Here is a 69006-nt window from a genome sequence, read left to right on the forward strand (position 1 = left end):
TCCTCTCCTCCCCTCCCCTCCACTCCCCTCCCCTTCCATTCTCTCCTTTCCCCTTCTCTTTCCTTCTCTTTTTAGATTTGTATGTATTTATTTGAAAGAAGAGAGAGCCCGTGCACATGCACACGCACTTACACGAGCACATGAGTAGGGGAGGGGCAGAGGAGAGGGAGAAGCAGACTCCCCACTGACTAAGAAGCCCAATGTGGGATGCAGCCCCAGGACCCCGAGATCATGATCTGAGCCAAAGGCAGACACTTGACCGACAGCCACATAGGCACCCCCAGCCAGTCCCTTCCTGGGGCAAAAAGACCTCCCAGAAAACAAATAATTCTCCAGGAAGTAGAACCCAGTGTCTGCGTGGAACCAGGAAACAGAGGCCTTCATCCTTCTTTACACACAGATCCAGTCCCCAGTTCCCACTCTGCTCTCCATGGGGGACCCCACCAGAAGAGCCACCTCCCACCTACGGTCCCCAGTGAGGTTAATTTTGATGTTCATATTTTGCAGACAAGATACCCAGAGGTCCTACTGAACTAGGAGTGGGGGGTTTGTGCCCCACTGACCTAGCTCAGGTGCTCAGATTCCTGCCCGCCCCAGACACCTGCCCCTGCCCCCCAACAGTGGTGCCTGGACACAGGACATGGATGGCTGGAGACCCGGAGGAATCAGCTTGCAGGGACTAGGGAAAAGCCAGAACCCGGATATGGGTCCTTTGCTATTGTTCCTGGCAGGAGGCAAAGGAAGAGATCCAACCATCGAACCAGCAAACAAGACTGAATACCACATTCCGCCCCTACTCCCCCACCCACCGGGGACCCAGGCTCCCAGCACCCTGTTCCCCACCTGTTTCCCTCAGGGACACCACCCTTCCAAGTCTGAAGCTCCCAGCAGGCTTGTAGGCCACAGCCACCAGCTGTTCTCACACCCCTCTAAGGACCCAGGTGTCCAGCCCTGCCCTTCCCAGGCTTTCAGGGTCCCCATTCCACCTGGCCCTGGGATCACCAGCCTCCTCCAGGAAGTTGGCACCATCTTCCTGGCAGGTGGCCCAGGGTGTGGCCGAGGAGCCAAGAAACTCCACTATATAGCCCAGCCCAGGGGCTAGCCCTGTAGCTCCAGGGACCTGCAGGTGAGATGAGAGAGGCTGGGGTCCCCTTTAGAAGTGGAACATTGGGTCCCCTACTCTAACTCCTGGCTCCAGGCTTCCCCACTCCAACCCCACCAAACCCACTAGACACCTAACTCCCATCCTTGTCCTGTCCTGCCCTCCATGGCAACTCCTCCATCCCCACCACCAGACCCACTGGATACCTAACTCCCCTATACACACACACACTGGCCTTTCGATCCAGCCCACCTCAGCCTTCCTGGTACCCAGGTGGCCCTGGTCCTGAACCTGGGCCCTTCTGTCCTCTTTGGGACAGCACCCAGCCAGAGGGGCAGACCGGCCTTCTATGACCCCCTCTCTTTCCCTGCTGCAGACATGGGTTCCCTGTGGAGCTGGTGGGCCCTCTGGACTGGAGCAACCCTCCTGTGCGGTAAGTCAGATAGATCCCATCCGTGTCCTTGCACTAAGTCTGGGGGACTCTGCCTGCCGGGGTCAGCACGTTCCATCTGTACGCCCTCCCCAGCCCCATCTCCAATGCCACCCCAAGCTATCTGAGATGGGAGAGAGGTCCCCTAGGTTCTACAGAGAAATGTGGAATTCTCCCATTTTCTCCCTGTCCTAGAAGAAAGCAAATGAAGTCCGCGGTCCCCAGATTTAAGTCCTTGAGACTACCGTTTTCTCAGTTTTCTATAACTCAACTCAAGTTCTGACTCTGAGCCTCCTTCTGCTGAGGTGGTAGAAAATTTCACTGAAGTCATTCTGGAAGGGCTTGGTGCCCGATTCCCGAGGTTTATGCCCAGGCCAGGAGCCTCGGGGAAGCCAGAGTACCTGCGGAAGGATGGGGCCTCAGAGCCTTCTAGTCATCAGTCGGCGTCCACTTCGGTCACTTCGGAAGTCTTCTTCTGACCCTGTGGGACATGGGGACGTCCTTCCAGGCTCCCCTTAGTCAGCAGACAATCCTTCTATAACCTCATACTCTCTCCAGGACCCTGTAGATCTCCTCCCATGTCCTCTTCATCCTTCCCCTCCTTTTCTCTCTCTCTTCCCAGCCCTGGAGAATCTCTTCCTAGTTGGGGTGTTGAGAAGCACCCACTCCTCTCTCTTTCCAGGAGACATGTTGTCAACACTCCTATAATCTCCTTCTTCCCTTAACCCCCTTTACATCCCACCCCCTAAGATTTATTTATTTATTTATTTATTTATTTATTTATTTATTTATTTTTATTTTTAAAGACTTTATTTATTTATTCATAAGAAACACAGAGAGAGAGGCAAAGACACAGGCAGAGGGGGAAGCCCTGCAGGGATCCTGATGCCAGATTCCATCATAGGACCCTGGGATCACGCCCTGAGCCAAAGGCAGATAGATGCTCAACCACTGAGCCACCCAGATGCCATCCCCTACGTTTTATTAAGACAGAAGTCTAAACTGGCACCTGAATCCAGCCAGTTTGGGCCCCATAGTACTTTTTTTTTTAATTTTTATTTATTTATGATAGTCACACAGAGAGAGAGAGAGAGAGGCAGAGACACAGGCAGGGGGAGAAGCAGGCTCCATGCACTGGGAGCCCGACGTGGGATTCGATCCCGGGTCTCCAGGATCGCGCCCTGGGCCAAAGGCAGTCGCTAAACTGCTGCGCCACCCACGGATCCCTGGGCCCCATAGTACTTAAAACAATTTTAGGTTGGAGATTTCATGTGGAAATTCAAATAGCCAGTTTCTCGGGTAAAATGCTAAGAGCTGGCATTAAAAAAAAGAGAGAGAGAGAGAAGAAAAAGAGCCCATAAACCATCATAATAACAGGCTAAAGCTAGCAGCAACACCCCGCTTTCCTTGGTGTATGAATGCTCCGGTTTGCACCCAGATGGTTTCCCACGTTTACATCACTTGCCTGGCCACATCAGCATTTGTTTGAGATCCCCGCCGGAAGTGTACAGGCTTCTAGAAAACAAAAGCCAGAAAAGCTGGTCAGTGAATAAGGAGAAAGGAAAGAAAGGAGGGGTGGGGATGGGGGGAAGCTCGAATTAATACTTCAATAGGATGGTCTCTAGGCACAATGCAAGGGCTTCCTTCTCTGTGGGAGAGGACTGGGTGAGCAGCCCCACAACTGTGTTCTCTGCCCCCAGGGTTGACCCAGGGGACCTCAGTGGACTTCTTTGCAGCCTTCCTGCAGAACTACCTGCCCGGGTACCACCGGGCCTCTCTCCAACTCCTCCTCTCCAGTCTATCAGACCGCCCCACCTCAGTCTCCATTCACTGCCACGCAGATGGCACCGTGCAGAATGTCATAGTGAACCCTGGGCAGTCAGTCACGGTCAACATCAGTTCCAAGGCCGAGATGGTCGGCAGTAAGGTCTTCCAAAACTCGGTGATGATCTCCTCTGACCACAACATCTCTGTGCAGGCTGTAAACACAAAGCCCGATACAGCAGAGCTGACGCTGCTGTGGCCTGTCCATGCTCTGGGCACTGAGTATTTTGTGCTCACACCTCCCAGCATCTCATCCAAGAACCTCAAGGAGTTTGCCGTGGTGGTTGGGGCGGCGGGGGCTTCAGTCACTATTCAGCTGAAGGGATCAGCGACATTCCAGGGCAAGTTCTACCCAGCGGGCAGTGTCCTAAGCTTGACCCTGAAGCCCTACGAGGTGGTCCAGGTACAGAGCACAGCGGAACTCTCGGGGTCAAAGATCACAGCCAGCAGCCCCGTGGCTGTGTTCTCAGGCCACAGCTGCGCCCAGAAACACACTAACTGCAACCATGTGGTGGAGCAGCTGCTGCCCACGTCTGCCTGGGGCACCCGCTACGTGGTGCCCTCTCTGTCCTCCCAGTCCCGCTACGATCTGGTCTATGTCGTGGCCAGCCAGACCACGAAGCTGACCTACAATCAGGGGGGCACCACGGGCTCCCGTGGGCTCCAGGCGGGCGATGTGGCCGAGTTTGAGACCCGGCCAAACCTGCCCCTCTACCTGTCGGCGAATGTGGGCATCCAGGTCCTGCAGTTTGGCACAGGCGCCACCAGGGATGGAATAACCTATGACCCCCACCTGGCCTTGGTGCCAGATGTGGCAGCCTACTGCCCAGCCTATGTGGTGAAGACTGTGCCAGGCACGAAGGGTTTGGCTCTGGTGATGGCACAGACAAAGGCGGTTAACGAGCTGACCATGGATGGGCACGGGATGGGGGCCGATGTCTCCTGGACAGCCGTGCCTGGCAGTGAGTTCTCATATGCCGAAGTGGACCTTGGCCCTACTGACAAGATCCACATGCTTGAGGCCACTACCAACTTCGGGCTGCTCACCTTCGGGCTGCTCCAGGCCGTAAGCTATGGGACAGCAGGTGCCTGCGGCCGAAGTAAGTGATGGGAAGTGACCCCTGGCCCTGTCCACCTGGTGACCCCTTTGCTGGCTCGCTTGCCTTTTCCTTTTTCCCACCCGCCTGCTCCCCTGTGGCTTTCGTGCTCAGCTGGGCTGTCCCCACCCCACCTCCATCCTCTCTGCCATCCTCCCCTCCCCAAAGGCTTCCCAGCTCCTCCCTACCCAACCCCCTCCAAGACCCCCTACATATTTAGCAATAAGTGTGATCCAGGGTCCTGACCAATAAGAAGAGATGCCAGCCAGAGCACTCACTGCAGCAGGGTCCTACAAGCCCCCGCAGTGGCTGGCAGGTGTCTGACATCAGCCCTTTATCTATTGCTTTGTGTGTGTGTGTGGGATGGGGGGGAGTTAGGGATAGAGTCCTAGGAAAGAACCAAGGTGCCTAGAGGAAAGGATCTTTGAAGGGAGGGGTGGGATCAGGCTGGCAGCTTCTCACCAGCTTAGAAATACCTTGATATTTTAGCAACTATACCAGCTGCTAACTCTCACTCCCACACCTCATATAGGAGTGTTCATGCCCCAACTCAAGAGGTCTTAAGAGTATGACAATAATAATGGCTACCATGTTGGGGGGAGTTCTCTCTCAATATACCAGAGACCATTCTAGATGTCTTGTGTGTGTTAATAGAGTCAATCTCTAGGACCTGGCCCTACACCTAACCTTAGGCTCTGCTCATTGAGGGTTCGCCCCCAGGCAATGTGGGGTTTGAGGACACTGAAGCCAGACTTCCAATCCCACCTCTACTGTGTGCCCTTGGGCATGTGACCTCTCCTCTATGGGCCTCAGTTTTCCCATCTGTACAGGGATAACTATACCCCTTCACAGGATTGCAGCGGGGGAGTAATGAGTTGACATTTATAAAGCTCTTAGGGGTTATCTGGCAAGTTATTATGAGCAGACAGAAAGCAAGAGCTTTTGTACCCTGGAAGGCAGGGGAGGAAGAGCTATTTCTTCCTTTGTGGACTCCCTGCCTCAAGCTAGGACCCTAGACATTAGAGTTCCCGGCACTGGCAAAAATGCCCCCTCCAACCGCGGGCATGCAAGGTACTCAACTTCAAAGAGCCACTTTGTGCTTAAATAGTAGAAAGCGAGAAGGGGTAGGTGATTCACGATAACAGGTAACACTCAACGCCTTGGCCAAACCCTACTTAATTTTAGCTTATTTAAGCCTGGCAACACCCTCCTCCCCAAATATCCCTGTGAAGAATGTAACATTATCACCCCCTTGTTACAGAGAGTTTAAAATTACTTGTGCAGGGCCGCCCAGCTGACCGGCAGAGCCAGGATTCTAACCTAGGCAGCCTGAGCCACCGGTCATTTCTGTTCTGATGAACAGTCTCTGTCTTCCATTTTCTGTCCTTTAAAAAGATTCCTTAGCCTTCTGACCTGAGTGGGAATGCACGGGGAAGGGTCACAGGGAGAGAAAACCCCAAAATGAACATTTCCACGATGATCCCTGCCCATCCTTCTTCACTACCTTCCAGTTCTTCTGGGCTGAGCCATGTCAAACTAGGGAAATAGAATACCTGGAGTTGGGTCACCTCTGGGCAGCCATTCCCCTTGGGATTTCGGAACTCGGTGTCCCCACTTCTCAAGTGGGTAGTTGTGAGGCAACTGCCCAAACTCTCCACAGCAGGAGAGCTCCAAGAGTCCCTCCAGGAGAGCTCCAGAATACTCCTGACACTTTCCCTGTTGCCACCTTGCCTCCCCTCCCCAGCCGTGCCATCCCAGGAGAAGCCCACCTGCCAAGACCTGCAGTGTACTTTCCAGCAGCAATGCCAGGTGGTGGATGAGCAGGCCAAGTGCGTGGAGATGCCCGTGGCCACCTGCCGCGCCCAAGGTGACCCCCACTACACCACCTTTGACGGCCGTCGCTATGACATGATGGGCACGTGCTTGTATACAATGGTGGAGCTGTGCAGCGAGGACGAGACCCTGCCTGCTTTCAGCGTGGAAGCCAAGAATGAGCACCGGGGCAGTCGCCGGGTCTCCTATGTGGGCTTGGTCAACGTGAGGGCCTATAGCCACGTGATATCTCTGGTCCGTGGGGAAGTTGGCTTAGCTCGGGTAAGTATCCAGAAGCTTCAGATTTAATACCTATGAACTTCCAGTGAGAAGGAGGAGGCAAAGCTTGGGTGGAGGGCCCCAAATCCAGGCCCTTTGCTGTGGGGTGGAGGGTACAGAGAACGAGGGGGGGGTCACAGAAGTGGGGGCTGGGGAGGGAGGATTTGAATCCCTGTGGTCCAGCAATTCCACTTCTAGAAATTTTAAGGATATTCAGAGATGTGGTTAAGGGGGAAAGACTTTATGCCAATGTAGTTTGTAATAGCAAAAGGAAAAAAGAATAGGAAACAAAATGCCCAACGAAGGGAAATATCTTAAGTGACCAAACGCTAATCAGTTCGCATTTGCTACGTGCTGGATTTGTTTCTTAGTGCTTTCTATGTATTAATGCATGGAATGCTCACAGCAACCCAGAGGGGAGGCATTATTATTATTATTAACACTTTTAGATGAAGAGACTGAGGTCCAGAGCGATGGGTGACTTCCCAAGGGCTCAGAGCCAGTGAGAGATGGAGCTCGGAACACAGGCAGGCTGGCTCCACAGTCACTATTCTTAACTTCTTTGCCATTCTGCCTCATACAATAGTTTTACATTGTTTTGTTTGCTTTTGATATCAAATGTACACATAATAAAACCCATACATCTGAAGTTCGTGGAGTTTTGACAAATGTGCAGCCAAACCTCCATTAAGATAGAGAATGTTTTCATCATTCCAGAACATTCTTTCATGCCCCTTCCCAGACAATCCCAACCCACTCTTAGAGGCAACCATAGTTTTGATGTTTTTCCACCATAGTTAGTTTTGCCCGCTCAAGAACTTCACATTCACAGAATCACACACTATAAGCAGTCATTTGCGGGAAGATTCTTTTGCTCAGCAGAGTACATGAGAGTTTCTTCCATGTTGCTGTGATGGATTTTTTTTAAAGAGGTAAAGCGTTGGCATAGCTCAAAACAAACAGGGCACGTTGTGAAAGGTCTGGCTGTCACTCCTGTCTTCATCTGCTATCTTGCCCTCCGCCAAAATTCCCCATTCCCCAGTTTTACTGACTTCTTGACGTTTTACCTAGGGTTTCTTGATACCAATAGAAGCAATATAAACCTACATTCTTACATCTCCTCTTTCTTAGCGAGAGTTCTGTACTGTCTGCTCTGTTCTGCATTTTGTTTTTTGCACTGTATGGTAGCTTCCGGAGCTGTTTCCATATCAACATAAAGGGAGACTCTGCCTTTTTTTTTTTTTTTAAGATTTTATTTACTTATTCATAGAGACACACAGAGAGAGAGGCAGAGACACAGGCAGAGGGAGAAGCAGGCTCCATGCAGGGAGCCCAACGTGGGACTCGATCCTGGGTCTCCAGGATCACACCCCGGGCTGCAGGTGGCGCTAAACTGCTGCGCCACCGGGGCTGCCCCCTTTTTTTGTTGTTTTCTTTACATCTGCACGGGTCTGCATGGGATGGATGCCTCTTCATTCAGTAAACTCAATCCCCACTCCCCATGGATGCTTTGTTCACGATGGTAAACAGCAAAGCACTGAGTATCCTTATAGCTCTCTTGTTTTACAAGTGTAAAAGTGTGAGATTAACAAACGGATTAAAGCGGATTAAAGTAGGTGTTCTCGAGATCCAGAGGGATTGACCACAAGCTCAGAGAGACTTCAAATCTTTGATATTATGTGTAGAATTTTGCACATGCTGTGAAGTTTTTCGGAAAGAGGGCCTATTATTTTTGTCAGATTCTTACAGAGGGGTCAGTGACTGGACAAAGGCTTAGAGCTCCTTGAGATGGGATGTCCCCAAGACATTGATTCCTAGGAGAAAAGAGAGGTTCATGAAATGGGGACTTCAGCATGGTCCCATTATTTAAAAAGAAAAAAATATACAAATTAAAAGGTAGAAAAAGCCCTGACTGGATTTATAAATGTACCTCTGTGTGTGTGTGTGTGTCCACAGCAATATGGGTGATTTCTCTTTTTTCATTTTTGCCCATGAATATTTTATAAGTTTCCTGTAGTGAACAAATATTACTTGTGTCATTTAAAAATGGAGATGACTTGCCTCCCTGGGCTGAGAGCCTGTGAGTGTCTCGGTGACTGCTATACCCACAGCACTGCCCAGTGTGGACCTGGACACACAGGGGCATTCCTGACTCACTGACCAAATGAAGATCTATCTTACCTTTGGACCTTGTTCATGCAGTCCCCTCTGCCTGTTATTCCTTTTCTCATATCTCTTGGCTAAGACAAGCATGTGTGAAGAGAGAATTAAGAAGAAATGCTCAGAAAGAGGAAACTGGGCCCAAGGGACAGAGAGACACGCTCCTCATCCTCCTCATCCTCCCTCCGGTTAGGCCTTCTCCCCGCTCAGCACATTTGCGAAAGAATACCCTTCCCCTTGTTTTTGTGGCTCTCCACACTGATCCTTTATAGCTCAGCTCAACTCAGCTGTCCTTGCCTCCAGGAAGCCTCTCCCAACCTGCTAGATTGAGTCTGGCTCTTCTTCTGGACTCCCAGAGCCTCCTGTACTCCCACCACCTCCTGTACTCCCACTCTCCTGATCACTCTGATCTGTCACTTTGATCTAATAGTGACAGATCTATCTCCCTCATTGGACTGAGAGCCCCATAAGAGCAGGGTCTGGGTTATCTTGGTCATCACTCCCAGGATCTCCCAGCCAGGGCCAGGCACAGAGGGAGTGCCTGGTGAATGTTTACTTAACACAGCGGTGCCTTCACTCACTTATTGAGCACTTGCTATTCTACTAGGTACTGTTCTACGTGCTGGAGATGAAGCAGTGAGGAAAGCAGACAAAAATCCCTGTCTTCATGGAGCTGACAGTCTATGGCGTTAGGCAAATGATAAACATGAGAAATTTGTAAATTATATGTTAGAAACTTAGAAGCTATAGGGGAAAAAAATAGAGCAAGGAAGGGATGTAGGGAGTAGGGAGAGGTTGCCATATAAAATAGAGTGGTCAGGAATGGTCTCACGGCCATGGTGACATCTGAACAAAGCTTTTGTAAGAGATCAGGGAGTGAGCCTTGTGTGCATCTAGCGGAAGAACATTTTAGGCCACAGGGATGCAAGGGCAAAGATCCAGAGCCTTGGTGGGTGGCAGCAACAGGAAGAAGGTATCCCAGGGCAACCGGAACAGGGGAAGCAAGTGGGAAGGTTTGAGGGGTGAAGGCCAGACTGCACAGGATCTTACCACCAACTCCCCTCCACCCCCCCATCTTTGCAGATTGACAACCAGCGCTCGCGCCTGCCCGCCTCCCTGGCCGAGGGTCGCCTGCGGGTGTACCAGAGTGGAACACGGGCCGTGGTGGAGCTGGATTTCGGGCTGGTGGTCACCTACGACTGGGACTGCCAGCTGGCCGTGAGCCTGCCAGTGCGCTTCCAAGACCAGGTGTGCGGACTGTGCGGCAACTATAACAATGACCCCGCCGATGACTTCCTCACCGCTGACTTGGAGCTGGCACCTAACCCCGTGGAGTTTGCCAATAGCTGGAAGCTGGATGATGGGGATGACCTGTGTGACGATGGCTGCCAGAACGACTGTCCCTCCTGCACCCCAGGCCAGGCCCAGCATTACGAAGGCAACCGTCTCTGTGGCATGCTGACCCAGCCCGATGGCCCCTTTGCTGCCTGCCACAGTGCCTTGCCCCCGAGGCCTTTCCTGGAGGAGTGTGTGTATGACCTGTGTGTGTTCAATGGGGACCGGGCCAGCTTGTGCCGGAGCCTCAGCGCATACGCCCAGGCCTGTCTGGGGCTTGGCATCTCTGTCGGGAACTGGAGGCCACTAGCCAACTGTCGTGAGTGATGCCCTTGGTGTGGGCTGGGAGCCCGTGGTGGGAGGCAGAGGACTCAATCTCTAAGCACTTCAGCCTGAAGCTGGACCATGTCAGGGACACTGGGAGGATGGCCAAGATGTCACTGTGCACATAGTGAGCCTAAGGTTGGGGCAGACAGTCACTACTAGACACTGACCACTAGAGTGTTCCCTGCTGAGTTCGGCAAGGCTGGGGCAGAGTGGTCAGGGCCAGAATGGAGGAAGTCCAGAGGGCCATGGGCAATCAGGAAAACTTCTTGACTCAGCCTGGGGGTAGGGGGTCAGGGAGGATTTCCTAGAGAAAGGGATGCCCAATCTGAAACCTGTAGGAGGAACTGAAACTGGGCAGAATAAAGGGGCAGCAGGACATGGGTTCCAGGCTGAGAGAGGAGCATGTGCAAAAGCTGGTATGAGAGGTAGTCCCCAGAGTTCCAAAGCAGAAATGTGAACATCCCTTCATTCAAAGCCCTTCTGTGACTCCCTGATGCCCTCTGGATAAAGTCCAGGCTCCTTAGTCAGGCGGCCATCCACTTAATCATTCATTCACTCATTCATTCATTCATTCATTCATCCCAAAACATTCCCTGAGCCCCTATCTCGCCCCACCCCTCTGCTGATGATGGGCACAGTGAGGACCAGCACACACCTGCCCCTGCCCTTGTGAAACTCTCCAAGAAATTTTCAGGATACATGACATCTATGCACAGGGAAAAGGAGGTGTCCAGGCCCGGGTGTGGGGCTTGAGACGGGGACTCTGGAGGAGGAAGTCTGGGGAGACACTGAGGCCGCATGGGGTTTGTCTTGGTCAGTACTCCGTCCTCATCTCACTGTTGGGTAGACACCAGCCGGAGTTATCCAGTGCCTCCTGTGGGCCAGACTCTGTCCTTGTTGCTGTCGAATCGGGGTCGGGAGGGAGAGGGGGATTGAGGCCGACCAGATCCCCACTCTCACAGAATTCATATCCTAGCAGGGGAGACATACAGTAAGTAGTAAACCATGGAATATCTTCAAGGAGCAACAGAAATGAAGTTCATGTAATAAGAGCAAATGGGAGGCTCACAAAGAGGGTGCTCCCCTTTCTGTGGAGGTGACATTGGGAGCCGAGAGCAGGATAAGACAATGGAGTCAGCTAAGTAGTAATGATGCTATGGGCTGTCTCTGCATAGATGAACTCATTTACTCCTCAGAGCCCTGTGAGATCAGTACTGTTACTATCTCGTTTTACTGATGGGGAAACGGAGGCACAGGGCAATTGGAATCATTTGCTCACAATCACACAGCTAAGCAGGAGAGGCCAGGATTTGAACCCAGGCTATCTGGCCTCCAGTAGCTTTCTTACATGCTTCATTGCTTTCTGAGGAGTGGCCGATCCAGATACTGGAAATAGCTAATGCAAAGGCCCTGAGGACCCATAAGGAGTATGAGGAGTATGAGGACCCATGAGGAAGCCCTTGTGTCTGGGACAGAGTGAACCAAAGGGAGAGTGAGAGGAGTTGAAGAGAGAGATGATGGGTGCAGATGATGGAGAGCTTTGTGGGCCACCAGGAAGACTTGAGCTTTTCCCCTAAGATAGCACCACAAGAGGGCTCTGAGCAGAAGGATGCCACTGGTGTTCGCAGGGTGTCTCTGGCCTGCGAAAGCAGAATGGGGTTGTTGGGGGACACCGGGCAGAAAGCTGCTTGTGGGGGGATCAGACCAGGATGGGGATGATGGCAATAGAAGGGGGCAGATTCTGGATAGATTTTGACAATGGAGCTCCCAGGATTTACTGACAGATTGGTTGTCCGTGAACAGAGGAGGAAAGGAGTTAACTATGTCTCTCAGGTTTGGGACCCCACACCAGGAGGGATGGAAATGCCCTGGGGAGCTCTGGGGGAGGAGGAGAGTGTCAGGAGGGAAGTCCCTTTGAGTCCTTCCCGACAGAGCACGCCACCCAGCCCCTCGTGCTGGCCTGAGCCCCCTCCCCATCTCTGTCTCCCCCCTCCGCAGCCCTGTCCTGCCCAGCCAACAGCCGTTATGAGCACTGCGGCCCCGCCTGCCCCGCCACCTGCAACTCCCAGGCAGCGCCTGCCAACTGCTCCGGGCTCCCGTGCGTGGAGGGCTGCGTGTGCCTCCCAGGCTTCGTGTCCAGCGGTGGCTCCTGCGTGAAGGCCTCGTCCTGCGGCTGCACCTTCCAAGGCCGCCCGCTTGCTCCGGACCAGCAGGTGTGGGAGGACGAGCAGTGCAGGCGGCTCTGCACCTGCAATGGTGCCACCGGGCAGGTGAGCTGCAAGGACACACAGGGCTGCCCAACTGGTGAGCGCTGCCGCGTCCAGAACGGCCTCCTGGGTTGCTACCCCGACCGCTTTGGGAGCTGCCAGGCATCCGGAGACCCGCACTATGTGAGCTTTGATGGCCGGCGCTTCGACTTCATGGGCACCTGCACGTACCTGCTGGTGGGATCGTGTGGCCAGGCTGCAGCGCTGCCCACCTTTCGGGTGCTGGTGGAAAACGAGCACCGGGGCAGCCAGACTGTGAGCTACACGCGTGCCGTACGCGTGGAGGCCCATGGCGTGAATGTGATCGTGCGCCGGGAGTACCCTGGGCAAGTGCTGGTGAGTGACCCAGGACCCTGGGGGGCCAGTAGGGTGGGGGCAGGAAATCCCCCTTAGGGAGTGAAGTTCATACTCTCTTAACCACTACATCCTATTGCCACTCCTGAGGAGACAGATGGGACAGGCAGGGACAGAAGTGGATGGGAGAGTATTACAGGCAGAAGGAGCAAGTGCAAAGACCCTGAGGCAAGAACAAACCAGAGGGGCAGAGGAAGAGCCAGAAGGCCCATGGGGCTGGAATGGAGGGAGGGGATGATGAAGGGAATGCCTACAATGGAGATTTTGATTTAAACCAAAACCAAAGGACAAGGAAGAGACCACCAGGCCAAGAGTGGTGGTTCCTAGGCACAGGAAGCAGCAGGTGCAAAGGCTGCGCTGAACTGAGCTTGAAGAGACAGGAGAACAGCACAGAGCCGTGCAGCTGGACCTGAGAGTGAGGCTGGAAGTGTGGAATAGAGAGGTTGATAGGAAACTAGGTGAGAAAAGTGGAGACAAGCAGGGCCTGGTGGGCAGAGGGGTTCTATTTTAAGCTGAGACGTAAACAATCATGGGGAGGCCACCAGACAAAGAATAGGGACGTGGAAGGGGATAGGAATGTCACAAGCAGAAGGCACAGGGAAGGCCCTGAAGCTGAGCTGAGCTCACTGAGTCCAGGAGAAAGTGAGAACGCCTGGCTGGAGTTGCAGGGGTGTGGACGGATGGTACCAGAGAACAAAATTGGAGAGTAGTGAGGCTCAGATCACCTAGAGCCTCTTAGGCCATCGTAAGGGGTTTGGATCAAAGCTAACACCCACAGCTGAAGTAGCATTGGCCAACTAAAAAGTGCTGTGTGGTATCCTAGGGGGAGGGCATAGCAAGTGCAAAGGCCATGAGGTGGTGTTCAGGGTGACACCAAGGAGACTGGGTGAGCACTGTGACAGGTGATGCAGACATAGAGGTGGACAGAGCCAAAGTGGCTCTGGCTTTGTACCAAGTCCCAAAGGCTGAAGGGGAGGCAGCCAGGAGAAAAGTGTTGGGTGATGTTCTTGGCAAAGTGAAAAGGCCCTAAGGTTGGACTAAATTGAGAGGAATAACAAGAAAGCCAGTATGGCTGTAGCAGAATGAGTGAGGCGGGGGTGGGGGGGGCGGGTGGAGTGGGAGATGGTAAGGTTGAGGAGGTTATGGGGAGACAGGTCCCGTAGGCTCTGAAGTCCATGAGTTAGAGATTTGGATTTAAGCTGATAGTTGAAGGCTGAAGAGAGGTAGATGGTGAGCTACACAGAGGGGATAGCAAGTGCAAAGGTCCTGAAGTGGAACCAAGAATAATGTGCTCAAGAGAATAGCAAGGAATTCAGAATATTTGGAGCCAAGTGTGTGAAGGGTGGGACACAAAGCCATGAATACCCTGACCCCTTGGATCTCCTTCATCTCTGCCCAGGTGGATGGCATCCTTCATCACCTGCCCCTCCAGGCAGCCAACGGGCAGGTGCAGGTGTTCCACCAGGGCCAAGATGCCGTTGTGCGCACAGACTTTGGCCTCACTGTCACCTACAACTGGAATGACCGTGTGATTGCCAAGGTGCCCAGCAGCTATGCTGGGGCCCTGTGTGGGCTCTGTGGGAACTTCAATGGGAACCCCAATGACGACCTGGCTCTGCGGGGTGGAGGTCAAGCTCCCAATGCACTGGCCTTTGGCAATAGCTGGCAGGAGGAGACGAGGCCAGGCTGTGGAGCAACTGAGCCAGGCGACTGTCCCAACCTGGATTCCCTGGTGGCCCAGCAGCAGCAGAGCAAGAAGGAGTGTGGCATCCTTGCCGACACCACGGGGCCCTTCCGGGAGTGCCACAGCAAGATAGATCCACAGGGCGCTCTGCGCGACTGTGTCTATGACCGCTGCCTGCTGCCAGGCCAGTCTGCGCCATTATGTGAGGCACTGGCCGCCTATGCTGCTGCATGCCAGGCCGCTGGGGCCACTGTGCACCCCTGGAGGAGTGAGAATCTTTGCCGTGAGTACCGGGAGTGACAGCGGGGGGGGGGGGGGGGGGGGGGGCTCGGCCTTATGAATATTCATTAACCTATTAATATTATTAATCTACGTGATTCTTATAAAGATATTCTGAGGTAGGGACTGCGGTTATACCTATTTAACAGATGAGGAAGCAGAGGCTTAGGAAGATTCAGTTACACACCTGGGGATCATGACAGGTAGGAAGTCACAGATGCAGTAAATATTTGTAAGACGACCCAGAATATCTGGTGGCCCTGGGTCTAATTCCTATGTGGCAGCTGTCATTCAGAGATGAGTAGCAATGCTGCCCTTAGAAGAAGCCTGGTCCCTCTCCAGTGTTCTTGGTCACCATCTGGCCCACTTCACTCCTTTACATCTTACTGGATGGTACACATGCTGTCCACTGAAATACACATGATAAATATATGCATGTCACGTCACATTGTTTCTTTTTCTCCTTCAACTTAACTTATAGTCATTCATTCATTCAACAAATATTTGTTGAACACCTACTATGTTCCATGCACTGAGGACATAATGGGGGAGAAAACAGGAAAAAAATCTCACTCTCCTGAACTGACCTTCCAATGATTTTTAGTTCCAGCAGAATTTAACCTAACGTAATATACTTACATACATGAAAGTCTCTTTTTTGATCACCACACCAGTTAGTTTTTGATGTGTAACCAACATCCCCAAGGCTAAAAGTGGATTAAAACAATAAGCAGTTATTGTTTCTCATGATTCTGTGGGCTGCTGGGCTGTTCTCCTGGTCTGGGCCGCATGGTTTATCTTTGCAGTCCTGCTGGCAGTTCTATGAGGGCTGGATGGTCTACAATGGCCTGACTTTGCATCTTAGGAAGAGTACCCCTATTGCTATGGGTGGCATTCGTGTGGCACACCCCCTACTATGCAGCTCCCCTTCTAAGAGTTTCTAAGGATTTTTCTCATTTCCTTCTCACCACCACCCTGTGAGGTGGGATCACTCCTATTCCTATTTTACAAAGTGAGCAGTTGGAACTACAGAGATATTAAGTGATCTCCCTGAGGTCGCACAGCAGGGCAGCATGACTTGCATCCAGGCAGGCTGGCTCCTGAACTTGTACTGTTAATCGCTTTATTCTGTTGCCTTTGTGGAAACTGAGAATTTCCTATTTCCTTAAAACTACTCCTGCCATTGTACCCCTTGGCAGTTGTAGAAGACTGGGTTATGAGGATGCAGACATCAGGCAGAGGGGGGCTTAGGGTGGAGCCTGACTTACCCAGCACCAGCTTTGATGACTGTGGGCATCATGCCATTCTCAGTTCCTCTACCACCCCTTTGTTTTTGTTTTTGTTTTTTTATATTCCTGACACATTTTATTTTTTTAAAGATTTCATTTATGTATTTTTGAGAGACAGAGAGAGGTAGAGACATAGGTAGAGGGAGAAGCAGGGTCTCCACGGGAAGCCTGATATGGGATTCGATCCCAGAACCCTGGAATCACACCCTGAGGTGAAGGCAGATGCTCAACCACTGAGCCACCCAGGTGCCCTTGCTGACATGTTGTAAAGCAAATTCGAGCATGAATTTCCCATAAATATTTCAGTAAACATCTCCACTTAAATCACTTTCATCCTGTAACAGCTACTTTCCTTTTCTCTCCTACATATTATTATAAAATTTTTCAAATGTATATAAAAATTGCAAGAATTTTACCATGAATACCCATACATTTGCCACCTACATTCTACAGTCTACATTTTACTATATTTGCTTTATCACATGTGTGCCCCTCTATCCATTTTGTTTGGGCCATTAATTTATTGGAAAAAATCAAGTCATTTGTCCTGCAGAATTTCCTCCTTTCTGGATTTGGCTGGTTGCTTCTTCATTGTTTTATTTAACTTGTCCCTCTGTCCCCACATTCTCTTGTAAGCTGGCTATAAGATCTAGAAGAGCACTGTCTAAAAGAACTTTGGTGATGATGGAAATATTCTGTCCCTGAGCTATCCTGAGGGACACACCAATCACATATTGAGCACTTGAAATGGGGCTGGTGTGACCAAGGAACTAAATCTTCTATTTTATTTAACTTTAATTAACTTAGATTTAAATGGCCACTCATGGGTATCATATCAGCACAGATAGAGGTTTTACTGGGCTTAGTCTTGGCTTTTTTGTTTTATTTCAAGGAAATCACCTTATATTCTGGAATGGCTGGAGTTTGGAGAGAGGAACGGGAATTATTTTTTTCCTCCTTACAAAATGGGCCAAATATTTCAATTTACTACATAATTACTACTACTACTATATCATGATAGAATGAAGAAACTGAAACCACTATGTTCACAAACACATTGCATCAATCACATATACACACTGTATATGCACTTACATGTTTAAAATATGTTCTTAAAGACATTACAGGGCAGCCTGGGTGGCTCAGTGGTTTAGCGCCACCTTCAGCCCAGGGCGTGATCCTGGAGACCCAGGATCGAGTCCCATGTCGGGCTCCCTGCATGGAGCCTGCTTCTCCCTCTGCCTGTGTCTCTGCCTCTCTGTCTCTCTCATGAATAAATAAATAAAATCTTAAAAAAAAAAAAAGACATTACAGATAACCACAAATTACAGTCAAGTTGGATTAATTATGAAATAATCTATCCCGCAGGCCCCACTGAACAGAGGGGCTCCTTGAAGCTAGACGGCTTACATGTGAGTGTGTGAGCGAGTGTGTGCCTGTACATGTGTTACCCAGAAGCAGAAATTCTTAATGCTCATCATTGCTCTCCCTGCAGCTCTGAGCTGCCCTCCCAACAGCCACTATGAGGCATGTTCCCGTGGCTGCCCGATGTCCTGTGGAGATCTCCCAGTGCCCGGGGGCTGTGGTTCTGACTGCCACGAAGCCTGTGTGTGCGACGAGGGCTTTGCACTCAGTGGTGAGTCCTGTGTGCCCCTGCCCTCTTGTGGCTGCACCTACCAGGGCGTCTACTACCCGCCAGGTCAGACCTTCCGCCCTGGACCTGGGTGCGATTCCCTCTGCCAATGCCAGGAGGGCGGCCTGGTGTCCTGTAATCCCTCCTCCTGTGGCCCACACGAGGCTTGCCAGCCATCTGGTGGCATCCTGGACTGCGTGGTTGTGGGCTCGGCCACCTGCCAAGCATCGGGAGACCCCCATTACACCACCTTCGACGGCCGTCGCTACGACTTCATGGGCACCTGCGTGTACGTGCTGTCTCGGACCAACGTGACCCGACCCGGGCTGCAGCAATTTGCCGTCCTGCAGGAGAATGCAGCCTGGGGCAATGGGAGAGTCAGTGTGACTAGGGTGATCACCGTGCAGGTGGCTAACTTCACCCTGGTGCTGAAGCAAAATCACTGGAAGGTCACGGTGAGAGCAGTGATGGAACACGAAGGGGAGGGGGCCTGGGATAGAGCATGCTGTGTGGGTGGGACATGGGGCTCAGAGCTTGCAGTGGATGTGGGAGGCATGGGATCCCTGAGGAGAGTGGGTGCCCCAAGTGGGGAGCCGAGGAGTCAGGAGGCCTTGGGGACCTGGGACCTGCTCCCATGTGGCTCAGTTTCCCCCTCCATGTGCTCCTCAGGCTCTCCTCTCCTGCCCTTGCCTATTCCCTCTGAACACCTCTCCCGACCTCCTCCTCCTTTTCCCTGCACCTGGTCCCTGCTCCAGCTGCCTCCCTTGTCTCCTGGCCAGCAACACAATGCAATCAGAGGCTGGACAAGTTCAGGGATGAGAAAGGTTCAAGGACAGAGGACGATCTGGGGGTGACCCCATCACCCCTCAGCAACCATAATAACAATAGTAACAGCAGCTATGGCTTTTACCCTAGATCTTATTGGCCACTAAACACTTCACATCCACAGTGTCATTTCATCCTTGCAACTGGATGTACCATGATTCGCTTTATTCTTTAGAGGAGAAGGTCCCATCACTGGCCCAAAGTGCCTCAGCAAAGGCATGACTTGAACCCAGGACAACATGCCAGGGGACAGTGCCAATGGTGCACACCATGGTGCTTTCTGAGAAGGATTTGGTCTCATATGGAAAGTGGAGAGATCTCCCCAGGGATCCCACTAAAATGGGGGCTCATGACCATTGTATCCACAAAGTATTGATGATGAGGATGCTGACAAAGAGCTGACTTTTTCAGCTGCCCCCTGTGCACTGGCCATGGGTTAGATGCTTGCATACACTCCCTGAGGTTGCCCACGTTCCTAGGAGAGTGCCTGACATAGAGTTGGCTCTGAATACAGGGGTGGTTGGTGTTCTTGTCATTTGCATCTCACTGAATCCCCCAGCTTCTCCATGAAGTGGAAACTATCATAGCCCCCACTTTACAGATGAGGAAACTGAGACACAGAGATATGTCACTGGTCCCTAACCATTCCCAGTCCCTGCTTGGGAAGTATGGCAGGTGACTATGTTTTAAGGAGCCTCGGCCAGGAGAGTGTCTTCCTCCTGCCTTCTCCTCTGATTCCTTACACTTCCCAAAGAATCTGATGCTCACTGTGTCTACATTCAGGAAGGATGAGCAAGCGTGTTATTCAGAGGTGGATTTCTAAGGCTTTGTTGGTGACCATCAGTCTTCAACTTGAAACCACTGGTTCTCAGCTCAGGGGTTTGAAGTTCATTTCCCATTAGCCTAATGCTCCACTCACTAATGCTTAAAGCCTTAGCACTCACTTGTCAAAATAAAAACTTCCAAACAGTTCACAATACTAGCAAATGCTCCCAGAATACCTGTGCCGGACACATTTCTCAGCACTTTCCAAATGTCCGCTTGAATAATCCTGCCAGTCCACCCTGCCTCCCATTCAGTAGATGAAGAAACAAATACAGAGAGGTGTCTCTCACCTGCACAGAGTCACAGGAAGAGGAAGGGACAGAGCTGTGTTGGAAGCCAGGCAGGTAGCTCTGGAGTCCATCACTGCATTATTGATCAGCAAGTGGTGAACGAAAGGTAGCTGGTAAGCTTGTTACTCCATTGAGACTTGCATCAGCTTCCTATGGCTCTGAAATAAGTTACCACAAGCGTGGCAGCATAAAACAACAGAAATTTGTTTGCTCACTGTCGTGGAGACCAGAAGTCCAAATTCAAGGGGTCGGTGAGAGCTGCCCTCCCTCTGAAGACTCCATGAGGGTGGCTCCTTCCTCACCTCTTTCAGCTTCTGGTGGTTCCAGGTGTTCCTTGGCTCATGGCCAGGACACTCCCATCCTGGTCTTGGTCTTTTTTTTTTTTCTTTTTATTTTATTTTATTTATTTATTTGAGAGAGAGAGAGCACATGGGGCAGAGGGAGAGGTAGACAAGATCTCAAGCAGATTACATGCTGAGCACAGAGCCCAATGCAGAGCTCGATCCCAAGACCCCAAGATCAAGACCTGAGCTGAAACAAAGAGCCGGTCACTCAACCAACTGTGCCACCCAGGTGCCCCGTCTTTGTCTTCACATGGCCTTTTTTCTTCTGTCTGTCCCCTTTTCTGGCTCTCGTCATTATATAAAGAAACTCGTCCTTGGGCATAGGGCCCACCTGAATCCAGGGTGATCTTGGGATGATGACCCTAAGTATATCTGCAAAGACTCTTATTCCAAATAAGATTATAAAAAAAAAAAAGATTATATTCAGGTTCTGGGTGGACATATCCTTTGGGGACCACCATTCAGCCTGCTATAAGACCTGACCATTATGCCCATTTTACAAATTTGAAAACTAAGGCCCAGAGAGGTGAGGTCACGTGGATCCCCAGTGTCAGGCAGGGGCTTGAACTAGCGTCTGCCCTCCCAAAGTGCACCCTCTGACATGTGGAATCTCTTGCCTCCCAGGTGAACGGTGTGGACATGAGGCTTCCTGTGGTACTGGCCCAGGGCCGGATCCGCGCTTCCCAGCATGGCTCGGACGTCGTGATCAACACTGACTTTGGCCTACGTGTGGCCTATGACCTCGTGTACAATGTGCGGGTCACAGTCCCAGGGAACTACTACCAGCAGCTGCATGGCCTGTGTGGGAACTACAATGGTGACTCCAAGGATGACTTCCAGAAGCCAGACGGCTCACAGGCAGGCAGCTCTACTGACTTTGGCAACTCCTGGGAGGAGGCAGTGCCAGGCTCTCCCTGCCTGCCGCCGCCCACCTGCAAGCCCGGCGAAGATTGCAACTCGAGCCCTGAGTGTCCACCTGAGCTGCAGGAGAAGTACAAGCAGGAGAAGTTCTGTGGGCTCCTCACCAGCCCCAATGGGCCTCTGGCTGCCTGCCACAAGCTGGTTGATCCCCAAGGTCCCTTAAAAGATTGTATCTTTGATCTTTGCCTGGGTGGTGGGAATGAGAGCATTCTCTGCAGCAACATCCATGCCTACGTGAGTGCTTGCCAGGCGGCTGGAGGCGATATTGAACCCTGGAGGACCGAATCATTCTGTCGTGAGTAAGGGGCAGAGGAATGGGGGGTGACTGAGGCATAGAAGGGGCAGACATGGGGCCCTGCAGCCCCTCCCACAGAGCTCCTGGGAGGGGGCCCTGACAAGAACTCCCTCTTTGCAGCGATGGAGTGCCCCCCCAACAGCCACTACGAGGTCTGTGCAGACACCTGCTCCCTGGGCTGCTCCGCACTCAGCGCACCCCCGCAGTGCCCAGAGAGCTGTGCCGAGGGCTGCCAGTGTGACCCCGGCTTCCTCAATGACGGCCTGGCCTGCGTGCCCATCCAGCAATGTGGCTGCTACCACAACGGTATCTACTATGAGGTAGGAACCCTGTCATTGCAGGCAGAGCCCAGGGCCTTGCACCAGACCCCATTCCACTGCCCCTCACCCCACAGCCCCCCACTTGGCCTCCTGAATGTCTCTCCCACCCATCCCTTCCCCTCTTCGTGGCCCCACTGCTGTCCCATTTGCCATCTCCCCGCTGCTGTCTCCACACCCTCACTTTTCTCCCTTGGGCCACCTTCCCCACGGCAGTGGGGAGACTCTTCTCAATATGGCCATGGGCCCTACAACTTCAAATCCTTCCCTGATTCCACAAGTCTAGACCATCTGTGTGACACAGCAGGTAACTCCATCTGCTTCCTTCTCCCACCTTCATGCACTTACTCCTTTTTCTTTGATTTGACTGTGTGTCTAAAGTCAGTCTCCCTCAAAGGACCACAAGCTCTGTGCGGGGGCCCTCTCTGCTGTTGCCTCATACAAATGAAAGCAGTAATAAGAGTGAATAGGTAGACAGTGCTCATTATGTGCCAGTTATGGCTTTCAGTGCTATGTGCACAGGATATGTGTGATGAATCTTTTTTTAAAGATTTTATTTATTCATGAGAGACACACAGAGAGAGGCAGAGACACAGGCAGAGAGAGAAGCAGGATCCCTGGAGGGAGCCCAATGCGGGATTAGATCCCAGGACCCCAGGATCACGACCTGAGCGAAAGGCAGACACTCAACCACCAAGCCATCTAGGTGCCCTGTGATGAACTTTTTATTCCGAAATATATATGTATGTGTGAACTTTTTATTATGAAATTTTGGTATGAACTTTTTTGTATGTATGAAATTTTTATTACGAAAATTTTCCCTTTTTTTAAGATTTTATTTATTTATTCATGAGAATACACAGAGAGGAGACAGAGAGAGAGAGAGAAAGAGAGAGAGAGTCAGAGACACAGGCAGAGGGAGAAGCAGGCTCCATGCAGGGAGCCTGACGCGGACTTGATCCCGGGACTCCAGGATCACGCCCTGGGCTGTAGGCGGCGCTAAACCGCCGAGCCACTGGGCTGACCTATTAAGAAAATTTTCAAACATGCTCCCGCCATGTTTGACTTCTGTCAAGAGAACAGTGTAATAAATCCCCATGAGCTTATTACACAGCTTTAGTGATAACCACATTTTCCCCATCTTGTTTCAACTCCAACCTAGATTATTAAAAAAAAAAAAAAAAGAAAGAAAAGAAAAGAAAAAAAAACCCTCCCTTTTCATTTCTTCTGTATTATTAACGAAGTTATACTCTTCTAGGTAGGTGCTATATTATCAGCAGCTTACAGATGAGGAAACAGAGTTATCCAGAGGTTAAGTAATTTACACAGAGTGATACAGTTTGGAAACAGCAGAAACAGGCTTCAGACCCAGGCAGTTTGCTCCAGAGCTTTTGCTCTTAATTGGTATGTCACACCGCTTCTCATAGACAGCAGACATTTAGTGGGGGTTTTGGAAAAGTGAATGAGTGAATGAATGAATTTGACCTCAGGACCATACGGTGCTTTAGGTCCACAGACAAGGGGCCACCCTGCTGAAAGATGTCCCTTTTGTGTTCTCTGGATCTTCTGTCTGCCAGTGTCAGCTCCCACCCTCATGGCCATTGCCCTCTGTCCCCACAGCCGAACCAGACGATACTCACTGACAACTGCCAGCAGCAGTGTGTGTGCCATGCCGGACAAGGCGTGGTGTGCCAGGCCCACAGCTGCAAGCCAGGACAGGTGTGCGAGCCCTCGGGAGGCATCCTGAGCTGCGTCACCAAAGGTGCTGGGCTGGGGCCGGCCTCAGGGGGGCTGGGAGCACAGGGTGATGCAAATCCTGATTTTCACAGTGAGAGGTACGGAGGAGTAAAGATTGAGGTCTCAACCTGGGGCCCTCCGAGGCTGGGATTCCCAGGGCGGGGGGCAGAGAGCCTCCAGGCCAGGAGGCAGGGACTTTTATGGTAGAATCCAGGCTGTGGGGAGCCTCAGGGCTAGGTTTCCTGGGGGCGATGTCACAGACCCTGGACATAAGGCAAGGACAGGAAAACTTTTTCCCTAAAGGGCCAGATGGCAAACATTCAAACTTGCAGGCCTTGTAGGCGCAGTCATAACTCAACTCTGCCATCGTGGCATGAAATCAGCCATAGACTATGTAAGCAAGGGGATGAGGCGCCAGTGAAACTCTGATATTTATAAAAACAGACAGCTGGCTGTGCCAAGGTTCACTGACCGCTGGTACGCAAGATTAGGCTCAAGGCATCTAACATCATCTCCCCTTCAAGGCAGGGGAGACTGGGACCCACAGGGACAGAGATAGAAAGCATAGGCTTGAGGTCTCAAGCAGAGACCCCACCAGACTGGGATCTTAGAATACAGGGCCCTCCTCAAAGGAGGATCAGGACTTATAGGGAAATAGTCTGACATGGGACACCCCCCTCCCCACACCAATAAATCTGAGTCACAGAGCTCCCCCGACCCAGGACTGGTTTCTCAGGTTGAAGGGCAGAGAATAATTCCTTATTCCCAAAGATAAGGGCATGGGACCTCCAGAACTGAGACCCTCAGTCCCCACAGGGACTCCCAGGGGTGGGGCTATTTCAGTCAGAGTGGGATCAGGAGACAGAAACCACACAGTAGCCTCCATGAGGAGTTTAATCTACAGTATTTATTTGCAACAGAGTCCCAGAGGGGTAAGAGAACTTGAATGAGCAGATGGAGGGAGCAGCTCCCAACTCCCACCCAGGGGAGGGAGGAAGGTGGAGAGGCGGAGGTCACTGGAAGGTGCAGCTATATAATCTGCTGGTTTAGAGGTTGTGCAGCCTGGTGGCCCCCAAAAGGGTGGGAGCTCAGGCATGGGCGAATGCGGGACCCAGGTCTTGAACACAGAAAACCCTGGTGCGGTGGATGCCCTCTCATGGATGCCTTCGGGGCTGGCATTGCAGATACTGGGACCCCTGAGGCTGGGTTCCAGTGTAAGGACCCTACAGTCTGTGTCTTTGCTGCAAGGTCCTTGGGGTCTAGGTCTCCAACAGCAAACCAACAGGCATGGGTCTCAGATGTGAGGCCTCGGGTATCTGTTCTCACCTGCAGTAGCCCTCAGCACCAGTACAGTAGTGCCAGCATAGACTGGGGCAGATGCCAGGGAGCAGCCGACCTTAGGCTGGGCAGCCCCACAAGGTCCCCTCTCCCCATCTCCAGACCCATGCCACGGTGTGACGTGTCGGCCACAGGAGACGTGCCAGGAGAAGGATGGCCAGGCTGTGTGCGTGCCCAACTATGAGGCCACATGCTGGCTGTGGGGTGACCCACACTACCACTCCTTCGATGGCTGGGAATTCGACTTCCAGGGCACATGCGACTACGTGCTGTCAGCAGCCGGCTACCAGGGGGGCAGAACCCAAAGCCTGACCCCCTTCACCGTTACCACCAAAAATGAGAACCGGGGCAACCCTGCTGTATCCTATGTGAGGCTCGTCACCGTGTCTGCCCTCGGCTTCAACATCTCCATCCACAAAGGGGAGGTTGGCAAAGTCCGGGTAAGTCCAACATGCCCTGGTGGGGGCAAGCCATCCTGCCAGCCACAGTTAGGAGCTGAAAGCTCACTCTTGGCCTAGGCCCAAAACAAAATGACAGTGAAAGCAATGACAGCAAACGCCCCCTTTTTGTTGGGAATTAAATGAGCCCAGCCCTTTGCTAAAGGCTCTGATGTAAGACTTCAGCATTTGCCTTTTTTAGCAACCTGGGTTTGAATCCAGACTCTCCTTGTGAACTGTGTGATGTTGGGTGTGACTTTTCTTGATGGGCCTTCATTTCCTTGTCTGTGAAATGGGGATCCGTCTGAGAGCCTGTGAATGTTGGTGAGGGAATAAATGAGAGGCCCAGAGCCTGCAACAAGGAGTGAAATTCAGGGAGATGGGGAGAGGGGTGAAGGCCAGGGGGAGGCGGGCTGCCCTTCCTGCCCATGGTGACAGGATTACAGATTAATGAATGGTAGTGCACAGAGGGAGAGAGAGGTACAGAACAGGGTCAGCACTCAATAATGAATGTTGAGTGACTTGAAGAGATGTCCAGACACACAGGGGTGTACAGGAGATGGGGGGGGGGTCACTGAGAAAGAGACACAGAAAGACCCAGAGAGAGAGAGAGAGAGAGAGAGAGAGAGATGCTGAAAGAGAACTAGATCTAGATGTAGAGAGAGGGAAAGACAACAGAGAGAGAGAGAAGAAGAAGGGAGGGAGATGGAGAGAGAGAATGAGAGAGAGAGAGAGAAAGAGAGACCCAGAAAAAGCAGCAGAGTAAGGTTTCATTCTCCAGGGCCTGGACTCAAGCAACATCCTTGATGTTTATTAACCGACATATAACTGTCAGTCCTGAGGAAGGCCTTGGCAGCTGCCAGCCATGGCAGATGAGGGAGGGAGGGAGGCAGGCAAGGGGCCAGAGCTGAAGCCTCTGCACCTCGAGTGAGCCCTGTTTGCCTCCTTCCCCTCCCCTCCACCCCCAGGTGAACGGTGTGCTGACAGTGCTGCCCGTCTCTGTGGCCGGGGGGCGGCTTTCGGTGACCCACGGCCCATCAAAAGCGCTGCTGGTGGCTGACTTTGGGCTTCGGGTCACCTACGACTGGGACTGGCGAGTAGAGGTGACACTGCCTAGTAGCTATCACGGCCAGGTGTCTGGGCTCTGCGGGAACATGGACCGGAACATCAGCAACGACCGAGTCTTCCCCAATGGCACACTGGCTCCCTCGATACCCAGCTGGGGCGGCAGCTGGCGAGTTCCAGGCTGGGACCCGCTGTGCTGGGATGAATGCCAGGGCAACTGTCCCACATGCCCTGAGGACCGCCTGGAGGAGTACAAGGGCCCGGGCTTCTGTGGGCCCCTGGCCCCTGACTCGGGAGGCCCCTTCGCTGCCTGCCATGCCCATGTGGCCCCCGACAGCTTTTTCAAGGGCTGCGTTCTGGATGTCTGCCTAGGCGGTGGGGCCCACGACATCCTTTGCCAGGCTCTGGCCGCCTATGCCGCCGCCTGCCAGGCCGCCGGGATTGCCATTAAGAACTGGAGGGAGGAGGCTGGTTGTGGTGAGTGTCGGGGAGCAGAGCAGGAGCTGGGGGTGGAGGAGGGGATCCTGTCTCTCCCACATTAGATGGGTCTCACTCCGGTCTTTCTGGGCCATTTGTTTCTCTCTCTCTCTCTTTGCCTCTTGTCTCTTGGTGCTTATCTCTGTCTCCCTTTGATTGTCTCTGCCTGTCCATTTCTCATTCTCTCTCCCCATATCTGTTTGGGTTTTCCTCTGTGTCCTTCTATTGGTGTCTTGCTGTTCCCCTCAATCCCTCCCTGTCCCTCCTTGTCTCTGTCTCCATCTATCTCCTCCCAATCTTCTGACCCCACCCCTGACACCATTCCCTCTCTTTCTCTCCCTCCCACTCCTGGGTCCACCCACAGAGATCTCCTGCCCGGAGAACAGCCACTACGAGCTCTGTGGCCCAGCCTGCCCAGCCAGCTGCCCAGCCCCTACACCTCCCACGACCCCAAAGCCATGTGACAGCCCCTGTGCCGAGGGCTGCCAGTGTGATTCAGGCTTTGTGTGGAGTGCCGACCGCTGTGTGCCCCTGGATGGTGGCTGTGGCTGCTGGGTCAACGGCACCTACCACGAAGCTGGCAGTGAGTTCTGGGCTGATGCCACCTGCTCCCAGAGGTGCCACTGCGGGCCTGGGGGCAGCTCGCCGATCTGCAAGCCTGCCAAGTGCGGGCTAGGTGAGCAATGTGCCCTGTTGCCCTCGGGCCAGCTCGGCTGCCAGCCTGTCAGCACAGCTGAGTGTCAGGCCTGGGGTGACCCCCATTACGTCACCCTGGATGGGCACCGATTCGACTTCCAAGGCAACTGTGAGTACCTGCTGAGCACGCCCTGCAAGGCACTACCCACGGGGGCTGAGAACTTCACCGTCACTGTAGTCAACGAGCACCGGGGCAGCCAGGCGGTCAGCTACACTCGCAGCGTCACCCTACACATCTACAGCCACAGCCTGACCCTCAGTGCCCAGTGGCCGCGACAGCTGCAGGTGAGGGGCCTGGAGCCAGACGGGAGCCCATGCCAGCCCTGGGGTTGTCTGGGACACTCAGGAGTTTGTCATTCCCCTGATTCCCTTTCATAGGTTAGCGGGGCCATGATGCAGGGGTTCAGAGTATAGGCCTTGGAGCAGTGGCTTCCCCATTCCTTACATAATTCCTTTAGTTTAGCCTTAGTTTATTCTGCTATAAAATGGGTCTAAGAAGAGTACCTGCTTCAGAGGGTCGTGTGAGGAAGCAGTGGCATAGTAGCTCTAGATGCCCATTATTACTACTACTGCTGCTGTCATTATTATTATTATTATTATTATTATTATTATTATTACCAAGGGTAGATCCCAGCCTCAGGGTTCCACCCTACCCCACCCCCACCCCCTTCGGTGGTGTAGTCAAAATTTGAACCTTGACCCGCGCGGTCATCCCCCATCCCTACCGCGTGCCCGCAGGTGGACGGCAAGCTCGTGGCGCTGCCCTACCAGCTGGACTCACGCCTGCGCGCCTACCTGAGCGGCGCCGACGTGGTGGTGACCACGGCCGCGGGGCTGTCTCTGGCTTTCGACGGGGACAGCTTCGTGCGCCTGCACGTGCCGGCGGCGTACGCGGGCGCCCTCTGTGGCCTGTGCGGGAACTACAACCAGGACCCCGCCGACGACCTCGAGGCGGTGGGCGGGAACCCGGCCGGCTGGCAGGTGGGCGGCGAGGCTGGCTGCGGGGAGTGCGTGCCCGGGCCGTGCCCGCCGCAGTGCACGCCCGAGCAGCAGGAGCCCTTCGGCGGCCCCGACGCCTGCGGCATCATCTCCGCGCCCGACGGCCCGCTGGCGCCCTGCCACGCCCTGGTGCCGCCCCAGCAGTACTTCCAGGCCTGCCTGCTGGACGCCTGCCAGGCCCAGGGCCATCCGGGAGGCCTCTGCCCTGCCGTGGAGACCTACGTGGCAGTCTGCCAGGCCGCGGGGGCCCAGCTCGGAGAGTGGAGGCGGCCGGACTTCTGTCGTGAGTACTGATCCATGCCCGGTCCACATAATGGGGTGGGGTTGGGCAGGGGGTGTCTTCCCGCCTTCCCCTTCACACAGCTCTAAGACCAGAGTTCTCCTCCCCCACAGGGTTAGGCAGCACCTTGCCTCCCCTGAGCCAGATAGCTCCTGTCCAAAGAACCACAATGGCCTTCACACACCAATGCACCAGGACGCAGACTGCCATGGGAGACACTCAGATACACCTGGTCAGAAACCCCGGGTCCAGGATCCTCTCAGGGATCCACGTGCTGATATCTTAGTCAGATAGACCGGGTGGTGGAGCCGGTGAAAGCTACACAGCGAGATACACCTGGTCGAGGTAGATTCTCTCAGGTACCCCTGGTGAGAGAGACCTAGAGAGTTACACCTGGTCCGATGCATCTACACTGTTTCAAACACCGAAATACACAAGGTCAGATAGAACCTTGGTCTGATAACCTTAGGCAGAGACTCTTCTGATTAGAAGCACTTGGGCAGACACTCCCAGGTAAGATCATGACCCTGACACAGCCCCAGGTAGATATATACAGGTTCATGGTCAGAGAGTCCAGGGCCATTACCCTCAGACACATGGCCTTGGTGAAATTTATCCAGTCAGCTTCACCCAATCAGATACACATGGTCAGACTCACGCCGACGCCGACCTTGTCAGAGAGACTCCATCAGAGGCTTCGGGTCAGACATCCACAGCCAGGTGTACTCAGGTGGATTCATACCAGAGATACAGGATACACTTGGCTCCACGCCCTGGTCAGATTCACCCCCCTGAGACACCCACAGTGGGTTCTAATCCTGCATATCTTGGTCAGATGTAGGTGGTCAGATTCACCCCATAAGATTCACTTCATCTTTAGAAATACTTCAGCAGGGGGCACCTGAGTGGCTCAGTGGTTGAGTGTCTGCCTTTGGCTCAGATCGTAATCCCGGGGCCCTGGGATCGAGTCCCACATCAGGCTCCCCAGAGGGAGCCTGCTTCTCCTTCTGCCTATGTCTCTGCCTCTCTCTGTGTCTCTCATGAATAAATAAAAGCTTAAAAAAAATACTTGATCAGATTGACACACAGCAAGGTCAGAGAGACTTGGTCTCCACATCCCCACCCTGGATCCCCCAGTAAGATATCCTAGATCAGACACTTTGCCCAGATCCCTGGATGGAGTCAGTCATGAAATATTCTCAGACAGAACATACAGATTCTGAGCAGGTTCTCCCACTCTGCACCTTCTCTGTGCCTCTCCCATGCACCCACCTGGCTCATTCCCTCTTTGTCCTCACAGCCATCCAGTGCCCTGCCAACAGCCACTACAAGCTCTGCGGTGACTCCTGCCCTATAAGCTGCCCCAGCCTCTCTGCGCCTGAGGGCTGCGTGCAGACCTGCCGGGAGGGCTGCGTCTGTGATGCCGGCTTCGTGCTCAGCGGCGACACCTGTGTGCCTGTGGGCCAGTGTGGATGCCTCCACGAGGGCCACTACTACCCACTGGGCGAGTCCTTCTACCCGGGCCCTGAGTGCGAGCGGCGCTGCAAGTGTGGGCAGGGCGGCCAAGTCACTTGCCAGGAGGGCTCGGCCTGCAGGCCCTACGAGGAGTGCCGAGTAGAGGACGGTGTCCAGGCATGCCACCCTACGGGCTGTGGCCGCTGTGTGATCAATGGTGGCATCCACTACATTACCCTGGATGGGCGTGTCTATGACCTGCATGGCTCCTGCTCCTACGTCTTAGCCCGAGTCTGCCACCCTGACCCCAAGGACGAGGACTTTGCCATTGTGCTTGAGAAGGATGCAGCTGGAGATCTCCAACAGCTGGTGGTTACTGTGGCTGGCCAGGTTGTGACATTGGCTCAGGGGCCAAAGGTAAGTGGCTTCTCCCGGGGGTCTGAGCAGGATAGGGTCTACCCCAAGGTGAGTGAGGGGGACACAGTCCCACCCTCAGGTAATCCGAAGAACATGGTCTGACCCCAAAGGGCTGGTGAAGAACACAGTCCCACCCCAGGAGTCTGAGGGGACCGCCTCACCCATGATTCTGTGAGTCCCTGACCACCTGCTTGACCTTTCCATCCAGGTCACTGTGGATGGCGAGGCTGTGGCCCTGCCTGTGGCCGTGGGTCACGTGCGGGTGACTGCCGAGGGCCGGAACGTGATTCTCCAGACCACCAAAGCACTGCGGCTTCTCTTTGATGGCAATGCCCACATCTTCATCTCCATCCCCAGCCCCTTCCGTGGCCGGCTCTGTGGCCTCTGTGGGAACTTCAACGGCAACTGGAGCGACGACTTTGTGCTGCCCAATGGCGCCGAGGCCTCCAGCGTGGATGCCTTCGGAGCCGCGTGGCGGGCGCCCAGCTCCTCCCAGGGCTGCACTGAGGGCTGTGGGGCCAGTGGCTGCCCCGTGTGCTCGGCCCAGGAGACGGCGCCCTATGAGAGCAACCAGGCCTGCGGGCAGATCCGGGACCCCAACGGCCCTTTCGCAGGCTGCCACGCCGTGCTGAACCCCTCCGAGTACTTCCGCCAGTGCGTGTACGACCTGTGCCACCACAAAGGCAGCACCGCCTTCCTGTGCCAGAGCCTAGCGGCCTACACGGCAGCCTGCCAGGCAGTCAGTGGCACCGTGAAGCCTTGGAGGACGGAGAGCTTCTGCCGTGAGTGTCCAGGGGGGCCCTCGAGAGACTCCAGACCAGGCTCAGGGACGTCCCGCCCCCCTCCACCGCCCCGCACCTGCTCCCATCCTGTCTGCATCTCACCAGCAGTCCCTCCCTCTTGAAGGCTCTCCTAGCTTCTCCTGCACCACCCCCCACAGAGCTCCCACTGGCCCTTCTCAGTCTCCCTTCAGGGGCCCACTCTCCTGAAACCACAGACATGCTTCATCCTCAGGGCTTGTCCTGAACCTTCTCTGTGGTGACCTGGGAGGGCTGGTCAGGCAGCTCACATAATAAAGCGTGAGTCTGTGGCTCACGTGGCCCCCATGTCCCCCTGGATGTGGCTATAGCCCTCAGACTTCCGGCCCAGGACTGTACCTCTTAGATACCCCCAGTTAGGGGTATGCTTCCTTCTAACTCCAAGGGTAGGGCTGTGTCCTGTTCATTCTTCTAAGGACAGCACCTCTGTCCAGAGCCATGATCCACCCCTATAGCTCTAGATTTGTCCTCAGTGCTGACAGCGGACACTTTGTCTTCAGCCCTGACCTCTCTCCTGACTGCCAGTCTTGGGGGGCCAGTGGCTTCCTGGACACTTTCCCCCGGATGTGCATAGGGTCCCTCAGATCTGCTGTGTTCTCATATGGCATTAGCATTTTACCCCACACCTGATCCTCCCATTCCCCGACCGAGTCTTCATCTCAGGGGCAGCCACACGCTCTGCCAATTGCTCGCCAGAGCCCAGGGCCTCACCCGGAACACTTCCCCTAGGTCCTTGCAACTCCCTCTTCTTGCCCCATCCTGGCCTGACCCCCTGCCTGTGCTTCCCCCAGCAGCCCTGATCATGCTGGGCTGTCACTGTCTGTCCCCCTGAGATGAGCTCATAGAGCAGGGCCCGAGGCTGCTTTCTTGCTGGTGTCCCCAGCACTGACTGCCACCCTAGACCCTGGTGTGCGGGGAGGCCTAGGGGGTAGGGGTAAGAGTGCGGGAGAGGACCCTGACCTGCCCTACCTCCTCCCTCTGCAGCACTCCAGTGCCCGGCCCACAGCCACTACTCCACCTGCATGCGCTCCTGCCAGGGCTCCTGCGCAGCTCTCTCCGGCCTCACCGGCTGCACCAACCGCTGCTTTGAGGGCTGTGAGTGTGATGACCGCTTCCTGCTCTCGCAGGGCACCTGCATCCCCGTGCAAGACTGTGGCTGCACCCATGACGGCCACTACCTGCCGGTGAGCCTAGGGTTGGCATCAACGATGGATGACAGGCAGGGAGGGAGGAGGAGCTCCAGGGAAACATGTGGAGTTCTTGTGCCCACACCTCAAGGATGGGGACATTTCCCAGCTCCATGGCTCCATGCAGGGAAGTATTAGTTCCCTGAGTCTACTGAGACAGACGACCTCAAACTGGGTAGCTTCAAACCAGCGCCATCTATTCTCCCAGAGTTCGGAAGGCCAGCGTCAGGAACCAGAGGCACTGGGGCAAAATCCAGGTGTGGGCAGGACAGCCCTCCCTCCAGAGGCTCCAGGGAAGAAGCCATTCCTTGCCCCTCCTCTCTCCTTCCCCCCAGATTTGTTTTTGTTTTTGTTTTTAAGATTTTATTCATTCATTCATTCATCAGAGATGCAGAGAGAGAGGCAGAGACATAGGCAGAGGGAGAAGCAGGCTCCCTGCGGAGACCCCAAAGCGGAATTCAATCCCAGGACCCTGGGATCACGCCCTGAGCCAAAGGCAGACACTCAACCACTGAGCCACCCGGGCGTCCCTCACCCCAGTTTTTGGTGGCTGCACCCCAGTTTTCCTGGCCACCTCCAAATTCTGCTTCCATGTCACATTTCCCCACCTCCTGTGTATGTGTCACAAAACCTCTCTGGGCCTCCCTCTGCTAAGGATACAAGTGACTGCATTTAAGTTCCACTCAGATAATCCAGGACAGTTGAGATCCTTAATTTATCACATCAGCAAACACTCTTTTTCCATATAAGATAATATTGACTGGTTCCAGGCATTGGGACCTGATATTTTTGGGGGGCCATTCAGCCCCCCCAAAATATAGCCCCTTATCTGAGCCTCATTTTCTTCATGGGGTTAATCATCATCCTTGCACCATAGGTGTCTGAGGATCGGGTGCTGTGGTGCCTGAAGGGCACCCGCTGGGAACCGGGCCTTACCCTCTGCCTTCATCACACAGTAAAAAACCCCAACAATTTACAACAGCACAGTAGCTGATGAAGTTAGCCATCCTCTGCTGATGGAAGTTGAAAGTGAATCTGATTTATTTTTGCACTTGATGTTTTCTGCACTCTTGCTATGCCCCACGTTTGTGACAGGTGTTCATTTATTTAGTGATCATAACAATCCTGTGAGATGGGCACCACTGCCACAAAGAGAACTGAGCCCTGATGGTCCCTTAGCAAGTGGTAATGCTGGGATTCACATCCCAGCAGCCTGGACCTACCCTCTGAACTACTAGGCATCCCACCTCCTCAGAAGTATATATATATCAAGGAAAGGAAAGATGAATGACCACATTCCATCCTCATTCATCTCCATCATTTTATGAATGGCAGAAAGATAGGCCAGAAGGCTTAGAAGTGGAAGACTTTTGGGGAAAGAAATGCCAAACTCCTTCCTCCAGGTGTCACCGCCTACAGGAAGCCCTCCCTGATCATCCCCTAGGCTGGGTTAGGTATTACCCCAGTGCTTCCCCCATCCCAGTCCTCACCACTCTACCTGTGCTAGAAGGTTTCTTGGATTTGTCAGTCTGGCATTCTCCAGGGAAGTCTGGGCTGGAGATACAGATGAGCAAGACATCATAGAGAGATAGTATTTATCTCTTTTGTTACATTCATTCATTTCTTTTAATGTTTGCAGACTTATATAATTTTTTTAAGGTTTTGACTTATTTATTCATGAGAGATACAGAGAGAAAGGCAGAGGGAGAAGCAGGTTCCCTGCAGGGAGCGCAATGTGGGACTCGATCCCAGGACCCCGGGATCATGACCTGAGCCAAAGGCAGACGCTCAAACACTGAACCACCCAGACGTCCCTAGACTTTTATTTTTAAAGAATTCAAACTTAGGGATCCCTGGGTGGTGCAACGGTTTAGCGCCTGCCTTTGGCCCAGGGCGCGATCCTGGAGACCCGGGATCGAATCCCACGTCGGGCTCCCGGTGCATGGAGCCTGCTTCTCCCTCTGCCTATGTCTCTGCTTCTCTCTCTCTCTCTGTGACTATCATAAATAAATAAAAATTAAAAAAAAAAAGAATTCAAACCTAAGAAAACTTGCAAGAATCATACAAAGAACTCCTGCATACTCTTCCTTTAGGTTCTTATTGACCTTTTGACACGTTTGCTTTGACATCCTCTCTATATAAGTATATATGCACATTTTTTTCTGAACTATTTGAGAGTATGATCCTGACACAGTCGCCCTTCATCCCTTAGTTCTTTAGCAGGGATTTCCTAAGAATAAGGAAACTCATTTACATGATTATGATGTGATTCACTTCAAAATCAGGAAATGCTAATCTAAAAAAAACAACAAAATCAGGAAATGAACTCTGATTCAATACTATAAAGATTCTATTTGAATTTTATTGGTGGTCCCAGTAATGTCCTCTTTGACAATCACCTGTCCCCCTGGGCCAGAGTCCAAATGAGGATCAGACACTGCTTTTAGTTTAGTTTTTTTTTTTTTTGACACTGCTTTTAGTTTTTATGAGATTTGATGAGATCACCAGGTGTTGGACATAGAGAGAGAAGGGAAAAGTCTAAGGATTGAGCCCTGAGCAAAGTAGTGGTTAAGGACTTGGGAGATGAGGATGAACTTGAAAATGCAGTGAAGAGAGAGCAGCCAGTCAGGTGGGAGAAAAAAAGTTATTTCCTGGAGTTGGGTTCCCAGGTGGCCTTGAGTTCTGGGGCTGTGAGTGCCAGGACCCTGGGATCTCTGCAGTGCTCACTCCCATCTGGTATCAGTTTGCTTTTACCCGGTTACAAATCACCCCAAACCCTAGGGGCTTAATACAACCATTTGTTTAGTTCGTAAGGCTGGGGCTCTGCTGTGTGGGCTGGACTCCACTGGGTGGTCCTTCTGCTGTTCCAGGGCTCGCTCATACATCTGTAGCCCTGCGGTGGGTCAGCTGAGAGCTGGCTGGAGCTCTGTGGTGGCAGCTGGGATCATCGTCTCTCTTCCTTGGGGATGTCATCCTCCAGCAGACTAGTCCACACTTGTTCTTGTGGGCAGGATTCCAAGAAGGAGAGAGAGAAGGAGGGACGGATGGAGGGAGAGAGAGAGAGTGAGACAGCTGTAAGGTCTCATGAGGTCCAACCCTCTGGGTGTGACACTGCTTCTGCTGTCTTACAATAACCAAAGCAGAGTGTTGAGGTGAACCCAGATTCCTGGGAGGAAGGGGAAATAACCTCCACGTCTCTCGATAGAAGTTGCTGCAAAGTCACTCTGCGTGCATGCAGAGCTTTGGGAGATTGCAGCCATGGGTGTGATCCACCGCACTGAGGTCACCCAGCCCCTCTCTCTGTGCACAGGTGAACTCCTCACTGCTGAGCTCAGACTGCCGCCAGCGCTGTTCCTGTTCCTCAAGCACTGGCCTGACGTGCCAGGCAGCCAGCTGCGGGCCAAACAGCGTATGTGAGGTCCAGGCGGGGGCCCGGAACTGCTGGACCCCCCAGGGTCTCTGTTCCCTCTCTGTAGATGCCAACCTCATCATCTTCAATGGGTCCCGCAGAGCTTTCCACTCCCAGGGCATCTATGAGCTGTCTTCCCTCTGCCCGGGACTACCAGACACCACCATCCCCTGGTACCGAGTGGTTGCAGTCCTCCATGCCTGCAAAGACAAAGTTGAACCTGTGGACGAGGTTCACATCTTCTTCAAGGATGGGCTGGTGACTCTGAGCCTAGAGAAGGGCGTGTGGGTAAGCCTGGCATGGGGACGTGTCTCCCCTGTGCTTTTTGTTCCTCCTGCTGTGGTGTCCCTGCAATCCTGGCTGCCCATCTATCTTGCGTTTCCTTTATCCAGATCTCTATAGTTTAGTCCCTGCATTTGTATTTGTCTCAGTATTTCAGACTTGGTCTCTCTATTCTGAGTTGTTTGGTTCTTGTTTTTGTTTGTTTAAGATTTTATTTATTTGGGGGGAGAAGGAGGGAGGGAGAAGCAGACCCCCTGCTGAACAGAGAGCCAGGACCCTGGGATCATGACTTGAGCTGAAGGCGGATGCTTAACTGACTGAGTCACCCACACATCCCTGGCTGAGTTCTTGAGGAGTGAAAACATGCTCAAATAAATTAGTCGTTCTGATAATAGTGTTAATCAAAACTCTATTGGCTGTAAGCAACAGAAACCTGAATTCAGATTGCCTTGAGCAAAAAGGAATTTATTGTCCCACAGAACTAGAAAATCCAAGGATAGAGCCTCAGGAGTGGCTGGATCCAGGTGCACTGGCAGTATTATCTGGATTTGTACCTCTGTCTTTTGGACTTGCTATTCACCCACCCAGTTTCATTTCTTTTGGCTTCCCAACACATACCCACAGAATGGGGGCTCTTCTTATCCTCATTTTCTTTCTTTTTTTTTTTAATCCTCATTTTCTTATCCTCATTTTGCACAGAGGATAAACTAGGGCCCAAGAAGCTGAAGTCATACATTCAAGTCATTCAGACAGTGCCTAGGAGATCCAGGCTTTGAAACCACCAGCACCAGACTCAGTTCCGAACCACTTTGGTAGGAACAAGGTGCTGTAGATACAAGGGACCTGATTGTGTCCAAGTGCAGCGTTCAGTGGGAACTTCCCCCGGACTCTGATGATTACAGGCCACTGATCCTTCCCTCACTTGTCCTTCAGCTTGCTCTTCAGGACCCTCTCATGCCTGCTGTTGTTTGCCTCCAGGAGTCTGTTTCAGCACTGGTGCCCCTCGTTCTGCCCCTTGACTTCCTCTCATGTACATTTGCATTTGCCAAACCCCCTGGTTCTCACCACCCCAATTCCAGATTTCTGATAGAGACTCTGGCCAAGCTGATGTCGGCTTATGATCCAATCATTCATGGCCCATGTGGAAGAGTCCCAGACTCAAACACAGATGCCAGGCTACCCTAAGCTCCTAGATGAGCATGTCCTTATTTCTGTGACCTGTTTATTGATTGTAGAGATATCCACCGGGGTCTTCTGGGTTCAGTGGAGATACAGCTGATGCTCCACACACCTCCCTCAGTGGATGATCTGCATCCCCCCTCCAGCGCGTGGAGACAGGTCAAGGTTCAGCCCTTGCTGGAAGCAGGGAGGCTTGCATTCTCTCTTTAGGGTAATCTGGACCAATCATTCCTTTTCTCAAGCCATCTCCCTGATCCATAATTCAGATTCACAGACACCTACTCTTGACCTCTCCTTGCCCCTCTGAGAAACAGTTCTCTGTATAGCAGACAAATGCTCTAGAAATGTGAATCAGATCAGGTGTAAAACTCTACAGGTGGCTTCCCAGAACAACATTCCAAACTCAAGCCACCTCCTTCCCTTGGCCTACGAGGCTGTGTGATCTGACTCCTGCTGGCCTCCAACCTCGTTTCCTGTAACTCCTTCCCTTGTTAGCTATGCTTATGAAAGGCCAGGCTGACCTTTCAGCAAACCAAGCTTGTTCCTTTGCATGTACACCTTGGGCCTTTGCATGTGCTATGCCCACTGCTGTGGGGCTCTTCTCCCAGGCAATCTGAGTTGACACCTTCTTGTCCTCTAGGCCTCTGTTCCAGCGTTGCTTCTACAGAAAGGCCTTTCCTGACTACCTACAGAAGCTCCTCCTCTCCATCCCAGTCTCCATGCTATTGTTCTCTTTGATTTCCTTCAAAACACTTATCGCTATCTGAAGTCATCCATTATTTGCTTGTGTTTGTTGCCTTTCTCCATCACTAGCATATAATCTGCAGGTGGACAGTGGTCCTGTCCCTCTTGGTCATCACTTTGCCCCCAGTACCCAGAATGGGGCCTGGCCACCCAAAGAGGATTCCCAGGAAAAGGTGGTTTTTGTGAATATATTCAGTCCATTCCCTCTCTGACAGGCCATATGCTGAGAGACACAGATGATTCAGACCCAGTTATTATACCTCCATAGATTGAAGTCTGATGAAACTTTGCATCCACTCCTCCAACTATTCTTCACTCTATCCATCTCTTTTTCCTTCCTTCCAGCCATCTATTCTTCTACCTCTGTTTCCCTTTTCTCCTCTCTCTTTGCATCCCTTTTCCCTCCCTCTGTTCCTTCTTTCCTTTCTTTTGTCTATCCATCCACCCATCCATCCACCCGCTCATCCATCTACGCACCAGTCCATCCATCCACCCACCCATCCATTCACCCCCCAGTCCATCCATCCATCCATGCATCCACCTACCCATCACCCATCCATCCACACATCCACCCACCAATCCATCAGTCCGTCCATCCATCCATCCATCCATCCATCCATCCATCCATCCATCCAGGTATATCTATCTATCTTTCCAATCAAAATCAACTGGCAGAGGAAGACTCAGACACAAAGCATTTAGAAAAAAAGAACTTTTCTTTCAAAGAAGGGTTCTCTACGGAGTCTAACTCTAGAATAATTAATTCATCAATGAAAACAAACAACAGGGGCAGTCTGGGTGGCTCAGCAGTTTAGCGCTGCCTTTAGTCCAGGGCCTGATCCTGGAGACCTGGGATCGAGTCCCACGTCAGGCTCCCTGCATGGAGCCTGCTTCTCCCTCTGCCTGTGTCTCTGCCTCTCTCTCTCTTTGTGTCTTTCATGAATAAATAAATAAAAATATTTTTTTTAAAAAAAGAAAACAAACAACAATTATTTAAAGGGAAAAACTCATGAGGTTCTCAAGGTTACTGTGTCCACAGCTTATGACAGAGAAACAGTAATTTTCTCACATGATTGTGATACTTTCTAGCTCGTTACTTGTCTGTAGATATCAGCATTGAAAAAATAAGACATGAAGTTGCTCTTGTTGGGAACCAGTAACTTAACAGGACACACACAAGTGTTCTTTTATTTTGAAAAGGAGAACCATACGGGACGATGCTGGGGTTGGATCGTGTGTTTATCTATCTGGTACAAAGTGCTCCTCACCACCCTGGCTGGCCCTGGAATGTTTTGTGCATTCTTACTTATCCATCAACCCATCTCTCTGTCCTTTTAACCATCTCTCCAAATCTCCAGCTAGCTTATGTATGCATCTCTATATACGGTGCGTCAATCCATGTCTTTATCTCTTTTGGCACTTGTGTCTCTGCTTTTGCTCCTTGAACTTGTTATCTTGCTTGGAGTCTCCATCTTGGTAACCCTCCAACTCTTTTGTGACTCTAGCCTCACCTCTGTTTTTCCCTTACCATCACCAGGTGAATGGTCTCCCTGTGACTCTCCCAGCTGAGTTATCGGCATCTGTGTCCATACGTAAGAATCCCGATGGCTCCGTGAGTGTTATTCAGAAGGCAGGGGTCCAGGTGTGGCTTGGCACCAACGGGCAGCTGGCTGTGATGGTCAATGATGACCATGCTGGAAAGCTGTGTGGGGTCTGCGGAAACTTTGACAAGGCCCAGACCAATGATGGGCATGACTCCAGAAGATGACAACAGGAGAGCTGAAGAGTGCAGGACTTCTCCCCATGGTGAGAGATGTAGCATGGAAGCCAGGCTACTTGGGGGTAGGGGCACCTGGGTCCTCATGGGAAGGGGGCAGTCGGGGTAAGTGCTCAATCTGCAAGAGAATTGCTAAGAGTCTGTCTCTTACAGTCACAGCTGATCAATCATCTCCTGGGAATGAGGACTTCGGGACCTGACCCTCCTGGAGATTCCAATAATTGGAGGGTGCACAGTGTCCCTGTGTGCCCCTACACTGTTCTACCCCTTTGATGAGCCACTGAGGCCAATTGCTAGAGCATTGAATAAATATCTCAGGCTAAGCTGCATGCCAATGTGTCTTATGCCTTCTCCACTCTGACTTTCCTTCTTGCACAGCAGCTGTCATATGCCTGGGGCATCTGGCACATGATGAATATTTACCGAAGGGTGAAAGGATGATTGGAGGTATGGGTGGGTGAGTGGACGGATTATGGGTGGGTGGAAAGGAGGGGAAAGGGAGAGAAGGAGGAAGGGGACCTGGATGGGTGAATGGGGTGGCAAAATGGAAAGATAGGGACATGGATAATTAAAAGTAGATGAGGGGAAGATGAACAATTGAATGGAGGGAAGGAGTCAAAAATGGAAAGAGGGTGAATAGATTCTGGCTTTATAATTTATAATCCAACAACTTCTCTGCCACTTGGTTTCCATATATGTCTTAGTCTATGCAGCTGCTATAAGAAAATACTGTAGAATGGATGGCTTAGAAACAGCAGAAATTTCTCATGGTTCTGGAAGCTGGGAAGTTCAAGATCAAGGCACCAGCAGATTTGGTGCCTGGCGAGAGTCCTCTCCCTGGTTGATGATTGGCTATCTTCTCATATGTGTCATCATATGGCAAAGGGCCAAGGGAGCCCTCTGGGGATTAGTTTATAAAGGCACTAATCTGGGGCGCCTGGGTGTCTCAGTCAGTTGGGCATCTGCCTTCAGCTCAGGTCATGATCTCAGGGTCCTGGGATCAAGCCCAGCATCAGGCTTTCTGCTCAGAGCAGAGTCTGCTTCTCCCTTCCTCTCTCCCTCTGCCTCTACCCCTGCTCATGCTCTCTCTCTCAAATAAATAAATAAAATATTAAAAAAATAAAAATAAAGTCACTAACCTCCTTCATGAGGGCTCCACCCTCACAATCTAATCACCTCTCAAAGGCCCCACCTCCAAATACCATCACATTGGGGATTAGGTTCCAACATAAGAATTTTTTTCTAAAGATTTTATTTATTTATTTATTTATTTATTTATTTATTTATTTATTTGAGAGAGAGCACAATCCAGGGAAAGAGGCAGAGAAAGAAGCAGACTCCCCACTGAGCAGGGATCTCAGGGACCTCATCTACCCCCTTGCAGGGCTCAATCCCAGGACCCTGGGATCATAACCTAAGCTGAAGGCAGATGCTTAACTGACTGAGCCACCCAAGTGCCCCTCCAACATAAGCATTTTTTAAAAGATTTTATTTATTTATTAATGAGAGACAGAGAGAGAGAGAGGCAGAGACACAGGCAGAGGGAGAAGCAGGCTCCATGCAGGGAGCCGAACGTGGGACTCAATCCTGGGGCTCCAGGATCAGGCCCTGGGCTGAAGGCGGCGCTAAACCACTGAGCTACCCTGGCTGCCCCAACATAAGCATTTTGAAGGGACTCAAGGGTTCAAACATTCACTCAACAGCATCTTATTTGCTTGTTTGTTTGTTTGTTTGTTTGTTTGTTTTAGAGAGAGCACTGTGTGAGCAGGGGAAGGGGGAGAGGGAGAGGGAGAGAATCTCAAGCAGACTCCTTGTTGAGCACGGAGCATGATGTAGAGCTCATCTCAAGACCCTGGGATCATGACCTGAGCTGAAACCAAGAGTCAGATGCTTGACTGAGCCACTCAGATGCCCCAACAGCATCATATTTAAAGCAGAGTTCATGATAGTACCTACCTCATAGAGTTGGAGTGAGGATTCAATGTGTCCATTCAATCCACAAGTCAAAATTTGAAATCTCTCTTCCTTTCTAAACCCTTCCCCCACCTTTCCCATGATGGCCTTACCCACCCAGTGACTAGCGCTGCCAATACTCACTGTAATAGAAAATAGGGATCGTTCTTGATTCTTCCCTCTCTTTTGCCCTCCACTCAGTTCATCCACAAATCCTGTTGGGTTGTATCAAAATGTACCTGAAATCTGCCTTTCTTATGCCTACTTGATACAGCCATCACCCCTTTATGCTGATGATGCCAACAGCCTCCTACCTGCTCTTCCCCTTTTGTAATCCACCCTCACTGCTATTTGATGACTCTTCCTAACATATAAGGGGGACTATTGGCTAGAAACTTCTCATAATAAAATCAAATTCGCCATCTTGTCCTATAAGGCCCCTGCCCACCTCTGCTGACTCATCTCCAATCACTGTCCTCCTTGCCAATTATGATTTGGGAACTTGATCTTTCAATGTACTGAACATGCCAGATTTTTCCCACTTTACTTCTTTGCAATATGCTGTTCTTTGCACTTACCAGATGATTAGCTGCTTCTCATCCTTCAAATGTCAGCTTACATGTTAGCTTAAGGCCTTAGAGAGGCCTTTCACAGCCACGTCATTTAAAGTGGATTCCCTGTTACCCTCTGCGCCAGATGCTTGCCTGCTTGCTTATTTCCTTCCTAGCATTTGTTACACTTTAAAATTACTTTTATTTGACTTTCTGCCCATTTAGAAGTAACTCAAAAGCAGAGACTATATCTGCTTCATTCACCACTTTATTCTCAGCACCTAGCACACAGTAGATACTCAGGACATACTTATTGAATGAATAAATGGCCAACGATTAACCTGGAGTAAAGATTTGCAACATACCTAGTAAAGGATTATATCCACAATATATAAAGAACTCCTTCAAATCAATAAAACAAGATAGCAGCCCAATTAAAAAAAAAAAAGAGTGGAGAATATACATATGCAATTGACAGAGAAAGAAATCTACATATGTTGAATGATTCAATAGGTCAGGTTATCCATATATAGTATTTCTGAGCTTCCCAGCAACTCTGCAAAACAAGGATAGATATAAAGAAATAGACTTATTGAAGTTAAGTTGCCCAAAAGCAGGTTGTAACAATGGAGCCTAGATTTGAATTCAAGTATGCCACCAAACACAGTCCTTTCCACCGAATTTTGGTGAGTCTCACATAGGCTCAACTCCCTTTCAAGAAAAGGAATTGAGATGCCCTAAAAATTAAGATGAAAAAGAAACAATCCAATAGTAAAAGAGGCAAAAGGGCAGCCCCGGTAGCTCGGGGCCGCCTTCGGCCCAGGGTGTGATCCTGGGGACCTGGGATCGAGTCCCTCATCGGGCTCCCTGCTGGAGCCTGCTTCCCCCTCTGCCTGTGTCTGTGCCTCTCTCTCTCTCTCTGGCTCTCTCTCTCTCTCTCTGGCTCTCTCATGAATAAATAAATAAAATCTTTTTTTAAAAAAAAGAGGCAAAAATTTTAGATAGCTAATAGATAGATACAAATGGCCCTTAAAAATAAGAAATGCTCAGGATCCCTGGGTGGCTCAGCGGTTTGGTGCCTGCCTTTGGCCCAGGGTGTAATTCTGGAGACCTGGGATTGAGTCCCACGTCGGGCTCCCTGCATGGAGCCTGCCTCTCTCTCTCTCTCATGAAAAAATGAATAAAATCTTTTTTAAAAAAATAAGAAATGCTCAATCCTACCCATATTAAGAAAAAGGGAAATTAAATCACCCAAGATACCACTTCTCACCAACCAGATAGACCTCAACAACAGAATTTACTGACAAGGCTATCAGGAAAAAAAAAAAAAATCTCATATCCTATCACTGGGAATGCAAACATAAGTCTGATGCAGGGAAACTCAGCAGTATCTTTCAAAATTATAGATGCTTTTTTCTCCCGACCCAGTGAACTCACTACTAGGAATCCAACCCAAAGCTACAATGACAGTAAAAGGATATAAGCCAACGCTGTTCATCATAGTGCTCTTTATGGTTTAAAAAGGAGGGGAGGGGTGCCTAGGTGGCTCACTCATTTAAGTGTCTGCCTTTGGCTCAGATCGTGATCCCAGGGTCCTGGTCTCCCCGATCAGTGAGGAGTCTGTTTCTCTCTCTCCCTCTGCCCCCACCTCCATTCATGCTCTCTCTCTCTCTCTTAAATAAATAAAATCTTTTTAAAAGATTTTTTTAAAAAAGATTTTATTTATTTATTCATGAGAGGCAGAGAGAGAGAAGGCAGAGACGCAGGCAGAGGGAGAAGCAGGCTCCAGCAGGGAGCCCGATGTGGGACTCCATCCCGGGGCTCCAGGATCAGGCCCTGAGCCGAAGGCAGATGCTCAACTACTGAGCCACCCAGGGGTCCCAAATAAAATCTTTTAAATAAAGAGAAACAATTCAGATATCCATCAGCAGCCTGGTTGATTTACATATGAACTATTCTGCAGATGAAAGTAAAATAAGGCATATTTGGAAACACTGTTACTGGAGTGATCTCCTGGTTATGTTATGAAGTGAGAAAAGCAAGGTGGGAACAGTGTCCATAATGAAAGAGACCTGGGATCCCTGGGTGGTGCAGCGGTTTGGCGCCTGCCTTTGGCCCAGGGCACGATCCTGGAGACCCGGGATCGAATCCCACGTCGGGCTCCTGGTGCATGGGGCCTGCTTCTCCCTCTGCCTATGTCTCTGCCTCTCTCTCTCTCTCTCTCTCTCTCTCTCTGTGTGTGTGTGACTATCATAAATAAAAATTAAAAAAAAAATGAAAGAGACCTAAGAGAAGGAGTACAAGGGGCTTTTAGAGTACTGGTAATGTTCTATTTGTTGACTTGAATGGTGGTGGTATGGGTTCTTCCCTTTGTGATAACTCATAAAGCTGGGCAGTTACATGCACTTTTCTGTAGGCATGTCATACTTCCCCAAAAAAAACAGTTTTAAAATGAAAAAATCGTAATCTCTGAAAATTCTTGGCCAGTGTGTGTGTGTGTGTACGTGTGTGTGTGTGTGTGAGAGAGAGAGAGAGAGAGAGAGAGAGAGAGAAAGAGAGAGAAAGAGAGAGAATGAGAGAACAACCAAATGAAGGGAACTTGTTTGGACCCAGATTTAAACAAGCAGCAATTTTTTTTAAAGATTTTATTTATTTATTCATGAGAGACACACAGAGGCAGAGACATAGGCAGAGGGAGAAGCAGACTCCCTGAGGGGAATCTGATGCTGGACTCGATCCCAGGACACCGAGATCATGACCTGAGCCAAAGGCAGACGCTCAATCACTGAGCCACCCAGGTGCCCTAAGCCATTTGATTATTACACAGCTCCCAGAAATCCAGAATAAACTCAGCAGGTTTTCCATCTTAACATTTAAACAGATTTTCAGAAATGCATCTGCGTGGCTGGAACACCCCGCACAAAGAACTCAAAAGCATTGGTTCAGTCATTCATTCAACAAACAGTGACTGAGCACCCACTTTGGGCCAGGCCTTGTTCTAGGTACTGAGTGATACAGCCATGAATGGGACAGGCCAGTGCATTCTCCCGGAGGTTTTTAGTTGTATCTCATAGTAGCACTTGTTTTGCTTTGTGCAATGAATGTAAGGATGAATATTAATATTATAAAATTACAAAGCACCAAATTCCCAATACTTCCGCAGAATCTGCTCACTCGTCCCTCCTTCCTCTGCCTATACCCTGATCTTGTCCATCCTTGTCTGCTAGCTGATCCACTGCAGCAGCCTCCTCCTTGGTCTCCCTCCTCTCAGGGCTGTTCCCACACTCTGTTTCCCATGTGCAAACAAGGTGATCCCATGTTAGATCACATCCCTTCTTTGTTCAAGAATCTCCCATAGCTCCATCTCACTTGGAATAAAAGCCAAAGTCCTTTCACTGGCACCCAAGATCCTCACACAATTTCCTTTGTTACCTCCGGGCTCTCATCTCTTTCTGCTCTGCTTGCAAACTCTGCCCCAACCACACCCCTCACTGCCTCTCCAACCCTCCATACCATCCCCGCCCCAGGACCTTTGCACCTACAATCCTCCATACCTAGACCTCTCTTCCCCCAGATAGGTGCATGCCTCACTCCTCATCCCTTTTAACTCTTTGCTCAAGTCACTGGATGCATTCCTTGATGCCTGATTAAGAAATGTCACCTCTCCTCCAACTGTCCTATCTTCCTTTCCTCCTCTTATTTTCTCCAAAGTGATGAAGTTTGGGAATTATAGGTGAGGTTTGTTGGGGTGAAGTCCGGAGCCGACCACCAAGAAAGAATTATTGAGACATTTTTGGTGCAAAATGATGGTTTTATTAAAGTATGGGGGCAGGACCCAGGGCTGCTGCCTTGGGCCTGGGAGGGGTGGCTGATTATGTACCCGGGAGCCGGGAGGGGTTTGAGGATAGCACACTCTCTCAGGAATTTCGGAAGCAAGGTTTCCAGCACCTTGAGGGGGTAGCTATTGTTGGGAAAAGGGCACTTATTACCGTCTAATAAAACCTGAGTCATGAGACCCTTCAGATGTACGTCGGTGGGCCACGTGCTTGGGGGATGATTGCCAACATGTATCTTGGAGACTTAGAAATAAAGGAAATTTCTTTTTCTTTTTTAAATTTTATTTATTTATTCATGAGACACACAGAGAGAGAGGCAGAGGGAGAAGCAGGCTCCATGCAAGGAACCCGATGTGGGACTCGATTTTCCATCTCCAGGATCACGCCCTGGGCGAAGGCAGGCGCTAAACCGCTGAGCCACCCAGGGATCCCAGAGATAAAGGAAATTTCTAAAGGAATTTTTTTATGTTAAAGTAGACTCACAGGATCCTGGGGGTCAGGCTAATATTGCCTTTTGCCCTTAACAAAGTATTAACATCGAGGCAGTTGAGTCCATAGAGGACTGTCCCTCTGCCTGTCTCAAGGACTTGTCAATGTGCTGCCCTGGGCCGGTGCTTTGTCCTCAGCTAGTCCTCTGTTCCTCCATCAAAAGCACTTTTATTGCCTTCTAATAACTTAGTTGGTGTCTGTTCCTCCCACTAGAAGATGAACTCCGGGGATCCCTGGGCGGCCCAGCGGTTGAGCGTCCGCCTTCCGCCCAGGGCGTGATCCTGGGGTCGCGGGATCGAGTCCCACGTCGGGCTCCCTGCATGGAGCCTGCTTCTCCCTCTGCCTGTGCCTCTGCCTCTCTCTCTCTCCGTGTCTATCATGAATAAATAAATAAATCTTAATAAATAAATAAATAAATAAATGCTTAATCGACTGCATATGTGTGAGCCCAGAATCGTCCGTGTTCGTCGGGTGGAAATGGGTCAGGGAAAGCTTTCGGGTGTAGACCTTAGGAAGTTATTCACAAACAGAGCAGAGGGGCAGCAGGGAGCACAAGAGACGAGCCCCGGCTCCGGGGAGGATCGCACGCCCAAGAGAAGGCGGGAAGCGCGCTCAGCGTCGCGATGGACGCGCCTAAGGCCGCCCACGGGGGCGGCGCCCTGAGAGGCTTGCGAAGCCCCGCCCACAGCGCGCGCGCGGGGCTCCGGACGCGGAAGGAGCTCCGAGGGGCGGGGCTGCGAGGTTGCGTCACGCGCCGTGCGTCGCCGCGCGTGCGCTCCTTTCCACGTGCGAAAGCCCCAGACTCGTGTAGTCCCGGCCGCCGCGGAGTCCTGAGCCGCGGGGCTGAGCTCTCGCCATGAAGCCAGGTGCAGGCCGGGGTTGAGGGCCGGGGTCGGGGACTGGGGGCCGGCGGGAGCCCGAGGGGCGGGGCCCCGGCCTAGGGGCAGGGGGTCCGGCCGCTAGTGGGGAGGGGGTCCTGGTTCCGGTCGCCCGTGGCGGTGGCGAGGGGGTCTTGGCTCCTCCCTGTGAAGCGACGCTGAGCCCGGGGTGCGGGTTCCTGGTCTGGGGGTGTGTGACTGGCTTCGGAGGTCACGGTCGTGAGTCGGGGGTCCTGGGTTTGGAAGGGGGGTTCCTGAGGCCGTCATTAGGGGTCCCGGTTATTGGGCTGGGGGTGGCAGTCGGGACAACCGACCCAGAGTCTGGATCCAGGCGTCTGGGGTCTTGGATCTCTGGCTGCGGGATTTGGGGATTATGTGTTGGCTCGGAGGTGAGTCCCGATTTGGGGTCGGGGAGAAGCCCCGTTTGCTTCGCGTGTCGCCGCAACCAGAGCCCCCTTAGCTCCCAGACCAGCTTCTCAGAGAGGGCCGTAGTGAATGAGGACTCCCGGCTTGGGAGTGTGTGGCCCTTTCTGCCCCACTTTCCCGCTCTCTACTCTCCCGAGGGGCGGGTCTCCGAGGTGTGAGTGATCGTGATGCTCAACTCGCGGTGAGATGAACCTTCACGAGCCCAAGACGGGCTTAGCGTGGGGTGGGGGAGGGAGATAGTCACAGGACGCGTGAGTGATTTTATTCATTTGATTTTCCCCGAGATTCTGGTGAACCCACCCCGCCTCCCCCGTTGGTAGATCGATGAGAGGGCAGGCTTTGACAGAAGAAAGATCTCAGTTCAAAACTTCAGCACTAGCTTTGGTTCTTAAGTTGCAGCGTGACCTTGGGCAAGTGGCTTTACTTCTCTGTTTTCTCGTTTGTAAAATGGCGCCCAGTTATAATTTAGCAAGATCACGTTAAGAAAAAGTACTTATTGTGGTAATCTCTTTGCAATAGATTAAGTGTACAAATAAATCAACAGGTTGGCATATGTGATGTTATATATACATGTCAGTTATAGTTCAATAAGGCCGAGGGGGAAAAGCACAGGACTTGACATAATAGTATTTGTCTCCACCTCCTGTTATCTTTATCATTCCTCTCAAGAGGCACAAAATTAGGGTCTTTCTTCCTGGTGACTTGGGGCTTCCTAAATCAGGCAATGCCCCTCCCCACAACTTGTTTCGCTAGAGTTTGGGGAAATCTTCCACTGTGACCCAGAAGGTCTGTTTCCTAGTACAGGTCTTTGTTTTGCACTTTGCACTTCCTTTTTCTCCCACCCTCCCTGCGTGTGTGGAGAGATGGGGTCATCTGGTGGAGGGGGAGGGTGGGTTTCTTCAGGAGAAAGAAGACCTGATGACCTGATGAAATGATGGGCGGGGAGGCAATGCTGGACTGTGTCTCTCCATCATACCCCGGCATGCCTGCAGGCACCCTACAATTTGATTCCCCCAGGAATGGAGGATATACCTTCCGCCCAACCATTCCCTCATTGTGTTAGGATATGAAGCTGCAGCAGTTAAGAGTCAGCTCTTCACTAAGGGTTTGAGTCTGACAGAGAAGAAGCCCTGGGGAGATTTTGAGCAGGGACAGAATGCTGTCTGATTGACACATTTAAAAGGATCCTTATTGGTTTTTTATGTAAAGGGCATCAGGGGAGCACAAGTGGAAGCAGGTGCATTAGCAGGAAACTTGTGGTGATTTAGTAGGAGATGATGTGGCTTGGGCCAGGGTGGTATTAGTGGACCTGCCTGACAAATTGTCACACTTTGGAAATATATTTTGAACATAAAGCCGACAGCTTGTATGTGGGTATAAGAGAGATCAAGGATACCTCAGGGTGTGGACACATGTACCTGGAAGGATGGAGTGTCCATTTTTGAGATGGGAAGGTTCTAGGAGGAGAGCAGTGTCTAAACCTGGGGGTCCGTGGAACTTCCTCCCAAAACTTCTGGAAATGTGTGTGCAAACGTGTGTTTTCCTGAGGAGTTGGTACTTCTGGTACATTTTTGTAAGCTCCCCTGGACCTGAAATGAATAGATATGTTTTGAGTACCTAGAACTGCAAGTTGACACTCATGCCCCCAGGTCCCCTAGCTATGCCCACACTTCTCAGGTCTCTGTTCCATCAGGCCTGGGATGAGAGTCCCTTCAGCCTAGTGGGACAGCCTAGTGGGAAGGACAGGGGGACTCTCCCTCCCCTCATTAAAATACTCCTGTTCAAACTGTGTACCAGGCAGTGTGTTGAGGGAAGTGCTTTGTGTGTATTAAGACATTTTTTTCCTACAATGTGTGGTTGTTATCGCCGTATCTCTGTCTTACAGGTAAAGTTTTCAGGATTCCCATGAACCTTCCCTACTCTCTAGGGCCGTGAGTGGCATCTCCATCGCCCTGTACGGGACACATGAACTGATTGAGGGGCGGGGACTGGGGCTCCCTGAATGAACAGAGAGAGTGCTTCCCCCCGCCCGGGGCAGAACCCAGGGATTTAAGAGTCATCAGCAGACAGCTCACTTAATATTTATTGAGCCCACACTTTGTGCCAAATGTTGTGCATGGTGCTGGGGATGCAGAGTGACCAAAAGTATTAAAACATCCCTGTCCCGGGATCCCTGGGTGGCGCAGGGGTTTGGCGCCTGCCTTTGGCCCAGGGCGCGATCCTGGAGACCCGGGATCGAATCCCACGTCAGGCTCCCGGTGCATGGAGCCTGCTTCTCCCTCTGCCTGTGTCTCTGCCCCTCTCTCTCTCTCTCTCTCTCTGTGACTATCATAAATAAATAAAAATTAAAAAAAAAAAAGAGTTTAAAAAAAAAAAAAAAAAACATCCCTGTCCCTTGGGACCTTGATGCTGGTGGGGAAGTCAGGCAGTGATAAAGTAAAAAGTGCCATGTGTGATGCTTGATAGGAAGAAGCTAAAGGTAGGGAGCCCGAAGGCCCTGAGTTCTCAGGAAAGAATGTTTCATCAGAGAGCTGAGTGCAACGAAGAAGTGGGTGAGCCCAGCTAATGTGTGCAGGAAGGACAGCAGGTATGAAGGGCTTAGAAGCTGGAGAGTGAGTTGAGGAGGAAGGGTGCAAGGCCCAGAACAGAAAGCGTGAGGGCACAAAAGTCAGCGACATTCTTAGTTCAGGCTGCACATTTCAGATTGCCTGGGGAACCTTAAAAAGCCCAATGCTCAGGCCCCTACACCTAAATCTGGATCTCTAGGTTCCAGGGATTAGCCAAAGGTGAGAGCCACTGATTTCAGGCTTTGGAAGCCAGAGACAGGAATTTCAGTTGCATTTTCAACATGATGGAAAGCCATTGGAAGGGATTTAGGCAAGGGGATCAAGAGATCCAATTTTGTGGTTTGGAGAAGGTCCATCTGTAGCTGCCCTGTGGGCAGGAGCCTGTAGAGGGAGTAAAGGCGACTCTTCAGGAATTCTGAAACTTAATTTTTAGTACTTAAATTAGGAATAGTGTTTAAAAGCTCTACATTTTCGTCTTTTAAAAAAATTTTTTTTTCTTAAAGATTTTATTTATTGGGCAGCCCTGGTGGCCCAGCGGTTTGGTGCTGCCTTCGGCCTGGGATGTGATCCTGGAGCCCTGGGATCGAGTTCCACGTCGGGCTCCCTGCATGGAGCCTGCTTCTCTCCCTCTGCCTCTCTCTCTCTGTCATGAGTAAATAAGTAAAATCTTTAAAAAAAAAATTTTTTTTTTTTTTTTTTATTTGAGAGAGAGCGAATGCACAGGAAGGAGGTGGGCAGAGGCAGAGGGAGAAGCAGACTCTCCTCCCCTCTGAGCAGGGGAGCAGGGAGCCCGATGCGGGGACCCATCCCAGGACCTCAAGATCATGACCTGAGCTGAAGATAGCTGCTTAACCGACTGAGCCCCCCAGGCCGGGCGCCTGCGTATTTTCATCTTTAACACCTTTACAGTGTGTGAAGATTTCATAGCGCGCAGATATAACGCACCTTTACAAAAAACTCTAGCAAGTTTACTATTGAGTAGTTGACATCAGGTGAGGTCATTTTAGAGCATCCCTAATTGTCACACTATTGTTTTGTAACTTGTGCTTTGCCCAAAGTAGTGCAGAGCTTAGGACACTGGCGCAGAAAAGTCAGATAGTGAATCTGTTAGCACCAGGAGAATGCCATCTGCTTCTGCCGTCATTACCAGCTCAGTGCAGCGCATGTTTGCTCTGACCTGAGGTGATGAAAATCAAGTCTTCCTGAATCTTTTTTTTTTTGCCCCCCTTCAGATTTCAGGCCAGTTAACAAGCCCTAAATTGCTTATGTGCTGTTGCCCATCCATAAAGGACAACTCGACTTTTTTCTTGTTTTTTTTTTCTCCCTCTGAGCTGAGAGAGACCTCTGCAAGTTTGCAGGAAGGTCGATGAGGTAGCATGAAAGACATCATGGCCAACTCCCCTCTGTTTAGGGGTTGGCCTTTTTCCTCCAGACTGAAGTTCAGGAGTGGGAGGGCACGGACATGGTTTCAGGGTCTGGGGGCCCTTCCTGCCACGATGCGTGCACAGGCTTCAGACTAACACTGAAAATAGAGTGGATTCTTCAAACCTCCTATCTGACCAACAAAAGCAGCATGTTGACAGTAACCTACATCTACCTGGGTATCCCTCCCCTACCTGAATCTTGTTCATATTCCCCTCTCAATCCCCAGTATTATCAGCTTTGCATTTATCGTCCCCTTTCCTCTTTTGGGGGGTGGCATGGGGCAGGGTTACCATGTATATCAACACAGCACGGCGTTGTTTAAATTTAGCTGTTGCTGAGCCTTATGACCAATACTGTGTTGGACATGGTCTTCGAGTTGCTTTTTCACTTAACATGACTCTTAAGTTTGTTGGTTTTTTGGGTTTTTTTAAGATTTTATTTATTCATGAAAGACACACAAAGAGAGGCAAAGACACAGGCAGAGGGAGAAGCAGGCTCCCTGCGAGGAGCCCGATGCGGAACTTGATCCCAGGACCTTGGGGTCACAACCTGAGCCAAAGGCAGGTGCTCAACCACTGAGCCACCCAGGCGTCCCATGACTCTAATAAGATTTATCTGCCTGTTGTAATTATATAGATCCTCGTCACTGGTGCTTATGAATACTCCCCATTTTATTTGCCCATTCTGCCAGTGGACATCTGCATTGGTCCTGATTTTCCTGTGTGGAATTACGAGACATAACTTCTCAAACTTAATTGCCCCAATTCCTCTTTCTGTTGCCACTACAGGTTTCAGCCCCCGCGGGGGCGGCTTCGGTGGCCGAGGGGGCTTCGGTGACCGCGGTGGTCGTGGTGGAGGCCGAGGAGGCTTTGGTGGGGGCAGAGGTCGTGGTGGAGGCTTTAGGGGCCGTGGCCGAGGAGGAGGAGGACGAGGTGGTGAGTGACATTGGGAGTGGGTGGGAGGTGGGATATGATTAGGAGGCTTTCCCTGGGCTTTGGGAGGGAAGAGATCATGGGATCTCCCTCTCTCACTTCATCTCTGCCTTGTAGGTGGAGGTTTCCAGTCTGGCGGCAACCGGGGTCGTGGTCGGGGAGGGAAGAGAGGAAACCAGTCGGGGAAAAATGTGATGGTGGAACCTCATCGGCATGAGGGTGAGTGGGGAGGGTGCAGAGCTGCTGAGGGTAGGGTGGGTTGTGGGGTGCAGCCCAGAGTCTTCACCCTGCGCTGGTCTCCTCACTTAGGTGTCTTCATTTGTCGAGGAAAGGAAGATGCGCTTGTCACCAAGAATCTGGTCCCTGGGGAATCAGTTTACGGAGAGAAGAGAGTATCGATTTCGGTGAGACCAGGGCCCCAACTGACAGGGTAGCCAGCGGTCTGGTCTCCCTACCCCCACAATGCATTCCTACACATGCCAGCTAGGGAGTCACCTTTTTCTTTTTTTTTTTCTTTTTTTTTTTCTTTTTTTAAGATTTTATTTATTCATTCATGAGAGAGACAGAGAGAAAGGTAGAGAGAGGGGGGAGTGGAAAGGCAGAGACTCAGGCAGAGGGAGAAGCAGGCTCCATGCAGGGAGCCTGACATGGGACTCGATCCTAGGGCTCCAGGATCATGCCCTGGGCTGAAGGCAGCGCTAAACCGCTAAGCCACCCGGGCTGCCCGGGAGTCATCTTAATACATAAGTCAGATCCCCATTGCCTTCAGGTTCAAGTCCCAGGTCCTCAGTGTGGCCCAGAAGACCCTGCACATTCCAGCTCCCCCTCCCCACCCATGCCCCCACCCCTGCCCCAGACCTAGAGTCTTCTAGCCATACGGGTCTCCTTGCTCTTCCCTCTATCTTGAATACTCCTCCTCTCCAGCTGTGTGTATGTCTGGTTCCTTTCATCACCAGCATCTCTGGTCAACATCACCTTGTGTTTCTCACAAGGCCACCTTGTGCCACCCAGTCCATGAAAAGCAGCCTACCCTCTGCTCTATTATCCCACTTCACCTTTATGATGAGGCACGCTCCTGCTCAGGGCTTTTTGCTGCCTTTCCTGCTGCCTAGAATGTGCTTCCCCAGGTGACTTGCATGGCCCCCACCTCCTTCGGGTCTGCATATGTCTCCTAGGCACTTCCCTGGCCACCCTGCCTCATTTTCACCTGTTCCTCAGCCCCCTCCCCCTACTGTATGTCCTTTCCTGGCTTGATCTTTTCTCCTTAGCAACTGTCACTGGCTTCTGTACTGTACGTAGTTTGGTGTAAACTTGCTCCTTGAGGGCAGGGGTCTGTCTCATTCACTATGTAGCCTGGCATAGGGTCTGGCACAGAACATGTTGGCACAGCAAATGTTTGTTGAATGAACACACAGGTCTTGCTGTTAACTGATACGATCTTTTATCTCTGTGTTTATTGTCTGTCCCTGCCCCTTCTACCTGAGTCATTAACCTTCATGAGAGGGCAGGTACTGCATCCATCATGGTCACTGATGTGTGCCTGTGTTCATTTCTTGAACAATGAATGAGCGCCCTAGGCCCTAGGGCTAAGGGCAGTGGGGTCTAGCAAAAAAAACCTGGCACTAACTTCTATCCCCATCTCTCCCGGCCCAGGAAGGAGATGACAAAATTGAGTACCGTGCCTGGAACCCCTTCCGCTCCAAGCTGGCGGCAGCAATCCTGGGTGGTGTGGACCAGATCCATATCAAGCCAGGGGCCAAGGTGCTCTACCTCGGCGCTGCCTCAGGCACCACTGTCTCCCACGTCTCTGACATCGTAGGCCCGGTGAGTGGATAGAGGGTTAAGGAGGGGTGAGTAAGGGCAGGTGGTGAGGTGAAAAGGAGGCAGAGACTGCCTCTGCCAGCCTGGAGTCAGTGGGCCTGGCTGCTTCCCTGTACCATGTGGCTTGGGGCTAGGCCCTTCCTTCAGAGTGCCTGTAGTAGAAGGAGCAGCTTGAAGCATCCAGTCTCCAAAGGCTCATTTAGTCCCATTCCTGAGTTCCTGGTCTGGAGGGAAGGGACGTGGGTATTGGCGTAAGTGCAGTTAGAGGGGCCCCTGGGTCGAAGGTACAGATACCAGAGTGTTGGATTTAGTTGTCCTCTTTAAAAATGTATGCCCCCAAATCTGGTCTTGTGGTTTCTCTTAAAAGAACAGGTATTAGTTTCTGGGCCTACATTTCTGTGTCACTCTGCAGGCTCCTTGGTTAGAGGTCACCCGTGCATCTCACTTCAGGACCTCTAGCCCATCTGCATGACTTTGTAGACTGTGTAATGTAGTGGTTTAAAACCCCAGGCTCTGTTGTGGGCATTTAACAGTGAGGTGGTTTTCGGCACATTTCTTAAACTCTCTGAGCCTCGGTTTATGCCTCTGGAAAATAAGGTTGCTGTGAAGATACTGGTAATTCCTGTAAAGTACTTAGAGCAATGCCTAGTCCATTGTAAGTATTCTTAGCTGTTAGAACTTCATCTCTGTGCCTGGCTTCCTCGTTTGAAGCCTGTACTGGGGAGACTGGACTCTCAGATCAAGCAAAGTGGGATTGAATAACCCTTGGCAACAATACGTTGTCAAATGGTAGGGTTTTGATTCTGTGTGGATTTGAAGAGATGCTACATGCAGTGTTTGAGCTTAAAGTAGGTATTCCATCTAAAAAGTAGTATCAGTGTTTTTATTAATTGTTTTAGGATGGTCTAGTCTATGCAGTTGAGTTCTCCCACCGCTCTGGCCGTGACCTCATTAACTTGGCCAAGAAGAGGACCAACATTATTCCTGTTATTGAAGATGCTCGGCACCCACACAAATACCGCATGCTCATAGGTGAGGGGTCTAGGGATTGGCTCAGATTGTGTAGGCCAGGGCACTCCAGGTTTCTTGGAAGAGGTGGCCAGAGCCCTGATTCAAATGTAATCAGGATGGATGAGTAGGCCTCCTGAGTCTGCAGGAATGAAGAGGGTGAGGGGAGCCAGGTGAGGTTGTGGAGCTTGGGTGTCTGGCACCCCTGGAAGGCTAACCTTTTTTCCTTCGATCTCCTGCCCCTCTCCCTAGGCACCCCCATACTTCTGCCTACTTCTGAAACATGGTATTTTTTATGCTGCCCCCCTTTAGAGCTCCTTATCATCATCTGGGGTGATTGATCATAAAAAACTGAGTGTGGCCTGGCCCGGAGGGGCCCATTGTGAATATTACTTTGGTTTTTAAAGATTAAAAAAAAAATGGAAGTACAATATAAAACGTGTTGCTACTGTTACACTCCTTATAAACCACCCTCAGAGGTAACCAATACGAACAATTTAATGCCTTCTTTTCCCAATTTAAGAAAGTCAGTTTTCTTTTTTTTCTTTTTTTCAGTTTTCATTATACCATTTTTTTGTTGTTTTATTTAATCACAGTGGCTTAAAAATACTTTGCATTATGTTGGTTTTGAGTAGTTTTTTTTCCCCATGCATTCATACCATACCCTTTAGTTTCCTTTGACAATCCTGCAGACGCTCTTGCCTGTAAGTGCTCACCTTTACATGCCTTTTTATGACGTGTCTGTCTCCCCCCCAGACCTGGGAGCATCTCGAGGGCAGGGTCCGGGTCTGACTCGTCTCTGTGTCCCCCACACCGGGCCCAGGCCTGGCCACAGAGTAGGTGGCAATCATGGTTTACAAGAGGAATGAATGAATGGTGTGACTGGGTTTTGGACCCATCCTGGGGGTCCAGTGGAGGGAAAGGGGGAATCAACGGGGGGAAGTGAGACTGGAAGCAGGGAAGACTATGCCAGAAACCTTCTGGTAATGGGGCACAGGCCTCACGGGAGGAGCTGGGAATATCTGGTGGATCCAGCTTGTAAGTGCCACTTATTTCTCCCTAGCAATGGTGGACGTGATCTTTGCCGACGTGGCCCAGCCAGACCAGACCCGGATTGTAGCCCTGAATGCCCACACCTTCCTTCGTAACGGAGGACACTTTGTGATTTCCATTAAGGTGCGGGGCTTGGAGGAGTCTAAGATGGGGTGGTAGTATTTTCTCTGTAACTGCCAAGCAGCTAGTCAAAACAAAGAGGCCAGGGCCTCCATTCTCCTAGTCTAGTCTATTCCCAGGCTCTACCCTGCATTTCCCTGCCCTGTCAAATAGCACTTGGTGAAAAATGTCTACAAAACTAAAAGGCTTTGAGTTTAAATAGCCAATAGAATGTAGTGGTCAAGTCCATGATGGCCGAGTCTGACCATTTAAGGTTTTTTGTTTTTAAAGATTTTATTTATCACAAGACACAGAGAGAGAGAGAGGCAGAGACACAGGCAGAGGGAGAGGCAGGCTTCATGCTGGGAGCCTGACGTGGGCCTCGATCCCAGGTCTCCAAGATCACACTGCAGGCTGAAGGCAGCACTAAACCTCTGAGCCACCCCGGCTGCCCTTGACCATTTAAGTTTGAATTCCAGCTTGTTCTCTGAGCAAGTTACCCAACCTGTGTTTGTTTTACTTGTCAAGTAGGAATATTAGTCGTATCTCTTTTAGTGTTGATGCAATGATTAACTTTATCAATATAAAGTGTTTAGACTAGAGCCTTGTATAAAATTTTAGATGAATACTAGATGCATTTTCAAAAACGTTTTATTTAAAGATCTTCAGCCAGGGATCCCTGGGTGGCGCAGCGGTTTAGCGCCTGCCTTTGGCCCAGGGCGCGATCCTGGAGACCCGGGATCGAATCCCACGTCGGGCTCCCGGTGCATGGAGCCTGCTTCTCCCTCTGCCTGTGTCTCTGCCTCTCTCTCTCTCTGTGTGACTATCATAAATAAATAAAAATTAAAAAAAACAAAACAAAACACCATCAGGTCAATAAAGTGTCCCTAAGATGTGTTTGTTTTAAAAAAAAAAAAAAGATTTTCAGCCAGATTCACCATTTGTTAGCCTTTTGCTCCATTTGTTTCAGTATTCTCAGCATTGTTACTATTGTTAAAGAAGAGGAAGTAGAAAAAACAAACACAAAAACCTGGGTGTAAAATTTAAACACCAGCTTTAAGACAGTCTCTGTTGAAGCCTTCCTGTTCCAAATCCAAACCAAATTGAAAACTTCTCTAATGAAGTCTTTCCCTACATTTCCAAAACCTGAGTTTCACTGAGTTTCCAATAATTTAAAAAAAAAATCTTTTTTTTTTTTTTTTTTTTTTTTTTTTAAAGAGCAACAAAAAGGAAAACAGTCCAGTGCTTTGCTTATAAAATTCAAATTCTTCTGCAGGCCAACTGCATTGACTCCACAGCCTCTGCTGAGGCTGTGTTTGCCTCTGAGGTGAAGAAGATGCAGCAGGAGAACATGAAGCCCCAAGAGCAATTGACCTTAGAGCCCTACGAAAGAGACCACGCTGTAGTGGTGGGTGTGTACAGGTGAGCAGGGGCCGGCAGCCCACCTGGACAGAGCCCTGCCAGTCAGCACTTGGAAGGAGTGCCCCAAATGGTGACAAGCTCTGAATCTTCTATCTCCTTCCTCTCACAGGCCACCTCCCAAGGTGAAGAATTGAAGCCCGGCGCCATCTGGATTACCAGAGATTTGTGTTGCTACTGTTACACGTGTTTTTCTATTAAAAGACTCATCCAGGGGCACCTGGGTGGCTCTGTCACTTAAGCCTGGGCCTCTTGATCTCAGCTTAGGTTTTGAACTTAGGGTCGTGAATTCAACCCGGCCTTGGGCTCCTTGGGCGTGAAACCTATTTAGGAAAAAAAAAAAATTCATCATCGCTCCTGTATGCTGATCAGAGACCTCCGTTCAACGGTGCGCATGCGCCGTTTTTCAACTGGCGTGGTGGTGGGGGTGGACCAGCTCATCCGGTCCCTCGTGCGCATGCTTCTCCCTTGGTTGCTTTTTGCGCAGCCGTAACCCGGTTTCCGGCGCCTGGGCGGGGCTGATAGTTTACGGTGCGGGTCTGCCGGTAGACCCTGCTGCGCGCAGGCGCAGAATGTTACCTTGGGTCACGTGGGGGAAGCGAATGGGGGGGTGGGGGCGGAGCCCGGGGCGGGGGGGCCGGTTTGTTGTGGTCGCCATTTTGCTGGTTGCATTACTGGGTAATCGGGCCCTGGCTCGCCGCGTCCGTCGGATACCTTCAGCCAGTGGGCAGGTCTGAGCTCGGGCTTCCCGAGCAGCTTGAGTCCCCTTGCCCGCGCCCTCAGGTAACAACGCGGCTACAGGTGGGGCGGCACGAGCTCGCGGGGAGGGGGCAGTACGGGCCCGCCCTGCCCGCGTCGCCGCGAGACTTAGCACGAGGCCGAGGGAGCAGAGCAGGGGGGCGGCGGGCAGGTGCAGGCCGTGCCTGGCTATTCATAGTCGGATTCTAGGAAGTGGCCGAGCCCGAGGGAGCAGCCTTGGGAGGGCGGCTGGGAGGGGGTAGCGGGGCCCGGCTCCCGCCCTTTGTTTGGGCTCGGCTCCTCCGGCTGCATCGTCGTCGCCTAGCAACAGCTGTTCTGAGCTGCGATTGGCTGAGCTCTTGGCAGCAGCGGCCAATGGCACGGTTGTTGCCATGGCAGGTGCGGACTGCCAAGCTCAGGCCGGCCCCGCCCGCCGGGCTCCGCCGACCGGGGCGGGCCTCCAGGGTGGGGGGCGGGACGCCTGGGTCCCCAGGGGCGGGTGGCTGCGCGGGGCGGGGCCGGCGGGGCGAGGGTTAACCCGCCCCTCCCCCGTCCACCTGCTTTCCCCTTCCCCCGCGTGCCCCGGGCTGACCCTCGTTCCCTCCTCTCCCCGCCCCCGGCGGCGGCGGCTGCTGTTGTCACCCACCGGGCCGCCTGTCCCGCTTGCCCTCCCCGCCGCGGGGCTTGCCGGGCCGGCCGGGCCGGGACAGGCGGCCGTCTCCTCTCTGCCGCCACCGCCGCCATGCTGGCCGCTCGCCCACCCCACTGGGGGCCCCACCGCGCCCCAGCCCCCCGTGGGCCCCGCGCCAGCCCTGACCCGGGTAGGGGGTGGGTGCTGGGAGAGACGGTCCTGCTGTGGGAGGGCCCCAGGGAAGAGGTTGTTTCGGGTGAGGGGCGGGGGAGCTCCGAGAGAGAGGAGGGATCGTGGAGTGGCAAGGCTTGGCATAGGAGAAAGGGATTGACATGGGAGAAGGCCTGTGGGGAGAGGATTTTGGTGTGGCAGGTACTCTGGGAGGGGAGAACTCTATGTGATATTCGGGGATTTTGGTTTCTGGGGGCCTTCTAGGAATGGCACAGGTGTGGATTGACCCTGGTGTAGAGAGGAGTAACTGGAGAAAGAGCCCTGGTAGGAATATTGGATGGGGGGAGGAGGGAAAGATACAGTGTAGGGGAGAGAAGGGCGAGGGAAGAGACGGCTCCTCCTTGCTCCCATCAGAAGAAGTGAGCCTTGATTGGGAGGGGGACCACGGACTAATATGGGGAAGAGCCCTTTTGTGGCACAAAGAAACTATCTGGTGGGGAGGGTCCCTGATGTGAGAGGAAATGGTATAAGGATAAGGTCTTGGCATGATATGGGGAGGGTCCCCTGGGAAGGGGGTGCCCTGATGGATGAGAATGCCATAGGGGTAGGAATTTTTTATATAGGGACAACTCTGTATAACAGGGTAACCTTGGTATGCTCTCCAGGACCCTGATGTGGTTTTAGGGGCCTGCAGAAGACTCTGCTATGGGTGTGGAGGGGGCCCAGAGTTCTCTTGTGGTTTGGGGGGAGGGGAATCCTAGACTTCTCTAGGATCTACTGGGAAGGGTAGATCTTGAAGTGAAAGGACCTTGCTGTGATAAGAGGTGATCCTGACAATCAGGGAAGACTGCAGGAGGGCAGGATCTGGTGTGAGGGGGCCCTGGGGAGGGCCATAAATAGAAATGGGAAGCAAACCTATACTGTCTGTGGTTTCTATCTTTCTTCTCTTTCTCACCCCAATTATTGGTGTCTTTTTGTCCTTTCTTGTCATGGCCTTTATCCCTGCCTGGCTTCCAATCATTCCCTTTCACATGTTCCCCTCTTTGTGCCACCTACTTCATTTATTTGGTAATCATTTGTTGAGGGACTCTGCTGTGCCCCCGCCCCCACCCCACCATTTTTCACTGTCCCCTTTCTTCATTGCCACCTGTTGTCCTTTTTCTCCTCTCCCTATGCCCTACCTTCTCTCTGGTGTCCACCTCTTTCCCACCTGTCCCTGTCCCACACATCTTCTTGTTCCATGTTGTTCCCCTGCCTCCCGCCTGCTCTCAGGTCTCAGCGGCGGTGGCAGCCGAGGTGCAGGATGCGAGAAGGCGCCCCCCGGCCGGGCTCCCGCTCCAGGCCTCGCTCCCCTGCGGCTCTCTGAGCCCACCATGGCCGTCCCACCGGGCCATGGTCCCTTCTCTGGCTTCCCGGGGCCCCAGGAGCACACGCAGGTATGCGTTCAGCTGGCTCCTCACATGCCTGGGGTAGGGGGAGGCTGGGGATAGAAGGGTCTTGGGGCCAAAAGATTATTTGGTTGCCCAGAGCAGTCTCCTGGAGCCATGAAAAGCCCATCTGGAGTGGAAGATAATAGAGAAGTTGGTGGCAGAGACTGTTTGGATAGCCTGGGTTCAAATCCTGACACAGGGTTAAATTACTTAGGTTCTACCTGCTTCAGTTTTCTTTCTCTTAAAATGAAGCCAAGAATGATAACTACCTCGCAGGATAGTTGTGAGGTTAAGCAAGTTAATGAAATGCATGTAAAATGCTGAGAATAGTGCCTGGCACCTAGGAAACACCCAGTAAATGTTCACTAAGGAAAAAAGGTCCAGAGTGAAAGATGGGCAGTTGGGGTGCAAGGGGGAGAAGTCTGAGTCCAAAGGATCCTGGAGCCAGCAGCATCTTACACTACAGAGTAAAGATATTCAGGGGTGGAGACTGTCAGGGCTCTGAAATGTAGAGCTTGAAGCAGGATGGAGTAGGAGGTGCCAAGGTGCTGGTTCCCAAAAGACTGGGGCAAAATGTGCAGAGTTGGGGGTGAAGGATAGGAAGATACCACAGGATAAGGGTAAAGCAAGATGGCAGCCCTCAAGATGGGACACCCAGAATGATGGTGGACTGGGAAGGGCAGAGCCTATGTTTTCTATCTGATCTCTCCCACGGAGGTTCAGAAAGGAGTAAAGGTGTAGGATGAAAGGTCAGGAGAAAATAGTTCACCATTCATTCACTCAGCAAATCTCTGATGACCACCCACTATGTGCCAAACGCTACTTGGCACTGCAGATACAGCAAGAACAAGACAGTCTCTGCCCTTGGGGAATTTCTGTCCCTGTTGGGTTGTCACACAGTGATCAAGTAAAATGTGTATATGGTAACAATGACCCGGCCACCCAGAGAGTTCTCCCTAAGGTTGTCTGTTAGAGGTAAAGGCCTATCCTCAGTGCCATGCCGCACCCCCCCCCCCCCCCCGCCCTGCCTCACCCTGCAGGTATTGCCTGATGTGCGGCTGTTGCCACGGAGGCTGCCCCTGGCCTTCCGGGACGCGACCTCAGCCCCGCTGCGCAAGCTCTCCGTGGACCTCATCAAGACCTACAAGCACATCAATGAGGTGGGCGGGGGACCCAACCAGGTGCTGAGGGGTCCTGGCAGCTGGCACAGGGCACTCAGCAATCCTTATCTTCTGGCTGGCTGGGCAGGTATACTATGCGAAGAAGAAGCGGCGGGCCCAGCAGGCGCCACCTCAGGACTCGAGCACCAAGAAGGAGAAGAAGGTCCTGAACCATGGTTACGACGATGACAACCATGACTACATTGTGCGCAGTGGCGAGCGCTGGCTGGAGCGCTATGAGATTGACTCACTCATCGGCAAAGGCTCCTTTGGCCAGGTGCGGGATGCCCCCCTTCCACCCTGACCCAGGGATAGAGAGGCATGGGCATCCACTGATACTGACCCACAAAGGAGTAGTGCCCTGTTCTGTGCCCCGTCCCCTTCCCCCGCATTTCCTCACTTTGTAACATGCCCTGCCCCGGCAGGTGGTGAAAGCCTATGATCATCAGACCCAGGAGCTGGTGGCCATCAAGATCATCAAGAACAAAAAGGCCTTCCTAAACCAGGCCCAGATTGAGCTGCGGCTGCTGGAGCTGATGAACCAGCATGACACAGAGATGAAGTACTATATAGGTGAGGCCTGGGGCAGCAGTACACCCAGTACAGTACTGGGTCAGTGTCTTCAGGGCAGGGGCTGGTCTGGAATCCCCTGACATCAGCGATTCTCCTGCCGCCTTAGTGATTGTTTCCCTATTCCCATGATGGCTTTGGTCACAGTGTATTGGGTGCTCGCTAAGGGTCAGGCCCTGTTGCAAGCACTTTCCCTGATTTAACTGGCTCCAGTCTGACCACAGCTCTGGGGGGAAGGGGCACCTTGGCCCACAGCTTGGAGACGACGACAGAGGCATTCATGTGCTATCACTTGCATAAAGTCACAGCATTTGTACTCAGAGGGGCTATAATTTCACCAGGCAGTGGGCTCCCAGGCCTATAGTCATAACATCTGCATCAGTCTTTTCCTCTTTCCCATACTGATTCTTAGAAAAGGCAAGTGGATTGAAAAAGTGTGTTTCTTTAAATACACATCCTTACCCTAAATGGAAAACTAGTGTCCCCTGCCACAAAAATAAATAGAACTGAGACTAAAACAATGTTACAAAATTAAGTGAGAAAATGTAGAAGGGCAGTAAAGACCCATCAGCACCACAAGGAAACGTTCTCTGGTTTATCAGAAAGTTTGACAGAGACTTGGAAAGAATGAGCTTCTCTTAATCAAGGAACTCTTTCTCTTGATGTGAATCGAGTTCCAGATCATATAAAAAACACCCTGACGAGCAGCTGCTTCCCGTGGGCACACCACAATTTGGCCAGCGCTCAAGAGGCAGAGCCCCGGATCGGCTTCCAGCCCCTCTGCCTACTACTGTGCATCCCCGGCCGCCACCGGGCCTCTCTGAGCCTCAGCTTCCCCGTCAGGCCCATTTCCATCCCCTTCCCCGCAGTGCACCTGAAGCGGCACTTCATGTTCCGGAACCACCTGTGCCTGGTGTTCGAGCTGCTTTCCTACAACCTGTACGACCTCCTGCGCAACACACACTTCCGCGGCGTCTCCCTGAACCTGACGCGGAAGCTGGCGCAGCAGCTCTGCACGGCGCTGCTCTTCCTGGCCACGCCCGAGCTCAGCATCATTCACTGCGACCTCAAGCCCGAGAACATCCTGCTCTGCAACCCCAAGCGCAGCGCCATCAAGATCGTGGATTTTGGCAGCTCCTGCCAGCTTGGCCAGCGGGTGCGGCGTGGCCCGGGGACGGGGGCGGGGCTCGCGGCGTGGGTGTGGCCCGGGGGCGGGGCCAACTAGTGGCGGGTGGGGCGGGGGTGCGGCCCGAGGTGGCCTGGAGGGTGGTATTGGAATGGGGTGTTGGCGACCTAGCGTTGTAAGGCCAGCTGGTGCGGAGGTTAAAAGGAGAGGGCCACAGGGTATAGTACCCAGTAGGAAAGGAAGAGAAGCCTGAGGAGGCAAGGCCAGCTATGAGGCGTTCAAAGTGGGCAGGGTGAAGTGGGGTTGGCTTTGAGCCTGGAGAGGCGTTTGGCTAGGTTTTGTTTACCCGGTGCTCTGAAAGCTGGGGAGGAAGTGGGGGACGGGTGCTTTAGTTTGCAGCTTTGAGTCAGCAGGCATTTGAGATGGCTTGGAAAGGGTCTGAGTGGGGGGTGGTGGGAAAGGCCTGGTCTTGCAGACTGCCAACCTCTGATGACCAAGGAGGGTCAAGTCAGTCTTTGGATGAAGATCAGGGTCAGACTAGGCTAGCAGAGACTTCTGAGGCTGATGAATAAGTGATGGTAGTGCCTCCTGGAAAGTGGGTGATGTCCTCAAGATTTGTAACCCTAATGCTCCAGTTGCATGGAAGGAAGCTTGTCTTAGCTTTGAGTATGTCATTGGCACTACTAGGGGAGGCTGGGACCTCTCTTGACTGTTGCCCTGTTCTCTGCTTCTTCCCCAGATCTACCAGTACATCCAGAGCCGCTTCTACCGGTCGCCTGAGGTGCTTCTGGGCACACCCTACGACCTGGCTATTGACATGTGGTCCTTGGGCTGCATCCTGGTGGAGATGCACACCGGAGAGCCCCTCTTCAGTGGCTCTAATGAGGTGTGCTCCTGAGGAAGGGGTGTGCTGGAGGGGGCGGAGGCCTGGCTGGCCTGATGACCCTGACTGCCCACCTGCTCACAGGTGGACCAGATGAACCGGATTGTGGAGGTGCTGGGCATCCCACCAGCCCCCATGCTGGACCAGGCACCCAAGGCTCGCAAGTACTTTGAACGGCTGCCTGGGGGTGGCTGGACCCTACGAAGGACAAAGGAACTCAGGAAGGTGCGGCCCCTGCCCCATGCCGCTCCTCCTACCCTGGTGGCCCTTCACTCTCTCACACTTGGGGCTTCCTTTCTCCCTGCTTCCTCTCCCTTGTGTCTTTCCCTTCCTTCCTCTCCCCTTGTCTGTCCTTTGTCCTGCCCCACCCCATCTCTCCTACCCACCCCACAACTCTTCTTAGCTTCTCTCCTTCCACTTTCTCTCTTGTGCCTCTGTTTCCCCGTGTGTGTCTCCCTGCCCCTCCTGCCCACTGACGGCCACTCTCTTGCCCCCCCTCCCACCCCCTCCCTGCCAGGATTACCAGGGCCCCGGGACACGGCGGCTGCAGGAGGTGCTGGGCGTGCAGACGGGCGGGCCCGGGGGCCGGCGGGCGGGGGAGCCGGGCCACAGCCCCGCCGACTACCTCCGCTTCCAGGACCTGGTGCTGCGCATGCTGGAGTATGAGCCCGCCGCCCGCATCAGCCCACTGGGGGCTCTGCAGCACGGCTTCTTCCGCCGCACGGCTGATGAGGCCACCAACACGGGCCCGGCAGGCAGCAGTGCCTCCACCTCGCCCGCACCCCTTGACACCTGTCCCTCCTCCAGCACCGCCAGCTCCATCTCCAGCTCTGGTGGGTGCCCAGTGCCAGGTGGGGTAGAACAGGAGGGTGGGCAGCTCTTGTTTGGCCTGGCCTGGGGGACCTGGCCACACTGGGCCTTCACCTAGAGCTTTGAAACTGCATGATCCTGAACTCCAGAACAAGTGGGGCAAACAGAGTTCTGACTGGTCCTGACCTGATCTCCGAGATTGAGCTTGGGCTCACATCTCTAAAACTGCTTTTCACTCTGATACCCAAAACTGAGCTCTGACCCATAATTTCAGAATTGGGCCCTATCCTCTAAATAGACTCTTGTCCAAAGCCCAGGCCTGGGCCTGGGTCACAAACCAAACTCAGACACTGAAAAATCCAACCACCACCTCTCCTCACCTAAGGCGTCTCCTCATTTCCTCCCCTGGCACTTCCAGGAGGTTCCAGTGGCTCCTCCAGTGACAACCGGACCTACCGATACAGCAACCGATATTGTGGGGGCCCTGGGCCCCCCATCACTGACTGTGAGATGAACAGCCCCCAGGTACTGGGGCCTGGGGGACTTGGGAGGTGGGTAGTAGGTATCTGGGGCTTTAGGACCTGGGTCTCCATCACCCACTGTTCCTTTGCTCCTTTAGGTCCCACCCTCCCAGCCGCTGCGCCCCTGGGCAGGGGGTGATGTGCCCCACAAGACACATCAGGCCCCTGCTTCCGTCTCGTCACTGCCAGGGGCCGGGGCCCAGTTACCCCCCCAACCCCGATGCCTTGGTCGTCCCCCATCACCAACCTCACCACCACCCCCGGAGCTGATGGATGTGAGCCTGGTGGGCGGCCCTTCAGACTGCTCCCCACCTCACCCAGCGCCTGCCCCCCAGCACCCGGCTGCCTCAGCCCTCCGGACTCGGATGACAGGAGGTCGTCCACCCCTCCCACCCCCTGATAACCCTGCCACTCTGGGGCCTCGCTTGGGCCTCCGTGGTGTACCCCAGAGCACGGCAGCCAGCTCATGACCCAGCCCCCTCCCTGGGGCCCCTCCTGAAGCCATACCCCCCATCTGGGGGCCCTGGGCTCCCATCCTCATCTCTCCCCTTGACTGGAATTGCTGCTACCCAGCTGGGGTGGGTGAGGCCTGCACTGATTGGGGCCTGGGGCAGGGGGTCAAGGAGAGGGGTCTAGGCGCACCCTCCCCATTAAGGACTGGACCCTTGGCCCCCTCTCCCCCCCTTGTTTTCTATTTATTGTACCAAAGACAGTGGTGGTCCGGTGTTGGGGGGAGACCCCCTTCACCCTAGGGCCCTAGGAGGGGGTGGGGGCAGGTAGGGGGAGATGGCCTTGCTCCTCCTTGCTGTACCCCCCAGTAAAGAGCTTTCTCACATGCCTGCCTGAGCGTTTGCAGGGCCTCGGTTCCCCTCACATGGCCCTCAGAGACGTGGTGGGGAACAGTATTTGGGGAGGGGGTATCAGAAGAGCTTTGTCACGTGGGATGCGTCCCTGGGGAAGTTATGGCTATTGGTGGAGACATGGGGCTGCAGGACCTCTGGGGCTACGGAATCCTAGACAGAAATCCTGGATAGGGTCCTAGCCCACGTTTGTCTTTTCCATGGTAGACAGAGACCCTGAAAGAGTAAAGGCTCAGCTCTGGCCTGTCTCTGGAAAAGTCTCCACAGGAGTGGCTCTTTATGCCAAGCAGGCATCCGGTGGGTGCTGAACGCACGCAGCAGGCCTTAGTGGTGCCATCTGGGGGAAGTGGCAGGCAGGCATTGGGTACAGATTTTACCCCCCACGTCTGGTCTCACCCTGTGGAACCATGACGGAGCAAAGCATTTTGAGATTCTCGGGCAGAAAGATTTTCCTGGGGTTCCAGGTAAGTGGGTGCGTTTCCATGGCAATTTGGAAACTTTGTCTCCTAGCTGGCCAATCAAGAGCCTCCTGATTCAAAAGTGTCTGCCGTCTCCCTACACTGGGGCGCGGCGCTTCCTGGGAAATGGAGTTCTGCGTAGCAGTCCTTTTTCTGTCTTTTCATCAGGGGACTACAAAGACCAGAATTCTTTTCGCTCGCGAGTTAGGGACGGGCTGCCGGGCAGCCAATAGACAGCCAGGGGTGGACCGGGGGCGGGGGGATGCTTGAGGCGGGCTGTGGAAGAGGAGAAGGCGGTGGTTGGGTGGCGTTGGCAAGGGTTTGCGCGGTGTTGAGTTCTCAGGCGTGCGGAAGGTGGGCCGCCGTGCTGCTCCCCGAGACCTTGCAGGTACAGCGCCTGCGGTCTCGGAGCAAGAGGTAGGTGCTGAGGCCCGAAGCGGCCCCGTTGCGCGGAGCATCACTAGTCGCGGTGTCGGGGCCAGCTCGCGGGGAGCCCGGTCGGTAGGAGAGCCAGGCGAGGACGCCGTTTTACCTGCAGATGTTCGGGAAGGGAGGCGGAGGGAAACTAGACGAGGCACGGGTAGGGAGACCTTCCTGGAGGAGGAGGAGCTGTCGGAGCTGAAGCCTGGAGGCAGGATGTTTGCGGCGGCCGTGGTGCGGCGGTTTGCGCACAGGCAGCGATGAGTAACTGTGCGAATGTGAACTGCGGGAGATGTGGTGTTGGAGATCTAGCTGAAAGTTCTGTAGGAGTTCGATCGTGGAGGACTTTGTTGGCCGTTTAGGGAGCCTGGACGCTGTCCTAGGGCATTGAGGAGCCACGAGAGGATTTTTAGAAGGGAAGTGGCATGGCCTAATCTGCTGCCATCGAGGAATAGCTTGATGGGGAAGAGACTAGGGTCCAGGAACCCAGGGTGGGGGCTGTGGCACGATCCTGGGCAAGAGATGCTGGGAATGAACCAGGGCAGGCGTCTTGGTTGGAACAAAAGAAAAGGAATGGGTAGGAGAGATGTCCGGAAGGCTGAGTTGACCTGAGGTATGGCTTCCAGGCTGTGTAGGAGGGGAGGCGGAGAGGGGCTGGAAAAGGGCATCTTCATCAGGTGGAACAGCGCCTGGCATAAGGGAGATGCTTAATAAAGGAAAATTTTCGAATGAAGAGTCCTGGGAGGCAGATACTATTATGATCTCCGTTTTGCAAACGAGGACAC

General features: G+C 52.3%; 3 protein-coding genes across 8 annotated transcripts; all 3 read left to right on the plus strand.

Moving 5' to 3' along the window:
- The first annotated feature begins 1383 nt into the window (after positions 1-1383).
- Positions 1384-40315, plus strand: FCGBP (Fc gamma binding protein). Of its 2 annotated transcripts, XM_077851915.1 has the most exons (20): positions 1384-1535; positions 3233-4456; positions 6198-6547; positions 9788-10358; positions 12365-12969; positions 14387-14954; positions 17735-18327; positions 20781-21372; positions 21493-21692; positions 23310-23451; positions 24867-25204; positions 26170-26743; positions 27108-27724; positions 28178-28721; positions 30019-30590; positions 30799-31372; positions 32393-32592; positions 35906-36292; positions 39747-40015; positions 40140-40315. In XM_077851915.1, exons 1-19 carry the CDS (start codon positions 1481-1483, stop codon positions 39975-39977), a joined length of 8937 nt encoding a protein of 2978 aa, XP_077708041.1. In that variant the 5' UTR covers positions 1384-1480; the 3' UTR covers positions 39978-40015; positions 40140-40315. The 2 variants fall into 2 exon arrangements, with proteins under 2 accessions (XP_077708041.1, XP_077708051.1); XM_077851925.1 differs by lacking the exon at positions 3233-4456 and having other exon boundaries at positions 1388-1535.
- Positions 40316-47525: 7210 nt separating this feature from the next.
- Positions 47526-58684, plus strand: FBL (fibrillarin rRNA 2'-O-methyltransferase). Its single transcript, XM_077851987.1, has 9 exons — positions 47526-47681; positions 52900-53046; positions 53161-53262; positions 53353-53447; positions 54697-54867; positions 55764-55896; positions 56936-57048; positions 58301-58446; positions 58556-58684. Exons 1-9 carry the CDS (start codon positions 47672-47674, stop codon positions 58578-58580), a joined length of 942 nt encoding a protein of 313 aa, XP_077708113.1. The 5' UTR covers positions 47526-47671; the 3' UTR covers positions 58581-58684.
- A 383-nt stretch (positions 58685-59067) lies between these two features.
- On the plus strand, positions 59068-67318 carry DYRK1B (dual specificity tyrosine phosphorylation regulated kinase 1B). 5 transcript variants are annotated; one of them, XM_077851959.1, is made up of 13 exons: positions 59860-60002; positions 60248-60307; positions 61256-61419; positions 62454-62573; positions 62662-62850; positions 62999-63146; positions 64013-64299; positions 65009-65155; positions 65237-65377; positions 65670-65705; positions 65790-65985; positions 66381-66487; positions 66582-67318. In XM_077851959.1, exons 1-13 carry the CDS (start codon positions 59924-59926, stop codon positions 66951-66953), a joined length of 2046 nt encoding a protein of 681 aa, XP_077708085.1. In that variant the 5' UTR covers positions 59860-59923; the 3' UTR covers positions 66954-67318. The 5 variants fall into 5 exon arrangements, with proteins under 5 accessions (XP_077708099.1, XP_077708064.1, XP_077708085.1 ...); XM_077851938.1 differs by having other exon boundaries at positions 59852-60002; positions 65670-65985; XM_077851963.1 differs by lacking the exon at positions 65670-65705 and having other exon boundaries at positions 59865-60002.
- Positions 67319-69006: the final 1688 nt, after the last annotated feature.

Source organism: Canis aureus, chromosome 1, assembly GCF_053574225.1.
Source record: "Canis aureus isolate CA01 chromosome 1, VMU_Caureus_v.1.0, whole genome shotgun sequence".
In the NCBI taxonomy this organism is placed as follows: domain Eukaryota; kingdom Metazoa; phylum Chordata; class Mammalia; order Carnivora; family Canidae; genus Canis; species Canis aureus.

Excerpts from the sequence above, each read along its gene's own strand:
- FCGBP (XM_077851915.1), top strand. The coding sequence starts at position 1,481 with ATGGGTTCCCTGTGGAGCTGGTGGGCCCTCTGGACTGGAGCAACCCTC. Across the intron at positions 1,536-3,232 it reads TGGAGCAACCCTCCTGTGCG|GGTTGACCCAGGGGACCTCA; the intron begins GTAAGTCAGATA and ends CTCTGCCCCCAG. Across the intron at positions 25,205-26,169 it reads GGGAGGTTGGCAAAGTCCGG|GTGAACGGTGTGCTGACAGT; the intron begins GTAAGTCCAACA and ends CTCCACCCCCAG.
- FBL (XM_077851987.1), top strand. Across the intron at positions 53,047-53,160 it reads AGGAGGAGGAGGACGAGGTG|GTGGAGGTTTCCAGTCTGGC; the intron begins GTGAGTGACATT and ends TCTGCCTTGTAG. Across the intron at positions 57,049-58,300 it reads ACTTTGTGATTTCCATTAAG|GCCAACTGCATTGACTCCAC; the intron begins GTGCGGGGCTTG and ends ATTCTTCTGCAG.
- DYRK1B (XM_077851938.1), top strand. The coding sequence starts at position 59,924 with ATGCTGGCCGCTCGCCCACCCCACTGGGGGCCCCACCGCGCCCCAGCC. Across the intron at positions 62,851-62,998 it reads GCAAAGGCTCCTTTGGCCAG|GTGGTGAAAGCCTATGATCA; the intron begins GTGCGGGATGCC and ends CTGCCCCGGCAG. Across the intron at positions 66,488-66,581 it reads GTGAGATGAACAGCCCCCAG|GTCCCACCCTCCCAGCCGCT; the intron begins GTACTGGGGCCT and ends TTGCTCCTTTAG.